Source organism: Trichechus manatus, unplaced genomic scaffold (genome assembly GCF_000243295.1).
Source record: "Trichechus manatus latirostris isolate Lorelei unplaced genomic scaffold, TriManLat1.0 scaffold00008, whole genome shotgun sequence".
Taxonomy (NCBI): Eukaryota; Metazoa; Chordata; class Mammalia; order Sirenia; family Trichechidae; genus Trichechus; species Trichechus manatus.
Window position 1 is genome coordinate 34098670 of NW_004443944.1, and position 72089 is coordinate 34170758.

At 43.0% G+C, this 72089-nt stretch overlaps 2 pseudogenes; one reads left to right on the forward strand and one right to left on the reverse strand.

The window, feature by feature from the left end:
- The first annotated feature begins 8974 nt into the window (after window positions 1-8974).
- On the forward strand, window positions 8975-26582 carry LOC101343745 (zinc finger protein 343-like; annotated as a pseudogene).
- A 28072-nt stretch (window positions 26583-54654) lies between these two features.
- Window positions 54655-68765, reverse strand: LOC101344007 (signal-regulatory protein beta-1-like; annotated as a pseudogene).
- Window positions 68766-72089: the final 3324 nt, after the last annotated feature.

Here is a 72089-nt window from a genome sequence, read left to right on the forward strand (position 1 = left end):
AGAAAAATACACTACAAGTCTGTAACAGTAAAGCAGGCCATGTTGGGGGAGCATTGGAATGTAACAAATGTGGATTAGGGACAATGGGGAATGTATAATGACAGTGCAGTTAATTGTTGTAAGTTCTGAACGAATTTCCATTCTCTATCATGTGCTTTTTTAACTGGAAGGACAAGAGTGTTGCAACGACTAGTGCAGGGAACGATAACCCTTTAGAAAGAGAATCCTGAGTTATAGGAGTTAGTGCTTCCTTTGCTTCTTGTTTAAGTGGGTATTGGGTAATTTTGGGCAGGGGTTTAAATGTGTCCACTTGTATTTTAATAGGTTCAGCAGACAAAACTCAGCCAATGTCTGTGGATATTGTTGCCCATAAAATTTCAGGAATTAGAGAAATAACTTCAGGGGGGAGGGAGCTTGAAGAAGGCTAAGATTTGAAAGGACACGGTAAGGGCTTGCATATGGCAAAGAACCTCTTCTTTTTGAATATTTTCTATCTCTTTTAAGTTCTGATTTTCTGGCAAAATTAGTATTTCCCCCTTTTTATCAAATTGTAAATGGCAATACCATTTACATAAAATATGTTTTCCTATTAAATTAACAGGGGTGGTAGGGCTAAGTAACAAAGGGTGCAAATCTTCAATAGGGCCAAGAGATATTGGCAGAGATTGGGAGTGGACTAATGTTTGCTCTTTATTAGTAACTCCTACTATTTTTGAGGACTTGTCACTTGGGGGCAGGGGCTTTTGTAAACACGTGGGGTTAATTGCTGATAGGGTAGATCCTGTGTCAATTAAAAATTGGTAACGTTCTCCATTAACGTACATAGTTGTTTCTCCTTGAGGGTGTAGAGCCACCATGGGAAAAACCCGTTTATTTTCCCTGGAGCTGCTTCATTCTGAATCAGCGGGTGGAAGGGTGGTTGGGGTAGAAAACATTCATTTGCCAATGGCCAGATTTTTTACAGTAGTGGCAGAGACCAGTTTTAGGCCCACTGGAAGGTTTGAAATTTCTGGGTAGGCCCTTATAGCTGGTGTAATTGAAAGGTCATTAATTTATTAGCCTTAGCAGTCTACTTTGTTTCTAAAGTCTGGGCAAGCTCGTGAGCAAAGCTAGTCAATTTGGCAATGGAAGCAGCTTTCTGATCTAACTGATGTTTTTTAACTGAAGTTGAACTTTCAGTCTTGAGGCCAGATATAAATGTTTCATTAAAGGCTCCTGTAGTTCCTTTGTCTGAAGGATCTATACCAGAATGTTCCAGAAACTTCTGAAATAATTGAGTGTGATAATCATATACACTTTCTTCCTTATTTTGTATGCAAGAATTGATTTTTGTTCTATCAGTTATTGGAGGAAAGGCCTTAGTAATTGCTTTATGTAATTTTTGGCCCCTATCTCAAACCTCTGCAAGGAGGGTTTTAGCTCTTTTGCCTGTATCCAAGGCTAAACTAGCTTGGGAATCTTCCCATTTAGCATACTGTAACCATAATTTGGCTTCCCCAGGGACAACTAACACATGGACTAATTGATATAAATCAGGCAGCCTGGCTGATAAGCTTCAATAAGGACTTTAAGGTCTTTAACCAATTTGTAAGGATTTTCATTTAATATTGGAAAATCTTTAACAATTCTATATAGTTCTGTATGAGTCCAGGGAGTAAAGGAAATGATAGGACTCTTGGGATTTTCTCTGGTACCCAGTCCAGATTATTCTGTGCAGTGAATCTTAAAAGACATTTCAGGAGTGGGCTTTGGACTTTCTGGCCTTGAATCTGTAGTGGATTCTTCAGGGAAAAAAGTAAGTGCAGACCAAGTCTTTCCAGAGTATGTTGCAGAGAGGTTATTTTGTTGTTTTGATGTATTTTAGAGGCCTCGAAAAACAAACTAGAATAAATATTCCATTGTAACTCCTTAATCTGGGATCCCTTTTGTTCTAATTTACTGCACAGAAAAATTAATTTAGAAAGATCACAGTTTCCCCAAAGTAGCCACTGATTTGAGCTGCCTTTGGTTAGGTCATGCCAAGGAGAAGGAAACAAACATGTGGAAGAATCATAATGCTGGTTCATGTAATGAATGGGAGTCTCTAAAGGAGGCTCGGTATTGCTCTTAGATTTGGCATTCCAGTGTTCCCAAAGGCCCCATAAAGTTAGCTTTGGAAGCCCTTCAAATAGAAGGTCAGAGCTTTCAGTTTCTCAGAACCAGACAATATCTCTAAGGTTCTGAGATCCTTAGGCAACAACTGTATGGAACCTAAAAACCAAAGGAACTTAGGTTCCATTTAGTTAAAAAACAAACAAAAACAAAAACAAAAAAAAAAAGAAAGGAAAGAGAGACAGATCCTACAAAAAAAACGCAGGTAGTTTTTGCACAAAGAGAATAGAGGCTCAGATCCGAGAGGTATTTACCTTTCTGCAGCTTCCAATTCCACCATGGAAGTGGAGGGACCAAAAATGACCCAGCTGGGTACCATTGGCCCATAACCCTGCATCTTGGAAGTTGCAGAGGCAGATTCACCTTTTGGTCCCTTCATGGTCACCAAGAAATGTTGTAGTGAAGCGCTAGTCTGATACTCTGTTGGAAGTGAAAGCAAAGAGTTATATTGAAAGATGGAGAGAGTGAATCGGGAGACAGAATAACGTCCAGGATACTGTAGCGTTCCAGATTGCAGGTCAGTGAGGTTTCTGTCAGGTGGAGTTAATGAAGGACTCCATGCTCACAGGCACAAGGAATACATGACAGAAAGTTACAAGGGAGTTGTTTATCTACAGTTCTTAACATTATCATTTCTATTTTCTAACGTTCTGGAACATGTTGACCGAGGTATTCTTGGATTAAGCCGTGCAAAGGCTCTCAACGAACATCTTTTAGCAAACAGTTCCTTGCACAAGCTAAAATCTTGACCATTGCTCCTTTTGGGTTACAAGCAGTTAAACTCTCACAAGAACCTGAATTGTCTTTTCAGAGCAGCAGAAACAGATTTCAGGCCAAGCTGGAGTTTGATTAAAAATAGAGTTTAATTTTGACTGGAACAGCTATTTTAGTCATGCCAGGTGCCTCGGTTTTGGAGTTTGCTTACTAAGTTTGAATGAAAATAAGACAGTTATTTATCTGGGAAATAGCAATAAATAGATAAAAGTTTTTCTTTTAGGCTTATGTATTTTATAAATATTTAAATCTCTTTGAATCCTGTTTTCTCCCAATATTTTCTTTTGACACTTTTCATGCATACAGAAAATTGAAAGATGTTACACTGAATGTCCATATACCCACCTATATGATTGGATAGATATGTGATGAAGTAAATAGGGCAATATGTTAATAATTGGATCACAGTTGAACAAGAAGATTTTCTCAGATAAAAGTTTTGTAAAATATCAGTTTACTAGAAGAAACCCTCACACATCTGTCACCTTTTTTCAGCAACATATATGGTGACTATACACGTGGACCTTGCCAAATGGAATACACAGAAATCAAATTGACTACAACTGTGGAAAGAGATGATGGAAAAGCTCAGTATCATCAGTCAGAACAAGACCAGGGCAGACTTCAGAACAGACCGTCAATTGCAAGTTCAAGTTGAAACTGAAGAAAATTAGAACAAGTCCACGAGAGCCAAAGTACGACTTTGAGAATATCCCACCTGAATTTAGAGACCACCTATAGAATAGATTTGATGCATTGAACACTAATGACCGAAGACCAGACGAGTTGTGGAATGATATCAGGGACATCATACATGAAGAAAGCCAAGAGGTCATTAAAAAGACAGGAAAGAAGGAAAAGACGCAAATGTATGTCAGAAGAGACTCTGAAACTTGCCCTTGAATGTCGAGTAGCTAAAGCGAAAGGAAGAAATGATGAAGTAAAAGAGCTGAACAGATTTCAAAGGGCTGCTCAAGAAGACAGACTAAAGTATTATAATGACATATGCAAAGACTTGGAATTAGAAAACCAAAAGGGAAGAACACACTTGACATTTCTGAAGCTGAAAGAACTGAAGAAATAATTCAAGTTGTGAGTTGCAATATTGAATGATTGTATGGGGAAAATACTGAATGATGCAGGAAGCATCAAAAGAAGATGGGAGGAATACACGGAGTCACTCTACCACAAAGATTTGGTAGACGTTCAAACATTTCAGGAGGTAGCATATGATCAGGAACCAATGGTACTGAGGGAAGAGGTCCAACCTGCATTGAAGAAAAACAAGGCTCCAGGAATTGACTGAATACCAGTTGAGATTTTTCAACAAATAGATGCAGTGCTGGAAGTAGTCACTCGTCTATGCTGGAAAATTTGGAAGACAGCTACCTGGCCAATCGACTGGAAGAGATCCATATTTATATCTATTCCGAAGGTGTTCCAATTGAATGCTGAAATTATCAAAACAATATTGTTAATATTACATGCAAGTTAAATTTTGCTGAAGATCATTCAGAAGTGGCTGCAGCGATACCTCAACAGGGAACTGCCAGAAATTCAAGCCCGATTCAGAAGAGGACGTGGAACCAGGGATATCATCGCTGATGTCAGATGTATCCTGGCTGGAATCAGAGAATTCCGGAAAGATATTTACCTGTGTTTTATTGACTAGGCAAAGGCATTTGACTGTGTGGATCATAACAAATTATGGATAACATTGTGAAGAATGGCATTCCAGAACACTTAATTGTGCTTGTGAGGAACTGTACGTAGATCAAGAGGCAGTCGTTAGAACAGAACAAGGGAATACCGTGTGGTTTAAAGTCATGGAAGTTGTGTATCAGGGTTATATCTTTCACCATACTCATTCTGTCTGTATGCTAAGCAAACAATCTGAGAAACTGGACTATATGAAGAACCTAGCATCAGGATTGGAGGAAGACTCATCAACAAGCTGCGTTATACAAATGACACAACCTTGCTTGCTGAAAGTGAAGAGGACTTGAAGCACTTGTTGATGTAGACCAAAGACCACAGCCTTCAGTAACCCATACTGAAAACAAAAATCAAGAAAACAAAAATCCTCACAACTGGACTAATAAACAGCATCTGATAAACAGAGAAAAGATCGAAGTTGTTAAGGATTTCATTTTATTTGGATCCACCATCAACTCCCATGGAAGCAGCAGTCAGGAAATCAAAAGACACATTGCATTGGGCAAATCTGCTGCAAAAGACCTCTTTAAAGTGTTAAAAAGCGAAGATGTCACCTTGAAGACTAAGGTGCATCTGAACCAAGCCATAGTATTTTCAATTGCCTCATATGCATTTGAAGGCTGGACAATGAATAAGGAAGACCAAAGAAGAGTGGATACCTTTGAGTTATGGTGTTGGTGAAGAATATTGAATATACCATGGACTGCCAAAAGAACGACCAAATCTTTCTTGGAAGAGGTGCAGCCAGGATGCTCCTTAGAAGCAAGGATGGCGAGCCTTCATCTCACATACTTCAGACATGTTATCAGGAGGGCGCAATTCCTGGAGAAGGACATCATGCTTGGTAAAGTAGAGGGTCAGCGAAAAAGAGGAAGACCCTCAGTGAGGTGGATTGAAATGGTGGCTGCAACAGCGGGCTCAAGGATAACAATGATTGTGAGGATGGCGCAGGACTGGGCAGTGTTTCATTCCTTTGTGCGTAGGGTCGCAGGGTCGCTATGAGTCAGAACCGACTCAGAGGCATCTAAGAACAACAACAGAAGAAGAGTGAAAGTTCCTTTTCCCGTAGTGGTGTTTTTCTGATGTTAAACTGTTGTGTCATTTTTGGAATGAAATATGATTGGTCATAATGTATTATTATTTTTAAAGATACAGCTGCATTCAGTTTGCTAGTGTTTTATTTAGGATTTTTACATCTATGTTTTTAATGGAATTGACCACTTGTTATCTTTTTCTGTAGTATTCCTGTTTGTGTTTGGTGTCCTTGATGAGTGAGTGAGGAAGCATTTATTTTTTTTTCATGCTTTGGGGCACTTAATATTTAATACAGGAATTATCTGTTCCCAAAAATATTGTTAAAACTGGCCAATAAAATAGTCTGAGAGTGGATTTTTGCCTTTTTATTTTCTTCTTTGGTTAATAAGTTTATTTTTTTTTCCTTTCCCTTTTTCTGGAGTCTATTTTAGACAATTTGTATTCTAGGAATTACCCGTTTCTTCCAGATATTTTAAATTTCTCATTACAAAGTTGAACTACTACAATTTTAAAATTTCCATCTGTAGACATGTTGCCCTTTTAGTCCTGAGACTTAATCTTTTCTCTGTGATGAAATGAGTTACTTTATGTAGCCTTTTGCCTTGGTTCTTTGGAAAAATGGCTTGGAAGATTTTTTTCCCTAAGCGCTGAGGAGTTACTGTTGCACTAGTTCTTTGGAGAAGCACCTTGGAAGGTGGGAGGAGGATTCACTGGTTGTTTTCTACCCAGAGGGTTTGTTACTTTTGCCCAAGTGATTTCCTGCCTTGATTCAACTTTCTGGGTAATCTATAAACAACTTGGTGTTTGATGCTTTTGCCTGGTAATTAACAAGACCTGAGTTGATTGAAATCTCTGGGGTAATTGAGGATTGGGTTGAACTCTGATCTTAAACTGTTGATCTTAATGTTTTTTCTCTCCGCTTCTCTTTCTCCTCCTCTGTCTCCATCTCCATTTCTTCCCTTCCCTTCTCTCTGTCTCTCTACTTGATCGGACCACCCCCTTTGCCGGGAATGTTTCATCTTGCCTAGACAGATGGGTAGATTTCATCTTATGCTCTAAATATTAGCTTTCTTTTCACTTTTCTGCTGTTGTTGTTAGGTACCGTCGAGTCAGTTCCAAATCATAGCAACCCTGTGCACAACAGAACGAAACACTACCCAGTCCTGCATCATCCTCACAATCGTTGTTATGCTTGAACCCATTGTTGTGGCCACCATTTCAGTCCATCTCATTGAGGATCTTCCTCTTTTTCACTGGCCCGCTCCTTTACCAAGCATGATGTCTTTCTCCAGGGACTGATCCCTCCTGATAACATGTCCAAAGTACGTGAGATGAAGTCTCGCTATCCTTGCTTCTAAGGAGCATCCTGGCTGTACCTCATCCAAGAAAGATTTGGTCGTTCTTTTGGCAGTCCATGGTATATTCAGTATTCTTTGCCAACATCATAATTCAAGGGTGTCCCCTCTTCTTAGGTCTTCCTTATTCATTGTTCAGCTTTCAAATGCGTATGAGGCAATTGAAAGTACTGTGGCTTGGCAGGTGCACCTTAGTCTTCAAGGTGACATCTTCGCTTTTTAACACTTTAAAGAGGTCTTTTGCAGCAGATTTGCCCAATGCAATGTGTCTTTTGATTTCTTGACTGCTGCTTCAATGGGTGTTGATGGTGGATCTAAATACAATGAAATCCTTAACAACTTCAATCTTTTCTCTGTTCATCAGATGCTGTTTCTTTGTCCAGTTATGAGGATTTTTGTTTTCTTTATGTTGAGGTGTAATCCATACTGAATGCTGTAGTCTTTGATCTTCATCAGATCTTTGGTCTTTATTAGATTGTTCTTAATAGCATCCTATTCTTTATGTGCTGAGTTAGGTTTTTCTTCATCAGTATTCCTGCCTGTTCCTTGATGGTATGGAAAGTGTAGGAACTATGTTCTTTATTTTTGTGTCCTGGGCATGGTCACAGATGCTAGCACATTGAAGTCCCAGGTAATAGTGTGAACTGTGGCTGGGTGAGAATGGATTCATCGGCTTAGGACATTGTTATAGATTGTTTCATTGTTCATCAAATATCTTGGCATCCCCCTTGCATGACCTCTCTCTATAAGGATACTTCTCTACCCTGTTGAACTCAAGAATGACCATGTAACTTGCTTTGTCAATGAGCTATGGGCAGAAGTTTCACTGGGTAAAAATTTTAAGAGCCTGTGTGTGGTGGCAGTGGTTCCTTTATGTGGCCTTTTGCTTTGGTTCTTTGGAAAAATAACTCAGAAGATTTTCCCCCTAAACTCCGAAGAGTTGTTACCTTTGCTCTAGTTCTTTGGAGAAGCATCTTGGTGGGGGGGACTCCCACTTATTTTCTACCCCAGGGGGTTTGTTACTTTTGCCCAGAGGATTCCCTGGGTTTATTGACATTTCCTGGATAAGCTGTAAGCAGCTTGATGGTTTAATACTTTTATCTGGCCTAGGCTGGCAATTAACAAGACCTGAGTTGATTGACATCTCATGGGTAATTGAGGATTGACTGAACTCTGATCTGCTGATGGTGGTCCTGCCTTGTAACTGATGAGGATCTGGATATATAAGTGGCTGAAAAGCAGAGGTTTTTCAGGCTTCCTGGTGGAGAGAGAGATGCTGGCAGAGAAGCAGAGCTGCGTGGGAGCTGAGTGGTCCTGAAGCTGCTACACTGGCTGTGAGGTGGGCCAGTTAGTGACAGAGAGGCCTGATGGCAGAAAAAGAACAGGAGAGATGGTAGAGTCATGCAGTGCTTAGAAATCACACTGTCACTTTCACTCACATGCATTGCCCAAGGCAAGTCACATGGTTGAGCCTGATGTCAGGGGCAGGGAAGTATAATCCTTTTACTGAGAAGCAGATAGTAGGGGGAAATGATAAAAGCTGCTCCAAAGGCCTATTTTATCCTAATCACTAGGATTAGCAAAATGGTGGAGATGCATTTCTTCTTACAAGAAGGTCACATTCTAGTAAAAACAGTCATTTATGTAGAAAAATTGCAATATGGTTTGAATAAGGTAACAGTCTAGGTTGGATAGAAGAGGGAGTGAGCAGCTCTGCATGCAGTGTTAGGGGATGAGTCACGAGAGCATCTTTGGGGCACTTAAATGGGCACTAGGCAGCAGTAAAGATTCCCTGGGTAGCGCAAACAGTTAAACTCTTGGCTACTAGCTGGAAGGTTGGCAATTTGAACCCACCCAGAAGTGCCTCAGAAGATAGGCCTGGCAGTCTGCTTCTGAAAGGTCACAGCCTTTAAAACCCTATGGAGCAGTTCTACTCTGCACACGTGAGGTCGCCATGAGTTGTAATAGACTCAACGGCAGCTAACAATGGCAACAAGGCAGCAGTAGGACTGAAGTCATGTGGGCTAAGATCCTGGCCAGGGTGTCTGAGGAGCTTCTAAAGGTGGCAGAGCTCCTAACACTACCTGTCTCCTCTGGACCACATGAGTGGAGGACTTTGACTGATAGGGTCATGTGGCATACACGCACAGAAATGGAAAGTGGGGTGTTATCTTTGTAGAAGTCACTGTGAGATCTGGAGAGACTTGGTTCAGACACCCATACTCCTCAGAGTAATGGGACATAGGGAATTGAACAGAGCTGGAGCCTTGGGCTAGGGGAGTCAGAAGCTGACTGCTGCATGCCCTGATTGGGCTGGAGGGAGACGTTAGAGGCTCTTTCTCCACAGGCGTCAGGCTCTATTCTCTCTTCTCTCTGACTCAGGTAGCAAAAGCTGATTTGGGACATGGAGCTTGTATCTAAGATGTGGGTGTAAGGGGGTCGCAGTAAATTTTGACAGGTAAGGGAGAGTGTCAGGCAATAGACTTGGGCTTATAGGCCAGAAATGAATAGAGGTAGAAAATCCTGAGAACCCGAGTAGACTGAGACTCTGTGATTGTTGAATGTGAGAGGACAGGATCCTTGCTGAAGAGGCATGGTTTTAGAGCACACAGTGAAGGACCCAGCAGCATCAAGTTGCTTCTCCATCCCACAGGTGCTGGATGCATGGAGACAAGAGGGGCTCTCATAGTTGAGGTTTGAAGAAGTTACCCCAGGCAGCAGAGATCCATCTTGAGATGAAATAACTTTCAACTGCCCCTGTGGCAGAATTTCAAGGCAGTCACTGGACTGACTCTGGGGCCATTACGTTGCCTATTCCTTCTGCCTGGGGAGAGCAGGACTGGAAGAAGATTTTGGCTTCAAAGAACAGGGAAGATAATGGAGATCATGAAGAAATTGACTCAAGGACATAAGGCAAAAGGTGAGAGTTGTTGAGGGTCTGGAGAGGTGAAGAGGGGAACCAAGGCTCCAGGTTCAGGTGAGAATGCTTCAGTGGCCACCCCTGAGTAAAGTGGCTACTGCCTTCCATCCCGTGGCTCAGAAGAGCTCCTCTGGGAACATTATGGGAAGTCTGCTTTCTCACAGCTTCTCTTTCTTCCCTTAGGTTTGTATTCTAAAGATACTGACTGGCCCCAAGAGAAGAAGAAGCCCAAAATACTAGTGAGTTGTAATTACCTTATTTTTCTGAAATGCTGGCTTATTCCCCAGAGAATAGGCATATGTTCTGTGTCTTGAAAAGGGAGAAAGGTGATCAACATTTAGGCATTTCATGCCTTCGTGTCAGGTACCATGTTAGGTATTTTAGAATGGTTTCTGCATTTTATTTTATTTTTGTTGGAAAATGTACCCTAGATTTAAGACATAAGGAATATTTTTGAAAAACTGAGGTTATTAAAATTTTTTAATGTACTATTAAATTTCACTACACATGCATGTACATACTAGCTAATGATACCATCTTGTGTACCGGACATCTTTTTACTTTATAATTATTGAACTTTTTAAACATACAGAAATAGAGAGCACAGTAAAAATAGATTCCCAAGTACCATCATGTAGCTTCAACAATCATCTCTAAAAGGTTAATCTTTATAGGAATATGATACTGTGTTGGTAAATCTCAAATATAAAATATCAAAACATCGACTTTCCCACTTCTCTGTTCAGTTTTGACACAAGCTGCCCACACAGCCCTTCTTTCTCTGACCCTAGCCACCTGGAGCTAGGTCACATCTCAAAAGTGAAAAGGATACTGTTCTTCAGACTGCCGGCCAAATAGGCAGATTGTAGCTGAAAGCTTGATAGTCCACATGACACGCTCACTTCTGACCTGGCTACAAATTTATCTCTTTGGGATGCTAGCCACAAACTTGGGAGTCCTCCCTGGGCTTCCTCACTCCTGACCTGTTGGTTCCCACTACTCCTTTGGGTCTGAAGCAGAGATGTCTGTTTGAGGACTAAGGTGCGCCTGATCCAAGCCATGATATTTTCAGTCACTTCATATGAATGTGAGAGCTGGACAATGTGTAAGGAATACCGAAGAAGAATTGACACCTTTGAATTATGGTGTTGGTGAAGAATATTGAATATACTATGGACTACCAGAAGAACGAATGAGTCTGTCTTGGAAGTACAGCCAGAATGCTCCTTAGAAGCGAGGGTGGTGAGACTTCATCTCACGTACTTTGGACATGTTATCAGGAGGGACCAGTCCCTGGAGAAGGACATCATACTTGAGAAGGTAGTGGGTCAGCGAAAAAGAGGAAGACCCCTGATGAGATGGATTGACACAGTGACTGCGACAATGAGCTCAAACATAGCAATGATCGTGAGAATGGTGCGGGACCGGGCAGTGTTTCCTTCTGTTGTATGTAGGGTTGTTATGGGTCGGAACTGACTCAACAGCGCCTAACAACAGCAACAATTTGCTGGAATGACTCTCCGAACTCACAAAAAGTGCGGTATTTTTGATTACGGCTTTATTATAGCAAAAAAGGATATAAAATAAATTGATAGCGCAAGGTCTGGGAGGGTTCCCAGTGCCGAGCTTCCATGTCCCAAAAAGCGATGTGCTGCCATCCCATGTGCATTGATATCTTTCACCAACCAGGAAGCCCATGGAGCTTCTGTGTTAACTTCATTACATAGTCATGACTGGATCAACTCCTCTTCCTCCCCTTAGGTCAGCTGGACTTTGAAAAAAGTGATGTGATTCATTACTGATCTTGACATGCATCTTTATTTATGTAGTGATCTGTGAACTAAAGAGCTAGCAGAAAAGTTTGTACTTTATGCAGTTACTCACAGTTAATATACCACGGCAACTGAAATTTGGACCATTTTGTTGGAGGTCTGTGGTTATTTAAACCATGGTAACTGAAATCCATGCATATTGGAACTGTGCAAAGTGAGGAGTTCCTGTATTTAAAGTAGTTGAAGTATAAAGCATATGAATTTTAAATTTTATCTCAATAAAGTGTAGGAGTCTTGGTGGTGCAGTGACTAAGCACTCAGCTGCTAACCGGAAGTTTGATGGTTTGAGCCACCAGCTGTTCTGTGGGAGAAAGATGTGGCGGTCTGCTTCTGTAAAGATTAAAGCTTTGGAAGTTCCGTGGGACAGTTCTCCTCTTGTATAGGATCACTATGAGTCGGGATCATCTAAGTGGAAATGGGTTAAAGTGTTTGTTTTTTTTTTTTCAAGGTTATCTGTAAATGATCTTTTTCTAGAATATTACTGCCATTCTCTTGCCAACTGTTTCACATAGATGAAGTATGCTACCCTACATGATGTGTGAAGTGTTGGGGACTTCATTAGAAAAGCTTATTAAAATACATAAACAAAGATAGTGAATTTACAGATCCCATTTGGTTACCTGAACTCTTTCAGAAATGCTCATTCCAGATCCCATCTGTTTGCTCCTACTTTTCTCTATGGTTGAAGTTTCCTTCCATCTTCTCCTGTAAAAAGTCCTCACCATCCCTTAATGCCTAGCACAAGCCCCACCTCCATGATGCCTTTTGTTCTTTTCTAGCCCATCCTATACTCTCCCATCTTTGAATTCCTCCATTGTGAATTCTCAAAGTCACTTTCTTGAATACTGCTTAATGCTTTCAAATTGATTCACAAATCATTTCTCTAATAAAGTTATAGGTGTGTAAGGGCCAGTGTAAAAATGGCATGGGGGCCATGTCTGACCTCTCTCTTCACGAGGAGTAAGGTAAATCAAGATCAACAGCCCAAGACTGATTTCTATGAGACGGAGGTCAGACATGCCTCCTCTCTCTGCCATCTTTACCAATTCTGACACCAACTGTCCTTCCCATGGCACTCTCTACTTCTCTGCTGGGTTTGATAATTCATTGCAGTGGCCACACAGAACTCACAGACAATACTCATGATTATAGGGTTTATTAGGGAAGTAACAGGTTATAATTCAGGCTCAGGAACACTCAAGATACAGTTCTTCCAGCAGGACAGCATGTTCCCAGTCGTGCTCACAGGCATGCCTTTCCCTAGTTCTTGACCTTTGCCTAAAGGCACTCAGCTTTCTGGCTCTGTGGGCCAGGAAGCTCAACACGCTGTCTCCTGCTGCCGGGTCTCTGCTGCCGGATCTCACTGTCTTCTTTGTTATAGCTCTCTCTCTCTCTCAGTCTCCTGGTTCCAGGAGCTTCTCAGCAGGGATCCAGAATCCAAAGGACATGCTCTCCGCTTCTAGCTGTTCTTCCTTGGTAGTAGTGGGATCCTCTCTTTCCCGCCTGTTGGGTGGCTCATTTCAAGCCCAGTGGGATGGCAAAACTGACTAGTCCCTTTGGTGGACTACAATTACCCTATCACACAATCCCTCCCAATCAATTGGGTGGGAGTTAGAAGACCATGGCTAGAAAGACCACACAAAGGTGATCCATCACACTGCAGCCAGGGAATGTTTTGTGCATCACTTGTCGCCATAGATTTTATCACAAAGCTAGGTATACTGTCACGTCAGAAGAATTTAATATGGAGAACTGTATTCTCTGAGAAGAATTAGATGAACTTCTTCAAGTCCAGACTCTTTAGTGCCATCAGTTAAACTTCTCATTGAGAAAATTGATGGTGGTTTGTTGTACATTGATTTATTGCTTATTCTAGGAACCCATTACATTTGAGGACGTCACTGTGGTCTTCACAGAGGCAGAATGGAAGAGACTGAGCTGTGAGCAGAAGAACCTATACAAAGAAGTGATGGTGGAGATTTACAGGAATCTCCTGTCGTTGGGTGAGGATGTGCTCTTTTCTTTTCCTTCATTAATTCAGTAAATATTTATTGGCCACCTACTATGTGCCAAAGGAGCACTGGTGGCACAGTAGTTAAGCACTTGGTTGCTAATGAAAAGGTCGGCGGTTTGAACCCACCAGCTGCTCTGTGGGAGAAAGATGTGGCAGTCTGCTTCTGTAAAGATTTACAGCCTTGGAAACCCTACAAGGAAGTTCTGCTCTATCCTGTAGAGTTGCTGTGAGTTGGAATCAAATTGACGGCAATGAATTTTTTTGGTTTTCTATGTGCCAAAGGTTCCTGGGTGGTGTAAACAGTTTGCGCTCAACTATTGACTAAAGCTTGCTGACTCAATCCTGTTCAGTGGCATCACAGAAGAAAGGCCTGATGATCTGCTTCCACAAACATTACAGCCAATAAAACTATATGGATCAAATAAAATTAAATAAAAAAACAAAAGAAAAAATAAACCCTATGGAGCAGTTCTGCTCTGTAATACATGGGGTGGCCATGAGTTCATGAGTTGGAATCGACTCCATGGCAACAGGTTCGGTTTTTTTGGTTTTGTTTTGTTTTGATTTTACGATGTGCCAAGTAACGTTCTAGACACTCAGAACACTTTAGTAAATGTAATAGAGTTAGAAATCCCTGTCCTCACTGGGCTTACCTTTGAGTATATGGAGATAGACAACAAATAGTAAACTTTGTATACAGAGATATTACAGTATGGTATGTTAAAAGATGACAAGTGTTATAAAGTGGACAACTAGTAATAAAGTACCCAGAGGAAGGGGTACTGGGTGTGACAGGGTCACTGGCTGAATTTTGAAATTGGATATTTGAAATGAGCAAGAAGGTGACATTTGACCAAAGACATAGGTGGGTGAGGGAGTTAGAACTCTAGGTACCCAGGATAAGAGCATTTCGGATGGAAGGAGTTGTCGCTGGTGCTAAGGCCTGAAGGAAGGGCTGTACCTGCCAAGTGTGAGGAACTGTAAGGAGGCCAGTGAAGTTGGGGACACAGTTTGCAGAGGGGAGAGTTGTGAGAGATGCCTTCTGCCACAGCAGTAAAATGCCGAATTTTTTATGGCTTTTGAATTTCATAAACCATGCTTTTTCTTTTCTCATTTATTACAAATATTTACAATGATTCTTAAATCTGGGTTGATAAATATTATCAATTGCAACATTATTCTAGGTTGGGGTAGGACAACTTTTTCTGTAAAGGGCCAGATGGTAACTATTTAGACTTTGCTGCCATATGGTCTCTGTCACAACTCTCAGGTCTACTGTTATAGTGCAAAAGCAGTCATCAATAACATGTAACAAATGGGTGTGGCTTTATCTTCCAAGAAAACTTTATTTATAGACGCTGAAGTTTCAATTTCATATAATTTTCACATATTATGAAATACTATTCTTTTGACTTTTTTTCTTAAACATTTTAAAATGTAAAAAATATTCTTGGGTTGCATGTTATGCAAAAATAGACAGAGGGCTGGATTTGGCCTCTAGGCCATTGTTTTCCCATTTCTTGTTCTAGAGCAGCACTGCCCAGTTGAAATACAATATGAGCCACACAGGTAATTTAAAGTTTCCTAGTGGCCACGGTAAAAAAAAAAAAAAAAAAACTAAACAGGTGAAATTAATTTTAATAATGTATTTTATTTAACCCAATATGTCATAGCATTACCATTTCAACATGTAATCAATATAAACAATATTAATCAGGTATTTTATCATTATTTTTTTGCACAAAGTCTTCAAAATTTGGTGTGTATTTTACACTTCGAATGCATCTTAGTTCAGGCTAGCCACATTTCAAGTGCTCGGTAAACATATATGGCGAGTAGCTGCTGTATTGGTTACTGCATTTCTAGGTATTGCTATATTTCTAGAGAAACCATGTAGAGAAGAGTCACATTTTTGGAGACACAAACCAGTTCGAGGTAGGAGTTTCCTTCAAACAGCATGGCTGTTTCCCTGATGCAGATTTATTTTGTTCCATTTTCATCTTCTTTGACATGTTTTTATCTGATTTTTTCTGGTTTGATCTAGCCCCATCATGAACTGGTTCCATCAAACTCGATACAAGTAGTCCCTGACTTAAGACGTGTTGGAGGTATGATATACCGCACTTAACAACCATCTGTGTTTTTTTTTTGGTCCATCTTATTGTTTATAATATGTACTACATACAGTGTTGCAGCATGTAATTTGATGTTACCATTCTTGTGCCAACCCCAAAAGACAAGTAAAGTTGGATTTATAGAGATACTGATAACAAAAGGCAATAATAATGAAAACTAAAAAAAAAAACAAAATACGGTATTCCGCTTAGGTCAGAACCGACTTATAAAAAGTCATCAGAATGGAATGCGTCGTAAGTCGGGGACTACCTGTATAGATTTATCCATTTCAGTCTACTTTTGTGTGTTTTGATTTGGCCATAGCTAGTCAGTCTAATTAGATTTGTTTTTTATTTTTTTCTGGTCATGGTATTCTTTTTCTCTATGTTAACACATTTAACTGGTTCAGAGGAAAATACTAAAATCACCTGGTTCCCATTAATCTTGTCACTGAAAACCCGGATCCCTGGATCCAGCTGAATTTTCTTGAAATGTTTTCTTTTCTCTTTCTCGACAGCATAGTATTCCAATTTCTGTAGTTTCTCATGTCTCTCTTTTGGGTTTTTCTCTTATTTCTGTCTCTCTTTTCAGACTGTCATGACTGATAGGACTTAGTGTCATATACTCTTTTTCTAATACCAAATCTGTGTTAAAATTTCTTTGATTTTTCTCAAAAAATATTTTCATAGATTAGAATCAGGTTGTCATTTATCCCTGAGTTAATTTATAAATTTAACACTATTCCAATTAAAAAAAGAAAAAACAGTAACAAGCTGTTTTATGAAGTTCACATGGAAAAGAATATTCAGAAAAAACTGAAGAGAAAAACCTAAAACAGAGTATTAGTCTTCTGAGACATTAAAACATGCTATGAAACCTTTAGAATTAAAACATTGTAGTACTGGTATTAATAGACAAATACACCAGTGAAATCAAAAAGGAAGTGAAGAAATCAACACAAGTACATATGTAGTTTTAGTATATGGTAAAAGTGGACATTTTAATAAATTATGTTGGGCAACTAGATACTCATTTAGAAAAATATAATATTGGACCACACCTCGTACCATTGGTGAAGAAAAATTCCAAATGGTCAGAGATCTAAATGTAAAAAAGTTAAACCACAGGTGCACTAGAATGTAGGTAAATTCCTCTATAACTTGGGGGTGGTTTCTAAATTTGGCTAAAATTCCAGATGCATAAAAGAAAAGATTGATAAATTTGACGCTAGAAGCAAAGACAAATGAAATACATCAGGAGATATTTGCCACGTGTATCAGATATGAAGAGTTATTTTCCCTAATGTTGATAGAATTTTAAAATTAGGAGGGGGGAGAAAAAACAAAAAACAAAGGAAAAAACACAAAATACTGAATAGGAAAAAAATTAGGCAAAATACATGAATATACAATTCATGAAGTAAGATATAACATTGGCCCTTATGTGTATGAAAAGATGTTTAACTTCACTTCTAATAAGATAAATGCAAATTAAAATTACACTTAGATATATAGCATTCTCACCTATTGGCAAGATTTCAAAAGGTTGCCAAAAATTGTTGGTAAGGTTGAGGGAAATAGGTACTATTATACATTGCAGATGGCAATGGAAAATGGTGCAGCCATTATGGAGGGAAGCTTCGCAATATCTAACAAAACAAAATATGCATATACTTGGACTTGGCAAACCTACTACTTATAGGAATTTACCCTGAAGATTCACCTTCAACAATACTAAAATACATATATATAAGGTTATTAATTGCCACATTATTTGTACGTAAAATGTTGGAAGTAACCTAATGCCCAAATATATAAATTGGTTGGTTGAGGAAATTATGGTGCATCCTCTCAATGAATTTCTGCAAAGCTATAAAAGAGAATAAGGAAGACCTTGCTGAACTGATGTGGCATGAATTCCAAGATATATTGTGATAAAAGGCAACTGCAAAGAATGTTTAATTAAAAAAAAAAAAAAAAAGAGAGAAATAAGAAAATTACACATCTAGCTAATAGAGGAATTTAACAGAATTGCAGGGTACAGGTCAGCAAACAAAAATCAGTTGGTTACTGTACACCAACAGTGAGAAATCTGAAAGGGAAATTAGGGGAACAATTCCATTTACAATAGCTTTTAAGTGAATATAAGACCCAGGAATAAATTTAACCAGGGATGTGAAGACTCGTACAATAAAAATTATAAAACATTGTTGAAAGATTAAAGAAGGCTTAAATAAATGGAAAGATGTTCCATGTTTATGGATTGGAAGACTTAATATTGTTAAGATGTCAGTACTACCCAAAGTGATGTATAGATTCAATGCAATTGTGATCGAAATTCCAAAGCCTTGTTTACAGAAATAGAAAAACCAATATTCAACTTCATATGGAAATGTGAGAGGCCTCGAATAGCTAAAGCAATGTTGAAAGAGAAGAGCAGAGTAGGAGGATTCACACTTCATAATTTTAAAACATAGTCTGTAGCTACAGTAATCAAAATAGCCTGGTACTGGTAAGTATAACAATAGACATATAGACCAATGGAATAGAATTGAGAGTCCAGAAGTAAATCCATACATCTGTGGTCAACTGATTTTTGAGAAGAGTGGTAAGTCCATTTGATAGGGAGTCTCTTCAATAAATGATGTTGGGGAAATTGCATTTCCTCATGCAGAAAAATGAAATAGGATCCATGCCTCACAACGTATTCAAAAACAAATTCAAAATGGACTAAGGTTCTGAATGTGCAAATTAAAACCATAAAATTCTTAGAAGAAAATGCAGGGGCAACACTGTTGGGCCTAGCTTTTAACAATGGATAAACTAATGTACTATATTTTTATATGAATAATGAGTGTTCTACATTTTTTTTCAACCTCGCCCTCCCCCCAAGAGGTATTTTTGTAAGCGTGCTATGGCAGTTGATATAGACGTTTCATCAAAGACGACATTCCAATGGCCACCAAACAAATGAAAAGATGCCCAATGTCCTTAGCCATCAGAAAGATGCAAATTAAAACTACAGTGATAAACCATTTCACTCCCATTAGATGGCTAAGTTAAAACAACAACAGAAGAAAAGCAAAAACCAAAATAACAAATGTTGTGAGGATGTGGAGAAATTGGAAGAAACTCTTATCCATTGTTGGTGGGAATGCAAAATGGTACAGCCATTGTGGAAAATAGTGTGGTGGTTCAAAAAACTAACAAATACCATATGACTCAGCAATTCCACTTCTAGGTATATACCCAAAAGACTTGAAAGCAGAGACTAGAGACTTATACACTAATGTTCATTGCCGCGATATTGGTACATAAAATTTTGGAAGTAACCTAAATGCGCATCAGTGGATGAATGGATAAACAAAATGTACATATATACAGTGGAATACTAAGCCAGTAGGAGAAATGAAATCTTGATACATGTTACAATATAGATGGCACTTGAGGACATTATGCTGAGTGAAAAGTCAATCACAAAAGGAAGAATACTGTGTGACCTCACTTACATAAAAAGACAAGAAAAGGCAAATGTAAAGAGGCCGAAGTTCCTTAGTGGTTACTAGTAAATGATGATGATGGAAAAATCACATTCATTAAGGGTAATTGTAATTGCTGTCAATAAGTTATATACCTGTAAAAAGTTGAATTGGCAAAAGTTGTGTGATATATTTACAATGGGAAAAAAAAAAGTAGCTGCTGAGGCTGCGTAGATACACAACCAAAAACCTCATGGGATTTGGTTCCTTGGATTGGAGGTTTAGGGTTATGGTTTCATGGAACATCTCAGTGAATTGGCCTAATGACGTGTTTAGTGCTTCTGTTCTACCTCCTAGTTCATTGCATAGTGCCTAGGGTATTAAAAGCTTGCACATGTTCATCCAAAGCATGACAGTTGGTCTGTTCACCAGGAGCAACAGAGGAAAAAGGAAAGTCAGGAACAGGAAGAGGATTTGGAATGTGTGGCTCATTGCCTCCATGAACAACTGCCTCTTTTGCCAGGAGACCAGAAGAACTAGATGATGCCCAGCTACCATTATTGAACATTTTGATCAAAGATTCTTTAGAAGAGTCCTAATCAAAAGGGGGAAAATGCACAACAAAATTTCAAATTCTCATGAATTCAAGACTTTCTGGAGCCACGGAGGCTGGACGAACTCCTAAAACTATTGCCCTGAGGTAATCTGAAGACTTTAACCAAAAATATCCTTGAAGTCTTCTTAAAACCAAATAATAGTTTAGCTTAACTAGTAAAAAAATGTCTGCCTTGAGCACTACTCTCTTTTAAGAACTCTCTCTATGGGATCAAATTGACAATGGTAACTCGAAGGATTAGATAGGAACCTTTAGGGGCAGTGAGTTTATGTTAATGGGGAAAGAACAACTCAGAAACAGAGGGTGAAAGTGGTTGCACAAGTCGGAGAAGGAATGTCACTGAATTGTACATGTAGAAACGGTTGAATTGGTGTATGTTCTGCTATGTATATTCTCAACAAAAACAAAATAAATAAATTTTTTTTTTTTTAAAAAAATTTCACATCTATCTGTTTCTTTTTGCAGAAGGTAACACAGGATGGGTGTACCAGAAAGTAATGAGATTGATTACCTGTGGGGTTATGTGTGGGATCTTGCCGGGAGGATATGGGAATGAGAGACGTTTCTCTGAGGTTACCATTTTGAATAGTTTTTCACTTGGAACCATACTAGTATTTGACATACTCAAAGTAATAAAATTAAATCAACATAGACAGGAAACCCTAAAATAGAATAAAAAAAGAAGCAAATCTAACGATATTTCAAATGAATAACCTGACCACAGTGAACAGGGGAAAATAACCCAGTTAACCTTTGAATAGAGAGCTGTGACCATATATTCAGTCTAAAGCAAGGGTTAGCAGACGACACCCCGAAAGCCAAATCTGGGGTATTTTTGTAAATAAAGTGTTTTAGAGCACAGCTACATGTTTATGTATTGTTTATGGCTACTTTCATTTTGTTATGGCAGAGTTGAATAGTTGGAACAGACCATGTAGCCTGCAAAGCTTAAAACTTTTGCTATTTGATCTTTTACAGAAAAACTTAGCCAACTCCTTGTCTATTGACAATAAACTGTACATAAATCTTGAACTGTCTTTTGTATATTTGTTGTTTGTAGGGATATGGGTCAACTATTCTGAAACCACTCTCTTTGAATTTGAAGATGAAGTAAATGAATATATTTATGTTGGGATCCATGTTTCTCAGTATTGGAGAGGGGAGATACAAACATCGAATGGGGAAGGCTACTAGAAAGACCCTGGATTTGGATTGGAATTGCGTGTCAGAATAGACTCGGGGGTTTTAAAGTATTTGGAGATACATACATAAACCCACAGAGAGACACATACATATTACATGGACAGCACACACACCAGGTGAAATTTGAATAAGTTCTGTTTAAATATGACAGTATTGTGCCATTAAGGAGCCCTGACCGCACAATGGTTAAGTGCTCGACTACTAACCGAAAAGCCGGCAGGTTGCACCTACCCAGCAGGTCTTCGGGAGAAAAGACCTGGAGATCTGCTCTCATAAAGCCTAGGAAACCTATAGGGTAGTTCTGCTCTGTCACATGGGGTCACTATGACTTGAAATCGACTTGATGGCACCTAACAACAACATTGTGCCATTAAGTGTTCTGATTATGGTAATTGTGGTTAATGTAAATAGTTATTCTTTAGAAATATTAAGGATAAAAGGGCATGATGTAAAACAAAGTTCCCCAAAGTGACCTCTGTAAATCTAACTTACCTTTAGTGAAATGACACTTTTACTTGTAAGGGATTAGAATTATAGTGAGTTCACTCGAGTTCCTTTAACAAGGATCTTAACTGTAGGGAGCTTGTAGTTCCACGTATAACACAGAATAGACACAAAAGAGATCCCTTCTACTGAAATACTTCTCAGATGTAGAATGTAACAGACTGTAGTCTGAATGACTTGGTGTGCTTGTAGGTAAGCCAAAGAAAAGGCAGCAACAAATCACAGACAGTCATAAAAACCAAGACTGAAAGTTCAGGTCACAAAACTCTAGAGTTACCACATGATCTCACAGGAGATGACTGGCCAGAAATAGAAATGAACCATAGTTAGGTTACTCAGAGAACTTATGTAAATAAAGTAAACTTGGGGAGCACTCTGTGAGAACACCCAGAGCCTGATTGCTGCCGAGAGACTCACCCGTGGCAAGGCTGCCAAACCCCCAGATCTGAGCACGTTTGAGTGGCTCTGTCCAAGTACAGTGTTATTTGTTTTGCAGTCCAGCAATCCCAGTCCCAGTAACTAAAGTGCAAACAGATTGTCAGAAACTAAAAGATCACAAAGGGTTAACATAAAAAAGCTGAAGAAGTAGTTGTTTATAAGTGAGCAGCCTGTGGTTTATTTTATTTCATACACAATTTCTATAACCACTATTGTATATTGTGGTGAAATGAGCTGCTTTATGTGGCCTTTTGCCTTGGTTCTTTGGAAAAACAGCTTCAGAGATTTTTCCCCTAAGCCCTGAGGAGTTACCTTTGCCCTACTTTTACCACAGAGGGTTCTATTTCTTTACAGTTGTAAAGAACTTGGTTTTAATACTTTTTGTTTGGTCACAAGCTGCAGCCTGCCCTGTGATTAGTATGCACCTTGCAGGGATTGGTCAATAAACTGTGCAGATGAAGTGTCTGTGGTCTACCAAGAGGGGATTGGTCAGTTTTTGGCCCTGGTGGGAGGGCTGTGCCTTGAAATTGATGAAGAGTTTGTGTATATAAGCAGCCAACCCCACAGAAGTTTTTTCAGACCAAAAGAGGCAGGAAGAGAAGCAGCAGGAAGAAGCAGAAGGAAAAAAGAAAAGACAAAAGAAGCACAGAGAGAGGAGACAAGGAAACCTCCTAAAAGAGCTGTAACACGGACCAAGGGCTGTAACATTGAAGACAGTAAGAGACCTGGAAGGTGCCCAGTGGCAAAGCCAGCAGCGACAGGTCTGCAAGAGGCCCAGCAGCAGAGCTGGTTTCGACAGATGGCAGGGCCAAGAGGAACCTGTCCTGAGGGGACCAAGTGGAGCCTCTCCTAGGGGCTGAGAGGGGGCCTGCACAGTGGAGAGGAGCTAAGAGAGCTGTCCTGCACTGAAGAAGGGAAACTTTGCCCATATGCTTCCTGATCCTGATCTGAGTTTTGTAGCCTTTTGATCCTGATCTGGAGTTATACTCTTTTCCTTAACTGGAAGTTTGGTCTGTGGATTCTGTGTAGCTATTGCAGCGGATTATTGAACCCGGAAGAGAAGCAGAGAGTGCTTTGGGAAGGACAGCTGGTGTCAGAATTGGTAAACAGGTTGGAGGGTGGAGGTATGTCTGACCTCCACCTCGTGGGAATCAGCTTTGGGCTAATCCTGATCATCATCTCCCCTGAAGTTGGACAGGTTCAGATGCTACTACTTTTCACACATAATACTGTCTCCTACATTTGAAAGCCTGCCAGGCTGAGTGACTTTTTATGTCTGTCAGTCCCTTTTTATAATAGGAATAGTCATGAAGGAGGTTTCCATATAGGTGAAACTGTTATTTCCGAGTAATAGCAAAGTGTTATGGGCAGTATATATCAATGTGCGTATCTATGGTGTGGGGGGTTTTTAATAGAAGAAAAAGGCTATAATAGAAGCTGTTTATAAGGCAGAAACAGTCTGATGCTTACTTGAGAATTTCTGAGTCTGGCTGACATATTGAAGAGGTTCTTGGTGTGGATTATCTGGATTGCAATACCGGAACCAACTGCTGTCGAGTCAGTTCCGACTCATAGGGACCCTGTGACAGAGTAGAACTGCCCTATAGGGTTTCCGAAGCTGTAGATCTTTATGGAAGCATACTGCCACGTCTTTCCAACCTTTTGGTTGGCAACTGAGTGCTGTAACCACTTTACCACCATGGCTGCTTCTGGATTGCAATAGAAAATGTAATTTGTTAAAATGGAAAATAAATGAATTATTGGTGGGAAGCAAATTATGTTGTATATATCATCAATTATAAGTGTGGCAGTAAGATTTTTGTTAGTTGTCTTCATGTTGACTCCGACTCATGGTGACCCCATGTGTGCAGAGTAGACCTGTTCCATAATGTTTTCAAGGCTGTGACCTTTCAGAAGCAGATTGCCCGGCCTGTCTTCGAACCACCAGCCTTTCCGCTAGTAGTCAGGTGCTTAACTGTGCTACCAAGGAACTCCAGCAATAAGATACTGTTTGTCATGAGAGAAGGCAGAACAGTCCAGGCAGCCCACTTATGGCTACTCTAACGGAAACCTTTCTCTCTTCAGCAGAACCAAAGCTAGAACTCTACCCCTGCTCCTCCTGCCTTCTGGCTGTCTCCTGTCAGCAGTTCCTCAGCCAACATGTGCTTCAGATCTTCCCAGGCTTATGTGCAGAAAATCACTTCCATCCAGAGGATTCCAGCCCAGGGCGTCAGAAGCAGTCAGAGCAGCAGGGTTCTCTTCCAAGGTGCTGGAATGAAAACACAAAAGGTCAAGAGAGAGAAGTAGTCTCCAAACCCTTGTGTGGGAGGACAGGGGAGAGAGAGACTTCAAGGACATTCTCCAGCCTAGCCCAAGGATGGTCAGCAAGCCCCAGAGAAGGCAACACAGTGGTAGGAACAGAGCCCAACTCAGCCCAAAGGGTAAACTCTGTGGAAACAGACAACGGGTTGAAGGAGTTAGAAACCTCAAGATTTGGAGCAGTCAGCTACAGAGAGGATCAACCACACTGTGGCCTGAAATCAAAGTTCATCACAAACCAGAGGGCCCTCTTACGGGAGAAGCCCTATGTTTATAGTGAGTGTGGGCGAGGCTTTAGCCACAAGTCAGATCTTGTCATATACCACAGGATACACTCAGATGAGAAGCCTTATGTTTGTAGTGAGTGTGGCCGAGGCTTTAACCGCAAGTCAAATCTTATCGCACACCAGAGGACACATTCAGGTGAGAAACCTTACAAGTGCTTGGAGTGTGGGCGAGGCTTTAGCCAGAAGTCAGGCCTCCTTCTCCATCAGAGGACACACTCTGGGGAGAAGCCACATGTGTGTAAGGAGTGTGGGCGAGGCTTTAGCCACAAGTCAAATCTCATCAGACACCAGAGGACACACTCAGGCAAGAAACCTTACATGTGCCTGGAGTGTGGACGAGACTTTAGCCAGAAGTCAGGCCTCCTTTTCCACCAAATGACACACTCAGGGGAGAAGTCTTACGTTTGCAGTTTGTGTGGCCGAGGCTTTAAGTGGAAAACACTTCTCCTTATGCACCAGAGGAGACATTCAGGTGAGAAACCTTACGTTTGTAGTGAGTGTGGCCGAGAATTTAGCTACAAGTCCGATTTCATCAGACACCAGAGGACACACTCAGGTGAGAAACCCTACATGTGCCTGGAGTGTGGGCGAGGCTTTAGCCTCAAGTCAAATCTCATCACACACCAGAGGACACACTCAGATGAGAAGCCTTATGTTTGCAGTGAGTGTGGCCGAGGCTTTAACCAGAAATCACACCTCCTTGTACACCAGAGGACACACTCAGGGGAGAAGCCCTATGTTTGCAGTGAGTGTGGGCGAGGCTTTAACCGCAAGTCAAATCTCATCACACACCAGAGGACACACTCAGGTGAGAAACCTTATGTGTGCTTGGAATGTGGGCGAGACTTTAACCAGGAATCAAGCCTCCTTATGCACCAAAGGACACACTCAGGGGAGAAGCCTTATGTTTGCAGTGAGTGCGGGCGAGGCTTTATACAGAAATCAGGCCTCCTTCACCACCAGAGGACACACTCAGGGGAGAAGCCTTATGTTTGCAGTGAGTGCGGGCGAGGCTTTAAACAGAAGTCAGGCCTCTTTTACCACCAGAGGACACACTCAGGGGAGAAGCCACATGTGTGTAAGGAGTGCGGGCGAAGCTTTAGCCAGAAGTCGGTGCTCATCAGACATCAGAGGAGACACTCAGGTGAGAAACCTTATGTGTGCCTGGAGTGTGGGCGAGGCTTTAGCCAGAAGTCAGACCTCCTTCTCCACCAGGGGACACACTCAGGGGAGAAGCCATATGTGTGCAGTGAGTGTGGCCGAGGGTATAACTGCAAATCAATCCTCCTTATACACCAGAGGACACACTCAGGGGAGAAGCCATATGTTTGCAAGGAGTGTGGGCGAGGCTTTACCCAGAAGTCACATCTCATCACACACCAGAGGACACACACAGGTGAGAAACCTTACGTGTGCCTGGAGTGTGGACGAGGCTTTAGCCAGAAGTCAGGCCTCCTTCTCCACCAGGGGACACACTCAGGGGAGAAGCCACATGTGTGCAAGAAGTGTGGGCGAAGCTTCAACAGGAAATCAATCCTCCTTATGCACGAGAAGACACACTCAGGGGAGAAGCCTTATGTTTGCAGTGAGTGTGGCCGAGGCTTTAACCGGAAATCACACCTCTTTATGCACCAGAGGACACACTCAGGGGAGAAGCCATATGTGTGCGGGGAGTGTGGCCGAGGCTTTAACCACAAGTCAAATCTTATTCCACATCAGAGGACACACTCAGGTGAGAAACCTTATGTGTGTCTGGAGTGTGGGAGAGGTTTTATCCAGAAGTCACATCTCTTCACACACCAGAGAACACACTCAGGTGAGAAACCTTACAAGTGCTTGGAGTGTGGGCGAGGCTTTAACCAGGAATCAAGCCGCCTTATGCACCAGAAGACACACTCGGGAGAAGCCACATGTGTCCAAGGAGTGTGGGCAAGGCTTTAGTCATAAGTCACGTCTCTTCAGACACCAGAGGACATGCTCAGGTGAGAAAACTTACGTGTGCCTGGTGTGTGGCTTTAACTGGAAATCAGTCCTTATGCACCAAAGGGCACACTGGGGAGAAGCCTTATCTTTGCAGAGAGTGTAGGCGAGGCTTTAGCCAGAAGTCAGGCCTCCTTTTCCACCAGAGGACCCACTCGGGAGAAGCTGCATGTGTGCAGGGAGTGTGGGTGAGGCTTTATCCAGAAGTCACATCTCATCACCAGAGGATACACTCAAGTGTAAAATCTCACGTGTGCCTGGAGTGTGGGCAAGGCTTTAGCCAGAAGCCGGGCCTCCTCCACCAGGGGACGTACTCATTGGAGAAGCCCCATTTGTACAAAGAGTGTTGGTAAAGTTTTAGCTATAAGCAAAGCCTCATTAGACATCAGCGGGCTCGCTCGGGAGAAGCCCTGTGCTTGCAGTGAGTGTAGCCAAGGCTTTAGCCAGAAGTCAGACCTCAGACATCAGAAGACAGCCTCAGATGCGAAGTCTTATGTTTGCAGTTAGTGTGACCAGTGCTTTAACTGTAAATCACTACTACTCACACACCAGAGGACACAGAATAGAAGCTCTGTGTGTCCAGGGAGAATGGGCAAGATTTCGGGAAAAAGGCACACTTCATTATACATCAGAAAATAGATTTTTTGGGGGGGAGGAGGGAAGCATTATGTGGGCAGAGAGAATGTGAGGTACTTTAGCGATAAGTTATGCCGCCTCCTGCTCCAGAAGACACACTCAGGGAGAGGAGCTGTGTGGGCAGGGTCTGTGGGCGGAACTTTATTCCAGTGTCCCTCCTCAACTGACTTAAGAGGACAAAATTTTGTTACCACAAATCACTACTTCACCCACCTCTGATGGGGTTTCAGGAGAAGTCTCCTGATCCCTGTGCTCTGTATGAGGGTGAAGGTGTCAGTAGTAACTAACTAGACAAATGTTTCCACATTCTGTAACCAAATGAAATAGAAAATTAGAAGGCTTTACTTAAGTAATCTAAGAATGATTGACTTGTTTTATTTTCATACACCAGCTCTTTCCCATGCTTTGTTGTCCTTTTATTGTAATGAAGTTTTTCTTTAATAAACCATAACTCAGGCTGTTACTCATTTGTCCTGAAAGGTACATGGAATTCAAATTCACAGTCCAGGTTTCTTTTGATTTTATTATTGTACGTTAAGTGAAAGTTTACAATTCAAGTTAGTCTCTCATACAAAAATTTATACGCACATTGTTATGTGACCCTAATTACTCTTCCTGTACTGTGACAGCACACTCCTCCTTTCTACCCCTGATTTCCCGTGTCCATTCAACCAGCTCCTGACCCTCTCTGCCTTCTCATCTCACCTCTGGACAGAAGCTGCCCATTTAGTTTCATGTATCTCCTTGAGCTTAGAAGCACACTCTTCACGAGTATCATTTTATGTCCCATAGTCCAGTCTAATCTTTGTCTGAAGAGTTGGCCTCGGGAATGGTTTTAGTTCTGGGTTGACAGAGAGTCCAGGGGCCATGCCTTCTGGGGTTCCTCTAGTCTCAGACCATTAAGTCTGGTTTTCTTACTAGAAGTTGAGTTCTGTACCCCGATTTTCTCCTGCTCCATCAGGGACTCTCTGTTGTGTTCCCTGTCAGGGCAGTCATTGGTGGTAGCTGGGTACCATCTAGTTCTTCTGGTCTCAGGATGATGCAATCTCTGGTTTATGTGGCCCTTTCTGTGTCTTGGGCTAATACTTGTGTCTTTGGTGTTCTTCATTCACCGTTACTCCGGGTGGGCTGGGACCAGTTGATGCATCTTAGATGGCCGCTCACCAGCTTTTAAGACCCCAGATGCCACTTACCAAAGTAGGATGTAGAACATTTTCTTAATAAACTTTGTTAGGCCAGTTGACCTCGATGTCCCCTGAAAGCAGGGCCCCAAGATCCCCGCCACTGCCACTCTATCTCTCGAAGTGTTTGGTTGTGTTCAGGAAACTTCTTAGCTTTGGTTTAGTCCAATTGTGCTGGCTTCCCCTGTAGTGTGTGCTGTCCTTCCCTTCACCTAAGATAATTCTTGTCTACTATCTAGTTAGTGAATAACCCTCACCCTCCCTCCCCACCCTCGTAACCATCAAAGAATGTTTTCTTCTGTGTTTAAACCTTTTCTTGAGTTCTTATAATAGTGGTCTTATACAATATTTGTCCTTCTGTGACTAAATACACTCAGCATAATGCCCTCCAGATTTATCCATGTTATGTTTCATAGATTAATTGTTGTTTTTTATGGTTGTGTAATATTCCACACAATCCAAGTTTCTTGAATGAATTCAACCCTTAAGAAAAAGTAAGTCCTAGATACATTTATCGGAGAATCTGATCCTTTGCATGGGGAGAGGAGTGATCTAGGTTTTGGAGACAGATGCCAGGTGATGGAAGGGAATGTCCCACATCTCCAGGGGCTGGATTACTGCTTCTCTTAGCTCATCACTTTTCTCTGTGACTACCTTCCTCTGTTGGCTTCTGTGAAAGCCCTGTTCCTGGTTTTCCTTTGTTCTTTCTAGTCTCTGTTCAGGTCTGCTGAAACTTTCTCCACCCATCAAAGTATTGCTGTTCCTTAATGCTCAGTTCCCAGTCTTAGCTCCAGGGTCCTTTAATTGCCCACTCTCTGTTGCCTTGAAATTGGCTTTCTAGGGCCTTCCAGATTCCAGGGTCAGATCCTTTAACGGTGCCCAAACCGTTCTCCAGTCTTGTTGCTTTGGGCCTCTTGACTACTCCCTATGTCACATCAACAATGATAGGTCTGAAGGCCCCTAAGCACATTTCTAATACCAGGTGTAAGGTCCTTTAGCCATGTCCCCTCAGCCCTCTAATCCTAGGTCCCAGTCCTGCTAGTGACACTCCCACATCATTCTGATAACTGGTCTGAGACAACCTAGCCATACCACCTCCATTGGTTTTCATTCTAAGGACCTGACCCTTTAGCCACACACCTCTCTAATGCTCCTCCTTTGGAGCCCAGATTGCCCAGTTTTTGACAACTCTACATCTCCTGGCTCTAACTGCTGTGTCCTGGGGCAGTAGCTATTCACTAGAGAGGGTTTGCCTAGGTTCCAGCAAAGTTGATTCCCAGTTGAAATTTGCCAGGTCCACAGAATGGATATCAGACTTTGGGAGTCATAAAAAGCATAGAGTGTTCTTTTCCATGCCCATCAAAGCAGGGCATGGAAAAAGGTCAGAGGAATCACAGGCCTCACAACCTGTACCCACTTTCCCTCACTTTGAAGTCAGCTTTCCAGAGAATCCTAAGTCTGCTCAGGTGTGGGAAAAGGGAGTGCCTGGGAATGTGGACCCCCTTCCTTTGCCACATTTTCGCTAAAGTCCCTTTGTCAGAACTCCCCCCATAACACCAACACTCTTGTTTCCAGTCAGAACTGGAAGCCACAGGAAAAGTGTATATGAATATGTAATCTCTAGGTGGGTTCAGGAGGGAGGATTCCAGATAACCCAAGGCCCCTTCCCTACCATTTCAGAAAGAAATGCAGTCAAGAAAACCAGCACCTTCCTTGGGAAAATGGTGGAAATAAAGAGAAAACAGTGCAGACTTTCCTTACTGAAATCCCCCATAACTTGTAGCAAACTCAGCCATGCCCAGGGAATGGACTGTTAGTCCTAGCCTAGCAGAGGGAAGGGGCAAAGGGGTCATCTTTCCAGACCTGGTAAGGGGCTTCCCCAGACTACCGCTGGATTACTCCTTTGTCTCGCAGAAGGTCTGTTGGAATCAAATCCCCACCGCTCCATCCCAGAGGGAGGCAGAAGTGAAGTGTGCTGAGGTCTCCTGCAGAGGAAAGAGGGAGGGAGTGGAAGGGTTATCGAAAGGGAAGTGCAAATGCCCTGCTCCCCCAGACTTTGGCTTTGTTGCCCAGGGAGGATGAACATAAGTTTTTGTGTTTGGAGCCAATGGCTTATTTCTGACATTAGGTCAGTGGTCTCAAACTCAAATGCCTGCAGAGTCCAGACAAGTCTTATTAATGAGGGGACCAAACCCAGATTGGGGGTGAGGGGTAGTGTGGAGAGTCAGGAAGATAACATGCAAGTCACTTCATGACATCCTTACTGGCCTTACCGTTTGACCCCACTCCAAAAAGTCTGAGCCCCACCCTTTTTTGGCATTTTCATTTAATTGTCCAAAAGCTTCGCCCTTTCTTTGAGCTGTGACCTTGAATTTGGAACCCTTCATGATTCCTTACCTTCAGTTTTGGAATTATCTTTTTAATGTTGATTTTTGCTGAGTTTTCTGAAAGGTGGTAGTGGATTATGAAAAATGAATGTCAATTTTAGTATGGAAATCTTTGACCCGGTAATTGTGATAGTATGGAAACCAGCTGGTCATCAGCTTCCACCTTTTCCCTACTCTCCACTTCCTTTGGGAACTAGAAGGCTATTTTTTGACTGGGAGAAAGAGAGCTTACTTTTATGAATTTTAGTGGTACTTAGAATAGTTTTTGTCTTAGCTGCGTCTCTTTTGTGATCTGACAAAAGAGCTTATAGAAATGCTACTACTTGGGTAGCAAAGTGGACATCTTGTGTGATGCATCTTTGTGAAAGCCAATACAGAGAGGATGCAGGTGGGGGACACTCAAGATGCCTGGCAATCTGACAGCACCTAATTGTGAAGTTAGGTACAGTGATTCACAACAGACTCAAGCATACCAACAACCATGAAGATAGCGTGCAGGACAGAGCACCATTTCATTCTGTTATATATAAGGTCACCATGAGTCAGAACCGACTCAATAGCAACTAACAACAACCATTTCTACTCAACATGTATTTCTTATATACCCAACATGAGCACATTTAAGTTTTTTTAAACTTTTTTTCTAAAAGAAAACAGATTCTCAGCAAACATGAGTGTCTATCATAGCGTGATCTTTTTCCATTAGTAAGTTATCATGTTATGCTTTTTATTTCTTCTTTCCAATATGCATAATATGTAGGATAAAATCTATGTTGTCATGTAATCATTGTGTAAAAATTTTTTATCCATCCATGTTCCGTATTCTTTAATAATAATTGAGGGAATTGTATTGGCAAATACCAAACACTCACCTGCCCTTTAATTAAAGAGAAGTTTTAGAAAGGTTGAAAATGACATTCTGGAATCCAGTATAAATGAAACAAGATACCTACTGTTCATCCACCAGTGTTCTAAAAAAAAAAAAAAACAAAACACGTTCCTTCTCTGAGTCTTGGGGGCAACAGCAGAGGATTGGAAAAACTCATGAAGATGCAGACCACAAGAACCAGTCCCAGCTTACCTTGCTCAGCTGTCCAAGGCAGAGCTGACTCAGCAGAACGCTCACTGCTGCTGGTCATCAGTTTCCACCTTTTCCCTACTCTCCACTTCCTTCAGGAGCTAGATGGCTATTTTTTGATTGGGAGAAAGAGAGGTTACTTTTATGAATTCTAATGCTACTTAGAAGAGTTTTTGCCTTAGCTGCTTCTCCTTTGTGTCTGTTCTAATAACCTAGGGTAAAAGTAGCAGGGCCCACACCTTCTAACTCTAGTGAACAGTGCTACTAAAAGAGGCTTACTTGTCTCTTGAGAGAGGAGCCCAGCCTGTAACAATCTTAGAGAGTAAATTAATGTTGCGAGATTGGAGGTTTGCCTGCCTAAACTTAGAAACATGAGATTTTCTGCTGAATATATTGGTACAGGAATTGTATGGGAGTTGAAGACATGCCTTGAGGAATATGAGAGGAGACTTATGAGAATGAAAGGTGAGGTTTGAACAACATGGAGAGACTAGGATAAATTTGGGAAGTCAGAAGTGTTGCAATTGTCCAGGCAAAATTTGTACCTGAACTCTAGTAATAGCAGTGTGGACTGAAACAGAAGATAAAGAGTTTGTAGGGTTTGCCTTAAAAGCGGTTGGTGGTTGACTGGATGTAGAAGATAGGGGGAGAATTTAAGAGGACTCTCACGAACACAGCTCTCCAACAGTAGAATGTGGCAGAAACAATGCTACATCACTTCTGAACCTAGGCCTCATGAGACCCTGCAGCTTCTGTTCTTGCTGGCCTGAGACCATAGTGTGAAAAAGCCTGGGCTGGCCACCTGGAGAGGTAGGTTCAGCTGATAACCAGCACCTCCAGACACGTGAGTGAGGCCACATGGATTATGCAGTGCTAATCTCTGCCAAATAAGCACAAGAATGATCCCAAGTGAGAACAACAGAAGACTTCCCTGGTCAACCCACAAAACAATGCATTGTATTTTAAGCCAATAAATTTAGGGGGTGGGGTGGGTTGCTACTCAGCAAAAGATAACTGAGACAATTTTGTAGTAGTGGTTAACGTTTGTTGATTGCTTACCCCATGCCAGTCCTAGCACTTGGCTTCTTAATTGCATTCTCTCATTTCATCCTCTCAATAACCTTTTCAAGGTTGTACTATTACTTTACAGATGAGGAGTCTGAGGTACAGAAATGTTAACGAATACACCTAAGGTTACCCAGTGAGTAAGTAGAGGAGTGAGTGCTAAAGCCCATGCTTTAACCACTGTGGTATTATTTTTTTCTATAAGCCTCATTCCTTTGTCCCAGACTATAATGCAATCCATCATTTTAACTTTCTACCTCCTAAATAGCCACCATTTGACTAATTCTCGTTCATTCATTAGGATTTGCTGCTGCCTGCTATGGGCCAGAAACTGTACTAGGGACTGGGAGTGTAGCAGTGAATCACAGCGGAATCCTCTTACCTGCAAGTTAAGCCACACACACACGCACACACACACACCACCAGAAAAAATGTCAAAAGCTTTCAGTGCCAAGATAGGGATCCCTGAGTTATTATCAACAGTGGTTTTACCGAATACTTACTACTGTCAGGCAATATTTTAAACACTTAGCATCCATTCTCATATCCTCACACCACGTCAAACAGGCATGTACTGTTGTCCTGTTTCTGTCAGCCTATAGAGGAAGAGACTGAGGCTCAGAGAGATGAATAATCTTGGCCAAGGTTGCACAGCCAATAAGTGGCAGAGCCAGAACTGGCTCCTCACCCGTGCTCCTGCCGCCAAGTTGCCCTGCCTCCTAATACATCATGCATGCATTCAAAAATATTTATTCAGCACCTATTAAGGCCAGGCACTGTTCCCTTCTGGAAACCCATTGCCGTCCAGTCGATTCCGACTCATAGTGACCCTATAGGACAGAGTAGAACTGCCCCATAGGGTTTCTAAGGCTGTAATCTTTACAGAAGCAGACTGCCGCATCTTTCTCCCACAAAAGGCTGGTGGGCTGGAACTGCTGACCTTTTGGTTAGCAGCCGAGCACTTAACCATTGTGCCATCGTTGCCTCCTGGAACTTATGTTCTAGTGAGAAAGACAGACAAGAAACCAAATGAATAAATTAACAATGTAACATTAGAGAGAGAAGTGATATGGGAAAAAAAGTAAAGCAGGGTAGGGGGACTGAGAGTGATGGGTACACTTTTGGCTAGACGGACAGGGAAAGCTTCTCTGAGGAGTTGTATGTGAGCAGAGACCTGAAGGTAGTAAAGGCTCCAGTCGTATGAATATCTGGGAAGGCAGCAGGGAGGTTAGAGATGGGGGTAAAGCCCTGGGGTGGGAGCTGTCCTTGCTGGGTTTGAGGAACGGCAGGGAGACCAGCGTAGCTGTAGCATGATGAATGAGGGGAAAAGTTGATAGAGATGAAGTCGCAGAAGGAGGCAGCAGCCCAACCACGCAGGGCTGGGTTTTATTCCATGTGTGCTGGGAAGTCATTGCAAGGTGGGGAGCAGGGCAGTGACAACAGCTGACATAATCCCAGAACATTATAAAAGGTTCCCTCTGGCTACTATGAGAGCAAAAGTGGAAGCAGAGACCAGCTGGGGGCTTGTTCAGTGACCCAAGAGACAGACAGTGGTGGCCAGGACCAGGGTGGTAGCAGTGGAGCAGGTTAGAACAGTTTCCAGACCATTAGAAAGTAGGGTCCAGAGGAATTGCTGATGGATTGATTTTGAGATGGGAAAGAAACAGAGGAATCAAGAATGCTGCCAATTTGGCATTTTGTTTTTTAACCTGACTTAACTGCTGAATGCTGGTGTTGACCTCTTCCAAGATTGGGAACACTGGCGGAGAAGTTGTTGGGGGAGGAAGAGTGAATAGAATCAAGAATTCTGTTTTCAGCACATTAAATTTAATATAACTATTAGACATCCATGGAGCGCTGGTGGTGCAGTGGTTAAGAGTTCAGCCGCTAACCAAAAGGTTGGCAGTTCAAATCCACCAGCTGCTCCTTGGAAACCCTATGGGGCAGTTCTCCTCTGTCCTGTAGGGTCGCTATGAGTTAGAACTGACTCAATGGCAATGGGTTTGGTTTGGTTGGTTTATTAGACATCCATGGAGCCCTAGTGGCACAGTGGTTAAGAGTTTAGCTGCTAACCAAAAGGTTGGCGGTTCAAAGCCATCCAGCGGCTCCATGGAAGAAAGACCTGGCAGTGTGCTCCTGTAAAGATTACAGCCTAGAAAACCCTATGGGGTAGTTCTACTCTGTCACATGGGGTCACTATGAATTGAAATTGACTCAGCAACACAGAACAACAATGTTGAACATCCATGTCAAATAGGCTGCTGGTTATAAAAGATTAAAAGTTAAATAGAGAAACCAGGTTTAGAGAAATAAAAATTGGAAGTTCTCAGCATATAGGTAGTATTTTAAAGTTATGAGATTGGATAAGATTAATTTATTCATTTAACATATTTATTGAGTTCTTATTTTGTGCTAAGCATTGTTCTAGGCACTGCAGCTGTGTGCAATACACAAAATCCTTACCCTTGTGGAGTTTACATTCTATTGGGGGAGGGGAGTAATAAAATGACAAAAATATGTAGTGTTTCCCATTGCGTGGAGTCAATTGTGACTCCTAGTGACCCTATAGGACAGAGAAGAACTGCCCCATGGTTTCCAAGACTGTAATCTTTACGGAAGCAGATGGCCACATCTTTCTCCTGTGGAGTGCCACCGGGGCTCTTTATGTAGTGTTCAGATGACAAATGCTAAGCAGAAAAATAAAGCAGGGGTAGGGGCTAGGGTGTGTGGGAAGTTTGCATTTTAACAGGATGTCCTCGCTCAGATGTTATTTGAGCTTAAGCCTTGAAGGAGGTGAGGTCGTGAGCCGTGCACAGGGATGGATTACTCAATAAGCAAGGTAAGCATGTGCTTAGGGCATCAACAAAAGAGGGCACCAGTTGTCCAAAGCAAAGACCCATAGAGGCCAAGCAGACAGGACACAAGGAAAAGCAAGCGCTGTGGTGGAAGGGAACTGGCAAGGCACTGAATGAAATTGATAGCATTTTATAGATTTTGTATATGATAACAATTATATTTTCCTTTTCATTTGGAACCAATCAGTTCACATTCAGTTCTCTATTGCTGATCACATAAGAACATGCTAGCAGCACTATAATCACAAGACTTGTGACATATCTCATCCTGTGCAAAGAGAACTAAAACATCTTCAGATCGAGCATACCCTTGTATTTATATCATGCTCTTTGCGATTACTCTCACTCTCGTTGGGTATCAGCAATACTCCAATAAACTGTTAAGATGCAGCATGAAAGGACAGAAGGTGAGTTTGTAAGTTTTTAAGTATTATTTCAAGACAAAAATCATTTGTGAAGATCTGCGAAGGGCCTACCAACAAACATCCTGCGACAAATGAATAAAATTATTTCTGACGGCTTTGTAAGTACTATTTCTTTGGACTATCTCAGACCTGAAAAACAAAATTACATGTTCCAAATAAATTTTTTTTACTTACTAATTTTCAAATATAAATTTTTGTGTTAACATCCAAATTCAAATGTAAATTTTGTAAGTTTTACTTTTTAAATAAATTTTATTTAGTTTCAATTATTCAAATTTATTTGCTACAGTAGAACCAAATTTAAAAAGTGACATAATTAAAAAAATTTTTTTATTGTGTTTTTGGTGAACGTTTACACAGGAAACTAAGTTCTCATTTAACAATTTCTATACATATTGTTCAGTGACATTGGTTACATTTTTCATATCAGCATTCTTCTTATTTCTATTCTGGTTGTTCTGTTAATCTAGCTTCCCTTTCTCCCCTTGCTTTCGCATCTTTGGTCTAGGGTAAATATTTACTATTTGGTTTCATTTAGATAATTATTTTGAGGAGCATAGTACTCATGGATGATATTTATTTTAAGGGCCAATCTGTCATTTGACTGTGAGGTGACTTCTGGGAATGGTTTGAGTTCTAAGATTAAAGAGTATCTCAGGCCAGTAGTCTCGAGGGTTCATCTAGTCTTTACTGGTCCAGTAAGTCTGGCCTTTGTTTTTGAAAGCAATTTGAGTTTTGTTCTACATTTTTCTCCCATCCTGTCTGGGGCCATCTATTGAGTCTCTGGTCAGAATGGTCAGTAGCGGCAGCCAGCCCCCATCTAGTTCTTCTGGTCTCAAAGTAGGTGGTGGTGTTTGTATAGACTGGTGGTTCTGTAGACTAGTTTCTTCTTTGAGTCTTTGGTTTCCTTCTTTCTTTTTTGCTCACAAGCTTTTAGGATCAGATGCTACTCACCGAACTAGGATGTAGAACATTGAAGTGACATAATTTTATATCCAGGTAAAATTAAATGGCAACAACTAAGTGGGGCGCAAAAATAAAGGCTTGCAGAAGATAAAAAGAAAAAGATTTGTGAGTTACTAAAGACAATGCCAAGATTAACTTCCTTTTGAAAACCTAATGAATCAGAAGAGACTTCTTCCATTGAATGCTCATGTTTGATGGGTGCAAATCGTGGTATTGGTACCACTAGTGGTGAGATTACTAATAGCAATACGAGTATAACAGAATTTGGTCCAAATTCTGCATGCATTCCTTGCTGTAGTAAAAAATTAATAATAGATCACTTTCCATGGTTTCAATTTGCATGGCCATTTTTATGAGCCCACACCTACCAAGCAAGGTGAAGTCTGCTCATTTTTAGTACGTTAGATAGTAATAGTGCTATGACAAACATTAATCAGATTAAGAGGAATTGAAATGCTGGGTGAGAGGGGGAATTGATACTTTACATAGGGTGGTTTACAGAAGGTGTCTTTATTTAATAAAGTGACATTTAAGCAGAGACTTGAAAGAAGGGAGGGAGTGAGCCAGGCTGATATGTCTGAGAAGAAGCAGAGGAAAGATATGATCTGACTCACGTTCCCTAAGAATCATTCTGGCTTCTTTAGGAGCAAAGACTGAAAGAAGGAAGACAGAGGGTAGCAGTGATCCAGGAAGGTATGTTGGTGGCTGGGACTAGGGAGTAGTGGTGGAGGTGAGGTGTCCAGATGATGGATGTAACTCACTGGTGTGCTGGAATCGGCTTATACTGGTTCATGACAGTTGATTGTTAGAAGTTCAGAGATTTTTCGGTCCGGTTGCTAAACTGTTAGTAGCTTGAAGTTGGCCATGGTGGGAACGTTTATACCACAGAAATTGGCAAATACTACACATCAGGATTTTTCTTTTTCTTTTGGACAGTCAATTGTTAAACATTTATAGGTCTGCATATAAGTCTGCTGCCAATTGCATATAAGCATTTTGAATGTAGAATTGAGTATGGAGTATAAAAAGCTCTTGGACGGTCACAGCATGTGCACTGTGAGCAACAGGGTAGGGGAGGATGCCGGATGATACAAGAACTAGTGTTCCCATTAAGGGTGGGGGGCGGGGGGACTTCTTCTAGGTTTGAGTAGGGCACTTGGGCAGAGAGAGGGAAAAGAGAATAATTTTTCTTTTTTAAACAGAGTTAGGGTTCCATTTATCTTCAGGAGGCAAGGCTGGGGAGTCAGGGGTCAGCAGGAATCCAAAAGGCCAGAAGAATTCTTGACTTCACAGACTTGAGTATGTGGTTTATGGCTGAGTCGCTAGGGAAGTGGAGTGAGTCAGTCCTCAGAACCAGTTCCCAAGACCTGGCCTTAGAGCAACCAAGGACTGTGAGAAGGGACAGCAGAAGGGTATGGGCAGGCAGGTGTCCAGAGCAAGAAGGCACATGGATCAGAGTCTGAGGAAGCTTCCATCTGGCACCTTCCCTCAGGCTAGGCCTTCAGGGAAGGAAGGAAGTAGCTGTGGGGAAACAGGTCCACATTTAATTATCTGCTCATTATTAAGAAATGTTTCCTGAGTGCCTACTGTGTCCCTGAGCCTGCTCTCCCCCTGAGGTGATTGTTGTGAGGGGGATAGAAAGCCCCCGGGTTAGGACTGCTTCCATCTTCATCTTTCTCCCTGAATCCTGACTCCTCATCCCTAGTCCTGTCTACTAAGTCACGTTGAGTGTTGGTAGGACATTCCTCACAGCAGCCGATCCAGGGGTTCTCAACATTACTCTATCATGTGGATCCCTTTGGCCCCATGGAGCCTAGTTTTCAAATAATCTGGAGATGGTCTCCAAGGGAACCACCCATTCAGTTGCCCCTCACTTAGCCTCCATCTGCCATTTCCTTCATGGAACTTTTAGAACCATGAGGATGCCCTTTGAAAATCTTTGGCCTAGCCCACTTCTGACAGGACCCTCACATGCTTCCTGGGAGCTGGGGAACCTCTTAGAGTGTTCCTGGCAACTCCTGAGGGGATTGGGAAAGGAGTGTCACCTCTCTTAACTCCAGGTGGGTCCTGATACTGTGTGAAACGTGGGACCTCCTGGGCTGGCCCTCCCTGCTGACCTTGCCCCATGGGGACTGACGTTGGCCTCACCTCCCTCCCGGAAGCCCGAGCTTCTTCCACAACTTACTGTCAGGCCCTCTGCTTCCTGTAGACATAGATGGCAGAGACACCAACCACAAGCAGTGCCTTGAGGCCTAGGAGGAGGCATGGAGTTGATGGCTGTTGGCCTGGAAGTCAACAGGCAGGAGGTACCATTAGAGGAGGCACACAGGAGTCCATCCCAGGGCTTCTACTTACTCCCTCTGAGGCTCCCTGTGCCCATTGATGCTCTGAAGCCTTTGAACCTATGCCCTGCCTGTCTTCATCCTCACTTACTTTCTCAGTGGCCAAGATAATCCTCCCTGACAGAAGGGGTGAGGAGAATATGTACTCAGAGGCATATAAAAGTGACATCCGCTTTACTTACATGATCCTCATGACCCTGTGGGGCAGATATTATTATCCCCAGTCTGATGAGGAAACTGAGGCTCAGAGAGTTTAGGCAGGATCACAAGATTAATGGTATTCAATTCTAGGGATGTCCATCACTGTGACCACTTAGGATGGCCCCTGAGTCATTCTTTTTGGAGCCAAGACAAGTCCAGCCTCTCAGGGTCATGGGAATGAATGTCAACACTGCAGGCAAGGGAGTGAGCACAGGTTTCACTGGGAGAGTTTCAAGGCTTTGCACCAAGGAGCTGAGGGAGGTCTCAGGGCAGCCTGACCTAATGAAACCTGCTGGCTGGAAACACCCTGGTAAGTCAAGAAAATAAAATGTTATGCCTGGGAGGGGCCTCATACACGATCTAATCCACCTGGCCCCAGAGCAGATGCCGCCTGAACTCCTGTTGGATCTTGGTAAGCACACTTTTGGATTCTTTGCATTTTTACTGTGAATGGTTTTTGCTTTTAAAATTAAATAGTAAAATATATTTTTTTAAATAAATAAGGTAATGCTGGTGCCTCTTTAAGGAAAGAGTGGAGACGTCCATTTGTTGCTGCTGGGGTATTGGAGGCCACAAGTCCCAGGTGAGTCACTCTCTGGATCTTTCTCAGCTGAAGACAGCTGCATTGCCCAAAATCACACCTCCTTCTAGGGGGCAACCAAATCTAACGACTAGCTGAATTGGAGTGTACAGACTCAGCCCCGTGCCCTAATTCAAAATGACTGTAAAAACCATCCTAGCTCTACAGCCCTCTGTGGCTGAGGTATTTTGTTGTTTAACTGCAATTGTGGTTCAGTTACAGTTCAATATCCTCCACCCCCAGTTCTTCTTCCTTCACTCGCTCATGCGTATTGATCCTGATGGCACTCCCCAGTGAGCTTCCTGCATTCTTGTACCCATTTTGGAGTCTGTTTCCCAGAGAAACTGACCTATCAGAATTGGTCTGGGAGTGGTCTGGAAAGCAGACTCTAAAATGCAAATATAAAATTGGATCACTCATGTTGTGATTGAATTATGTCCCCCTCAAAATATATGTTGAAGTCCTAGGCCACAGTACTTGTGCATGTGATGTTATATGGAAAGAGAGTCTTTGCAGATGTAATTAAGTTAAGATGAGGTCATACTGGATTAGGGTGGGCCCTAAATCCAATGACTGGTGTCCTCATACAGAGAGTGAGATTCAGAGATTCAGACCCACAGAAGGTCATGTGATGACGGAGGCAGAAATTGCAGTGATTCAACTACAATCCAAGGAATGCCAAGGATTGCTGGTGACCACCGGAAGCTAAGAAAAGGCAAGGAAGGATTCTGCCCTAGAGCCTTCAGAGGGAACATGGCCTTGCCAACAGCTTGATTTCAGACTTCTAGCCTCCAGAATTGTGAGAGAATAAATTTCTGTTGTTTTAAGCCACCTAGTTGGTGACAATTTGTTACTGCAGCCCTAGGAATCTAATACAACCCGTTAGCTGGCTTGCAATGAAGACTCCATTATTGACAGTAAGAGGACCCTGGGTTGGTGCTGTTATTAAAACTTTCACCAGTAGTGAGTGGGATGGTATATACCAGAAGAAGGAAATACCCCAACATCAGGCATTTGAAGACTAGCTGGGAAATGGTAATTATAAGGACTATGGAATTGGGCGGCTGTAGCCAGGGGTTCAATCCTTTGGAGAAAGATAATCAAAAGTTGAGAGTGATTAATCACCACTTAAAGACAAAGCATGAAAGCTAGAGGACTTCTTAACATAGTAGATTCGTATCTTCTGGAACCAGAGAGCAGAAAACCCTGAGGATTAGGCCCAGGACAGAATTATAAGAGCAGCAGAGCTACAGAGGAGGTTGAATTCATTCTCAATTTCAATGGGCCTGATATGCTAAGGAGAGGACCCTGATTGGGAAGTAGTGGGGCCCTGAGAGGAGTCCTTGAGTGTCACAAATAGTTAAGCATTAGGCTACTAATTGAAAGATTGGTGCATTGAGTCTACCCTGAGGGACATCAGAAGAAAGGCCTGGCCATCTGCTTCCAAAAGTCACAGCCATGAAAACCCTATGGAGCACATTTCTACTTTTCATTACATAGGGTCACCAGGAGTCAGAATTGTCTTGACAGCAACTAATTTGGTTTTGGTTGTTTTTGGTCTCTGAAATGCAGGTAGGAACATACGGGCCAGTGCACTGAAAAATCTTCAACTCACTTCTGAATTACTAAGGACAGTAGTGGCAGTATAACTGCTTATCTCCAAAAATATGCTTCCTAAACCATAAGAAAAAAATAAGAAAGGATAAATAAATTCTACATGAAAACAAGGCTCTCAGTATTACTTGAGAGAATGCCAAAACTGCAAAGTAACTTTGAGTAAAAGGAGAAAAACGAGTAAATCCTAGTGCACAGTCTCTTATGCTTCCATGTGTAGGTTTTGAAGATGATGACCAGCCAGAGAGGAAACCTTGTTCTAATTGGCACAAATTTACTGTATAGGCTGGATTCAGGGATTCAGATTTACTCTGGTTAGTTTAGGACAATCACCTGGTCTAATGCCAAGACGTCTTCAACAACATCCCGTATTACTCCTTGAGTCCAGTTTCCTGTCTATAGAACTCCAAACCAACAGGGTGGTTGAAGCAAGAAAGGAGACCGTAGATAAACTGAAATATGCATTTTTCTCTGTTCTAATAAGTTCCTTTAGCTATTCTGGTAGTGCCCATGATACAATTTCTGTTCTCATTTTTCAAAAACAAATCTTTATTTTGCCTTCATTATTGAGGTTATTTTCTTGGATACAGAATTCTACATTTATAAGTTTTGTGTGTGTGTGTGTGTCCTTTAGCACTTTAGTGTAGCTTTTCCATTAACTTCTGCCCTCCTTTTTCCAATGAGAAGTCATGCGTCATTTGTATTTTTCTCTTCTATGTCATGTCTCTCTGTGTGTGTCGCTGCATAAAGATATTCTCCTAATCTCTCATTTTCAGCAGTTTCATTATAATGTCTCTAAGTTGTGCTGGAGTTCACTGCGCTTCTTAAATTTATAGAGTAATTTCATTTACTAAATTTGAGACGTCAGGAAGCATCAAAAGCAGATGGAAGGAATACACAGAGTCACTGTACCAAAAACAGTTTGTTGATGTTCGGCCATTTCAGGAGGTAGCATGATCAAGAACCGATGGTATCAAAAGAAGAAGTCCAAGCTGCACTGAAGGCATTGGTGAAAAACAAGGCTCTGGGCCTTGACCGAATATCAACTGAGTGAGATGCTTCAGCAAACGAATGCAGCACTGGAGGCGCTCACTCGTCTATGCCAGTAAATTTGGAAGACAGCTACCTGGCCAACCAACTGGACGAGATCTGTATTTGTGCCCATTGCAAAGAAAGGTGATCCGACAGAATGCAGAAATTATTGAACAATATCATTAATATCACAAGTAAAATTTTGCTGAAGATCAGTCAAAAGCACTTGCAGCAGTACATCGATAGGGGACTGCCAGAAATTCAAGCCAGATCCAGAAGACGTGGAACAAGGGATATCATGGCTGATGTCAGATGGATCTTGACTGAAAGCAGAAAATACCAGAAAGATGTTTTCCTGTGTTTCATTGACTATGCAAAGGCATTTGATTGTGTGGATCATAACAAATTATGGATAAAATTGTGAAGAATGGGAATTCCAGAACACTTAATGGTGCTCATGCAGAACCTGTACATACACCAGGAGGCAGTTGTTCGAATAGAGCAAGAGGGTACTGCATGGTTTAAAGTCAAGAAATGTGTGCGTCAGGGTTGCATCCTTTCACCATATTTATTCAATCTGTATGCTAAGAAAATAATCCAAGAAGCTGGACTATATGAAGAATGATGTGGCATCAGGAATGATGGAAGACTTATAAACCACCTGCAATATACAGATGACACAACCTTGGTTGCTGAAACTAAAGAGGACTTGAAGCACTTACTGATGAAGATCAAAGTCTACAGCTTTCAGTATGGATGACATCTCAACGTAAAGAAAACAAAAATCCTCACAACTGGACCAAGAAGCAATGTCATGATAAATGGAGAAAAGATAGACGTTGTCAAGGATTTCGTTTTACTTGGTTCCACAATCAACACCCATGGAAGCAGCAGTCAGAAAATCACACTATGTATTGCATTGAAAATCTGCTGCAAAAGACCTCTTTAAAGGGTTGAAAAGCAAAAAATGTCACTTTGAAGACTAAGGTGCACCTGACCCAAGCCATGCTGTTTTTGGTTGCTTCATATGCATGCAAAAGCTGGACAATGAATAAGGAAGACCAAAGAAGAATTGATGCCTTTGAATTATAGTTTTGGTGAAGAATATTGAAAATACCATGGATTGCCAGAAGAGCGAACAAGTCTGTCTTGGAAGAAATACAGTTAAAGTGCTCCTTGGAAGTGAGGATGGCGAGACTTTGTCTCAGGTACTTTGGACTTGTTATCAGGAGGGACCAGTCCCTGGGGATGGGCATCAAGCATGGTAAAGTAGAGGGCCAGCGAAAAAGAGGAAGACCCTTGACGAGATAAATTGACACAGTGGCTGCAACAATGGACTCAAACCTAGCAATGATTGTGAGGATGGCGTAGGACTGGGCAGTGTTACGTTTTGTTGTGCATAGGGTTGCTATGAGTCGGAACTGATTCAACAGCACCTGATAACAACAAAAATTTGAGAAATTTTCAGCCATTATTTCTTCAGATAACTTTTTGCCCCCGTTTGTCGCTCCTCTTATTTTCCCACAGGTACCTGGGTTCCTTATTTTTAATCTTTTTCCTCTCTGCTTTTCAGGTTAGGTAATTTCTATTAATCTATGTTATCAGTACCAGTTGCTGTTGAATTGATTCTGACTCATGATGACCCCATCTATGTCAGAGCAGAACTGTGCTCAATAGCTGTTTTTTAGAAGTAGTTTGCCAGGCCTTTCTTCCTAGACACATCTGGGTGGACTCAAACTGCCAACCTTTTTGTTAACAGCTGAGCATTTCAATTGTTTGCACCACTCAGGGGGTACCTTAGCCTTGCTAATTCTTTTTTAAAATTGTGCTTTAGATGAAAGTTTACAGCTCAAGTTAATTTCTCATACAAAAATTTATACACATATTGTTATGTGACACTAGTTGTAATCCCTGCAATGTGTCAGCACACTCCCCCTTTCCACCCCGGGTTTCTTATGTCCATCCAACCATCTCCTGTCCCTTTCTGTCTTCTCATCCTGCACATTTGATCTCATGTATCTGCTTGAACCAAGAAGCACACTCTTCACGAGTATTATTTTATGTTTTGTGGTCCAGTCTAATATTTGTCTGAAGAGTGGGCTTTGGGACTGGTTTCAGTTCTGGGTTAACAGAGCATCCAGGGGCCATGGCTTTGAGGGTTCCTTCAGTCTCAGTCAGACCATTAAGTCTGGTCTTTTTACGTGAATTTGAGTTCTGTACCACACTTTTCTCCTGCTCCATCAGGGACTGTCTGTTGTGTTCCCTGTCAGGGCAGTCATTGGTGGTAGCCAGGCACCATCTAGTTCTTCTGGTCTCAGGCTGATGGAGTCTCTGGTTTATGTGGTCCTTTTTTCTCTTGGGCTAGTATTTTCCTTGTGTCTTTGGTGTTCTTCATTCTCCTTTGCTCCAGGTGGGTTGGGACCAATTGATGCATCTTAGATGGCCGCTCACAAGCTTTTAAGACCCCAGACACCACTCACCAAAGTGGGGCACAGAACATTTTCTTAATAAACTTTGTTATGCCAATTGACATAGATGTCCCCGGAAACCATGGTCCCCAGACCCCAGCCCCTGCTACTCTGTCCCTCGAAGTGTTTGTGTTCAGGAAATTCCTTAGCTTTTGGTTTGGTCCAGTTGTGCTGACTTCCCCTGTGTTGTTGTGTGTTGTGTGTTGTCCTTCCCTTCACCTAAGATGATTCTTATCTACCATCTAGTTAGTGAATTCCCCTCTCCCTCCCTCCCCATCCTTGTAACCATCAAAGAATGTTTTCTTCTGTGTTTAACCCTTTCCTTGAGTTCTTATATTAGTGGTCTCATACAAAGTTGTCCTTTTGCCACTGACTAATTTCACTCAGCATAATGCCTTCCAGATTTATTCATGTTATGTTTTTGCATTCATTACTGTTCTTTATCATTGCATAGTATTCCATTGTGTGTATGTACCATAATTTGTTTATCCATTTGTCTGTTGATGGGCACCTAAGTTGTTTCCACCTTTTTGCTATTGTGAACAGTGCTGCAGTGAACATGGGTGTGCATATATCTATTCATGTGATGGCTCTTATTTCTCTAGGATGTATTCCAAGGAGCGGGATTGCTGGATCGTCTGGTACTTCTATTTCTAGCTTTTTAAGGAAGCACTAAATTGATTTCCAAAGTGGTTGTACCATTTTACATTCCCACTGGCACTGTATAAATGTTCCAGTCTGTCTACAACCTCTCCAAATTTTATTGTTTTGTATTTTTTGGATTGGTGCTCGCTTTGTTGGGGTGAGATGGTATCTCGTTGTAGTTTTGATTTGCATTTCTCTAATGGCTAATGATGGTGAGCATTTCCTCATGTCTCTGTTAGCCATCTGAATGTCTTCTTTGGTGAAGTGACTGTTCAAATCCTTTGCCCATTTTTTAATTGGATTATTTGTCTTTTTGTGGTTGAGGTATTGCAGTATCTTGTAGATTTTAGAGATTAGACCCTGATCAGATATGTTGTAGGCTGTCTTTTTACTCTTTTGGTGAAGTCTTTTGATGAGCATAAGTGTTTGATTTTTAGGAGCTCCCAGTTACCTCGTTTCTCTTCTGATGTTTGTGCATTGTTAGTTACATTTTGTATTCTGTTTTTGCCATGTATTAGGGCTCCTAGCATTGTCCCTATTTTTTCTTCCATGATCTTTATTGTTTTAGATTTTATATTTAAGTCTTTGATCCATTTTGAGTTAGTTTTTGTGCATGGTGTGAGGTATGGGTCTTGTTTCAGTTTTTTGCAGATGGATATCCAGTTATGTTGGCACCATTTGTTAAAGAGACTTTCTTTTCCGTATTTAACGGACTTTGGGCCTTTGTCAAATATCAGCTGCTCATAGGTGGATGAATTTACATCTGGATTCTCAATTCTGTTCCATTGGTCTCTGTATTTGTTGCTGTACTAGTACCAGGCTGTTTTGACTACCGTGGAGGTGTAATAGGTTCTAAAATCAGGTAGTCTGAGGCCTCACATTTTGTTCTTCAGTAATGCTTTACTTATCCAGGGCCTCTTCCCTTTCCATATGAAGTTGGTGATTTGTTTCTCCATCTCATTAAAAAATGTTGGAATTTGGATCAGGATTGCATTGTATCTGTAGCTCGTTTTGGGTAGAATTAACGTTTTCACAGTGTGAGTTTACCTATCCATGAGCATGGTATGTTTTTCCACTTACGTAGGTCTCTTTTGGTTTCTTGCGGTAATGTTTTGTAGTTTTCTTTGTACAGGTCTTTTACATCTCTGGTTAGATTTATTTCTAAGTATTTTATCTTCTTGGGGCTATCATAAATGGTATTGCTTTGGTAATTTCCTCTTCCAAGTTCTCTTTGCTGGTGTAGAGGATTCCAACTGATTTTTGTATGTTTATATTGTATCCTGATACTTTGCTGAAATCTTCTATTAGTTCCAGTAGTTTCCTTGTGGATTCTTTGGGGTTTTCTGTGTATAAGATTATATCATCTGCAAAAAGAGATACTTTTACTTCTTCCTTACAAATTTAGATGCCTTTTATTTCTGTTTCTTGCCTTATTGCTCTGGCTAGGACCTCTAGCACAGTGCTGAATGAGAGTGGTGATAAAGGACATCCTTGTCTGGTTCTCATTCTCAAAGCGAATGCTTTCAAACTCTCTCCATTTAGGATGATGTTGGCCTTTGGCTTTATATAAATGACCTTTATTATATCGAGGAATTTCCCTTCTATTCCTATTTTGCTGAGAGTTTTTATTAGGAATGAGTGTTGGATGTTGCCAAATGCCTTTTCTGCATCAATTAATAAGATCATGTCGTTCTTATCTTTTGTTTTATTTATGTGATGGATTATCTTGATTGTTTTTCTAATGTTGTTTTTTTTAAATTCATACCTGGTATGAATCTCATTTGGTCCCATGGTGAATTACTTTTTTGATATGTTGTTGATTTCTATTGGCTAGAATTTTGTTGAGAACTTTTGCACCTGTGTTCATGAGGGCTATTGGTATGTAATTTTCTTTGTGGTGTCTTTACTTGGTTGTGGTATCAGGGTTATGCTGGCTTCATAGAATGAGTTTGGGAGTATTCCGTCCTTTTCTATGCTTTGAAATACGGTTAGTAGTACTGGTGTTCACTCGTCTCTGAAAGTTTAGTAGAATTCTCCAGTGAAGCCGTCAGGGCCAGGGCTTTTTTTGTTTGGAGTTTTTAATTACCTCTTCAATCTCTTTTTTTGTTATAGGTTTATTTAGTTTTTCTACTTCTGTTTGTGTTAGTTTAGGTAGGCAGTGTGTTTCTAGAGATTTGTCCATTTCCTCTAGGTTTTCAAATTTGCTGGAGTACAATTTTTCATAGTATTCTGTTATGATTCTTTTAATTTCTGTTGAGTCTGTTGTGATATGGCCCATCTCATTTCTAATTTGGGTTATTTGCTTCCTCTCCTGTTTTTGTTTTGTCAGTTTGGCCAATGGTTTATCGATTTTGTTGAGCTCTTCAAAGAACCAGCTTTTGGTCTTATTAACTCTTTCAATTGTTTTTCTATTCTCTATTTCATTCATTTCTGCTCTAATTCTTATTATTTCCTTTCTTCTGGTGCCTAAGGGCTTCTTTTGCTGCTCTCTTTCTATTTGTTTGAATTGTAGTGTAATGTTTTATTTTGGCCCTTTATTTTTTTGGATGTGTGCATTTATTGCTATACGTTAACTCTGAGCACTGCTTTTGCTGTGTCCCAGAGGTTCTGGTAGGATGTGTTTTCATTCTCATTTGATTCTATGAATTTCCTTATTGTGTCCTTGATTCCTTCTATAACCCAGTAATTTTTGAGCAAGGTGTTGTTCAGTTTCCATGTATTTGATTTTTTTCCTTGCTTTTTTCTGTTATTGATTTCTACTTTTATGGCTTTATAGTCTGAAAAGATGTTTTGTATTATTTCAGTGTTTTATATTCTGTTAAGACTTACTTTGTGGCCTAATATGTGGTCTATTCTGGAGAATGTTCCATGAGCATTGGAAAAGGAAGTGTACTTGGCTGCTGTTGGGTGGAATGTTCTGTATATGTCTATGAGATCAAGTTGGTTGATTGTGGCATTGAGAGCTTCCATGTCTTTATTGAGCTTCTTTCTGGATGTTCTGTCTTTCACCGAAAGTGGTGTGTTGAAGTCTCCTACTACTATTGTGGAGCTGTCTATTTCTCTTTTCCATGCTATTAGAGTTTGTTTATGTATTTTGGAACCCTGTCACTGGGTGCATAAATATTTATTAGGGTTATGTCCTCCTGTTGTATTGACCCTTTAATCATTATATAGTGTCCTTCCTTATCCTTTGTGGTGGATTTTGCTTTAAAGTCTATTTTGTCAGAGATTAATATTGTCACTCCTGCTCTTTTTTGATTATTGTTTTCTTGATATATTTTTTTCCATCCTTTGAGTTTTAGTTTGCTTGTGTCTTTGAGTCTAAGGTGTGTCTCTAGTAGGCAGTATATAGATTGATCATTTTTTTAATCCATTCTGCCACTCTCTGTCTCTTTATTGGTGCATTTAGTCCATTTACATTCAGTGTAATTATTGATAGATATGAGTTTTGTGCTATCATTTTGATGTATTTTGTGTGTGGTGTGTGTGTGTGTTGTTGACAGTTTCTTTGTTCCACTTAATTTTCTGTGCTGAGACATGTTTCTTTATATTTTCTCTTTTCATCATTTTCATTGTTATTGATTTTGTATTTGCCGAGTCTTTATGTTTTTCTTCTTTTCTATTTTGATGTGTAGGATTGTTAGTTTCCTTTGTGGTTACCTTAAAATTTACCTGTATGTTGCTAAATTTAAACCAATCCTTTATTTCTTGATATCACCTTAACCTCCTCTCCACGTGAAAGTTCCATGACTACACTATTTAGTCTCTCTTTTTTGTTTTATTGTTGTCATCTTTTACATATTGGCATCTCTGTTTCTGTATTTTCCATGTTTTAGCTTTGACTTATTTTTGTGACTTCCCTGTCTGGGTTGATATCTGGTTGCTCTGTCCTGTGTTCTAGTCTTAGGTTGTTATCTGATATTATTGATTCTCTAACTGGAGGACTTCCTTTAGTATTGTAATTTTGCTTTTGTTTTACAAATTCCCTTAACTTCTGTTTATCTAGAAATGCCCTAATTTTGCCATTATATTTGAGAGACAGTTTTACTGGATACATAATTCTCGGCTGGCAATTTTTTTCCTTCAAGGCTTTATATATGTCATCCCATTGCCTTCTTGCCTGCATGGTTTATGCTGAATATTTGGATCTTAGTCTTATTGACTCTCCTTTGTAGGTGACTTTTCGTTTATCCCTAGCTGCTCTTAAAATTCTCTGTTTATCTTTGGTTTTGGCAAGTTTGATTTTAATATGTCTTGGTCCCTTGGGGTTCAATGAGCTTCTTGGATAGATATCTTCTCATCTTTCACGATATCAGGGAAGTTTTCTACCAACAAATCTTCAACAATTCTCTCTGTATTTTCTGTTATCCTCCCCTGTTCTGGTACTCCAGTCACTCATAAGTTATTTCTCTTGATAGAATCCCACATAATTCTTAGTGTTTCTTCATTTTTTAAAATTCTTTTATCTGATTTTTCCTCAAATAAATTGGTGTCAAGTGCTTTATCTTCAATCTCACTAATTCTGACTTCCATTGCCTCAATTCTGCTCCTGTGTCTTTCTATTGAGTTGTCTAATTTTGAAAGTTTATTGTTAATGTTTTGAATTTCTACTTGCTGTCTCTCTGTGGATTCTTGCAGCCTGTTGAATTTGTCAGTTTGCTCCTGTATAACCTTCCTAAATTCGTCTGTTGCTTTGTCTGTGTCTTCCTTGGCTTGATCTGTGTTTTGCATAATCTCCTTCCTGATCTGTTGAAGAGCTCTGTATATTAATATTTGGAATTCTATCTCAGGTAATTCCAACACCTTTTCTTTCTCCAGGAGCTTTCCTGGTTCTTTGTTTTGGTCATTTGCTGAAGCCATCATTGTCTGCCTCTTTATGTGATTTGATATTGACTATTGTCTCTGAGCTATCAATAAGTTACTATATTTATTTACTTTATGTTTGCTTACCGTGTCCTAGCTTCTTGTTTGTTTTGTTTTGATATGCCTAAATATGCTGGTCATGTGAGCTACTTTGATTATTGGTGTCTTTGAAGCTCTCACGTACTGTCAACAGGTGGTTAGAGCTGCTACTAGGCATGTGAGCCCAGGAGTCTGTTTAGTTTTCTTGAGTGGATTCAGCTCATGCGTCTAGGTCGTCAGTGACCAAGTGTGTGGTACAGGTTCTCACCTACAGTCCTAGAGGGGCAGGGCTACATAGTGGTGATTGAAGCAGGCACAGGTATCTGGCTGCAGTAGGGGGTTATGTGCTGAGCAAGGTACAGGTTGATGGCTGCCCCTGAGTGTCTGGATGGAAGGCATATCCCTGTTCCCTAGAGTTCATAGGTGGGTGGGTTTTGCAGCCAGACTTTGGGCACCCAGTGCTGTTGGTTGTAAGGACTGGGGGGCACCACTTATTCTCTGATCCCTGTCACAGGTGGCTAGGTAGAGTTAGTGGAGTCACCAGTCCTCAGGCCCCTGATGTGGGTAGGTGAGGACCCTGCTTAATGGGCAGAGCGGTGTCAGATGTCAAGAATCTGCCACTCCCCCTTACCTGTTGCAGTTGAAAATAGACTTCAGGTATATACCCTGTTGTACTGTGATAATGAGGGCCTACGCTATTGAAATGGGCCCACACAGGTCTAGGCAGGGGTGAAAGGCATTCAGAGTCCATAGACCTCTTATGCCTGTGCCTAGGCAAAGGGGCAGTGCCTGCCCTGAGGTCCTGGCTTAGGGGAGCTGGAAGATTATTTTTTCCTGTTTGTTATTTGTTCCCTCTCCAAAGCTGGGAGACTGGCTCGGGCTCAGGTGATGGATCCCACTTCCAGCCCAAGGAGCGTAGCAATTGCTGAAGCCGGATCAGGATGGGAGCAGAGTGGGGAGGGGTCAGGTGAAGGAGAGAGAGGCACTTACCAGAGCGGAAAGGGTTGTTTTGATCCTGCATGGAAGGCTAGATGCTTACACTTAACTTTCACAGATCCAGCACTGCTTTCCCCTGCTCCAGAGGCTTGTGCAGACTCTCCGCTGCTTGGTTACTCCTGATGTGGAAAATGCATCCCGAGTGCTAGTGCTTGCCTCAGCCCTCATGTGCCAGGTGATCCAGCCTACAGAGTGCTGGCCAGGTCAGGTCTGGCAAATCCTCACTGCTTCTTAACTGTATCACCCGTCCTCTGCTCCTCAGTCCGACTCCTCAATTTTGTCTTTTATGTTCAGGGCTCCTAAATTGTCATATATAATCAATTCACTTGTTTCTTCGGGTCTTTGTTGTAAGAGGGAGCACGGGAAGTGTCTGCCAATTCCGCCATCTTGGCCTTGCCTCAGCCTTGCTAATTCTTACTTCTGTCATTTCCATTCTGCTCTTAAGGACAGCCGGTGAATTTTTTATTTCATATATTCTATGTTTTCATTCCATGATTACCTTTTGGTCTTTAAAAAGATTTTTTATTTCTTTGATGAGATTACCTATCTGTTTATTCATTTAAAAATATTTTCCTTTAGTCATTGATCATAGTTACAATAACTGAATCAAAATCTCAGCCTCCTAATACATACATGTATACATCTCAGGGGTGATCTCCGCTGATTACTGTTTATGTTGAAAGTTCCTAACATTTTCTCTTTCTTCATATGAGTAATTTCAGATTGTTTCCTGGACATTGTAAATGAAATATTGTAGAGATCTTGAATTATACTGCTCTAAAGAGAGTTGATTTTTTTTGAGACCATTCATTTGGCTAAATAGATTTTGGATAATTCATTTGGCTGAGTTAATGCACAGAATTTTTGCTACCCCTCTTGGTTTCCTCCTTTCTGGGATTCCCTGTCCTTCAGTGGCTGTGGTCACCAAAATGCTATCCTCTGATACTTCATCCAGTAAGATTGCAAGTTTCCATCCAAGTTGCAGCTGACTGGTGGTCATTGACTTGGGCTGATCCTTAGCAAAATGCCATAACAATGGGGAACACAGCCAGTGCTGCTCCCTTCATTCAGGGTTGATTCCTCTGCAGTTTTTGTCTGCTTTTGTTCACTCTCCAAAGTCTTCGGACAGTTGGTCCAGCACTTGTACATGCTATCTTCAGAAAAACTGGCCCAATGAGCTACTCCACCTTTTCTTAAATTCTTACTTTTTACACCTAAGACTTAGATCCAGCGAGAATTTGTTTTAGATTATGGCATAAGTATGAAGTCAAGTTTTATTTTCTTCCAGATGGACAATCAGTTATGCTGGCAACGTTTATTAATGTTTTCCTACTAGTTTGATATATCACCATTTCTCTCTATTTGTGGCACTTGTCTGTTTCCATTTCTGTAACAATTCTGTATATTTTCAAAGGCTCTGTAGCATATTCTAGTATTTGGTAAGCAGTCCCTCCATACTGTTATTTTTTATTCTTTTCTTAGTAGTGCTCATGAATATATCTTCTATTTAAATACAAACATTCTTCAGGGCACTGAAACACCACTTGGTGCTGCCATTTTGAAGGAAAACAAGAAATAGATTGATAACAGGTTGGAAAGGGGTGAGAAAAGGATACTCTGACACCCTCTTACTCTCCCAGGGGGGTGAATCAGTATAACCCTTTTAGGGGACAACATGGCAGTGTTACCATCGTCTTAAATAGGTGTGCCCTTTGACCACAAATGCTCCTTTGGGAATTCATCCCACAGGAATAGTTGCACATGAGGGAGATACAAGGATGCTAAATGCACCCTGCATCCAGTGGAATGTTTGTATGAACCCTAGGATAGGCAGAGGTTAGAATGAACAAGGAGGAGTGCTGTGGGCTGACATGGTCTGGAGAAATTAGTAAGTGTTAGATGAGGAAGGCAAGGGGTAGGATGCTATGAACAGGATGATCCCTCTCCTTCCCTTCTTCCCTCCTTCTCTTTGTCTTTCCTTCTTTCTTTAATATATTTATGTAAAAATATCTATAAAGATACATACGAAACTCTTACAGTAGTGGGTGAACTTGCTGTGGGATTTGGGAAGGGAGCTCACTTTAAAGTTCTAGTTTGTATTTACAGGCATCTAGATTATTCCATGGGAGCATTGGTAGAATTGGTTCAGTGGTAGAATTTGCTTCTTCCTTGAGGGAGACCTGTATTCAATTTCTGGTCACTGTACTGCACGTGCAGTCACCACCTACCTGTCAGTGGCAGGTTGCAGGTTGCTATGATGCTGAACAGGTTTCAGTGGAGCGTCCATGCTAAGACACACTAGGAAGAAATGCCTGGTAATCTACTTCCAAAAATCAGCCAACCCTATGGATCGCAACAGCCAACCAACCCCTTTGTGCATGAGGTTGCCATGAGTTGGGGCCAACTCAAAGGCAGCTAACAAAAACAACAGATTGTTCTATAATAAAGATGAATAACTACTTCTCACATTACAAAAATAATGATAAAATTAAGATACAATTTAAAAAGAGTTGGGTGGGGTGAAGTGGAGGCCTCACCAGGGGTTTACTCTGTGCTCTGGTACTTCGAGGTCAGGTTTTTGGTGACTGCTGCCTGCCCATCATGCGCCACCTGACAGGTGAGCACCACATCCTCCCTGTGAGTAGACAAGTTCACCAGGACCCAGCTTTTCAGGTTATATGTCCCATCCTTGTCCTCCATGGGGATTGAGGCTGAATCTGTTTAGGACATACTTCTGTTCTCCAACCAGATTAACTCTAGGCTCTTGAGGTAGAACTTCTTCACTTGTTGGGTGACTTTCACTTGGTTTCCCTGAATGGGATGTTGGGTAACCTTCAAGGTGGGTGGAACCGAAACAGCACAGAACAGAAGCCCTGACCCTGTGGAACAGACAGATCATGGGGCGGTGGAGGGGGGAAGTGGGAAATGGGGGTGGGTGGTGATCGATAACATTTAGCTCCCACCATCATGGCAAGGGAATCATGGAGGACAGTGCTAGGTATGCAGTAGGTGTTCAAACAATATATGTCCTCTTTGCATAATGAGGGAAATCACTAGCTACAGTGCCTGGCACACAGTAGGTGCTCAAAAGGACTGATAGCTACTATTAGGGTAATAATGAGTGAAATCAACAAGCACAATGCCTTACATGCAGTCGGAAAGTTATAACTGTACCAAAAATAAATAAAATCACCAAGCACATAGGGACTTAGTATGTAGTTCGTGCTCAGTAATTGCCATTGCTATTGGTAAAATAAATGAAACTGCTTAGCACTGTGCTTGGCACGTGGAAGGTGTTCAGCGGGAAGCTGCCATTAAAGTGTAATAAGTGAAAGTGGTGAGCAGTGTGACTGACACATTGTAGGTTTATGGTAATTGGGAGGGACTATTAGGAATTAGAATCCAGGAAGTTCAAGCCCTGGAGCAAACCTGGGAGAGCAGGCTGGGGGCTGAGTGGGGGTCTGGGCTGGGTGTGTGTCATTTACCTCGGATGGTCTCAGACGAGTTGGTTGTCCCATGAAGAGAGCCCTGCAAGGTACTATGGGCCACCTCGCAGATGACTTGACCATGGACGTCCTCTTGGGTCAGCTTCACCTGGGTCCTGCTGGAGACGTTGTAGGAGACAATGTTGCCTGGCAGGACCCCCTTGGTCTGGAGGGCTGAGAGCTCATTCCCATTTTTGAACCACTTCAGGGTGACATCTCTCGGGGAGAAGCCATGGGACTCACAGGTGAAGGTCATTATCTGTCCAGGTGTGATCCTCGCTGAGGGGCCGGATACCATGGGGGGAGAGGCCTTGATTACAAGAAGGAGTGTTTATAAGCAATCGCCATCCCTGCATTGTCACCGTGAACGTTAAGTGTGTGACACTCCTCAGACTCTTCGTGCTTACTGTTTTCTAATTCTGCTGATGATGCTGGGAGGGAGGGGTCACTGTCCTCATCTCATAGAGCAGGAAACAAAGGTTTGGAGACGTGAAGGGACCTGACTGACGGCAGACAGTGAGTGGCAGGGCCATCATGGAATTCTAGGCCTGAGTCTAAAGTCCACCTTCTTTTCTCTGCACCAGGTGATTTCCCCACCAATCTTAGCACTGGAGCAAGTTTTCTCACAAGTCTTATTCTTTGTATTAACTATTCCTAGCTGACCTCACCCAGAAGCCTTCCCATGTCAGAGAAAGCATTTACAGAAGTGAATGCAGGGGAAGAAGTCGCAGACTGGGCCTGGCATGGAAGCAGAATGGAGGCTGACCAGCCCACTGGTCGCCGAACGTCCCAGATTCCCATTGTAAAATGGGACCATAAGCATTCTCCTCCCAGTGCTGGTGAGGTTCAAATGAGAATGCCGGCATTTCTGCTCTGGACAAACCACAGAAGATGTTTAACAAATAAACAAACCCAAACCTATCTTTAACACAGACTCTGTTTACATCCAGAGTTCCCTCTCCTTCATGTCTTTAATATTTCATACTTTTCATTCTTTCCACCAACATTCCTGCAGCACCTAGTGTGTGCCAAGCCTGCAAATTGAAAGGAGGGAGCAGGAGAATGTTTCTCTGAACTGGGGTCTTCTTCTGGGGCAGCTTTGGGTGGAAAATTGCGAGGACTGAGTGCTGAGAAAGCCCAAAGACGATAATTGATTAACCGTTAATTACAGGACACACACATACACACACACAGACGGGGACGCTAAGCCCAGAAGCTCTTCCAGTGCCCTGAAAGCTTCCAGGAATCAAAGACTCTAAGAACCACGGCAGTCCTTACCTGCGGGCGGGTCCTAACAGAGCGCCTCTGGGGTCTCCAAATTGTTAACTATTACCCAGTTTTCTGCACCAGCAAATAGTACAAATATTTGCATTTGCAAATATATGACTTGCCTCCTAACCCATGGAACATTTTAGGGTATAGAAAGGAGGGGGTCACTTGAATAATCAAGTCATGAGAACACCAGCTGTCTGGATATCCCTAAAAGCACAACATGGGGTGGCCAGTGACCATTTATTGAGGGCTCCTGGGTCTGACGCTGAGCTGATCCCTCCTGCCCCTCAGCTCTTTCATCCTCCCACAGCCCTGTGCACTAGGCGACAGTAACCCCCATTTATTGCATGAGGCTCAGAGAGGCAGGTGCTGGCCAAGGACACACAGTGGGTACTGGCGGAGCTCACCCTACCCAAGGGCTGACTAATGTTAGCGTCTCTGTGCTTTATCTTTCTGAGCCTCAGTGCCAGTTTCTGCAAAAACTGCATGAAGACACCAACCTGGTAAGATTAGGGATGGTGTATGTGCAACGTGGAGACCGGCGTGTAGTAGGTGCTCAGTAAATAACAGCTAGTATTGAGATTGTAAGATCTGCTCATTACGAGTTCTTAAACTACGTATTTACTCTTTAGGCAGTAAGAAGGCAAAATAAAAGCACAGAAAAACACCAAAAAGATTCCCAAATCCTGCTCCCTGCAGCTACCACAACAGGAAAAAGAAAAAAGCAGTAGAAACCACCAAATTATAATTCTTCCTTTTTAAACTAATCCCCTCAGGACGCAAGTTTGGCGGATGGGTTCTCAAAACACAAACAAAATCACAGGCGGTTTCCCCCAGATTAGCTCTTTACAGAAGCTGGAAGCATTCTGAGGAGGGAGAGGGAGTAGATTTGGTCAGTGACACTTTGGTGCTGGAGTAGGGGTGGGTTCTGTGGCTGAACAGGGAGTATTTGTTGAAATTCCCCCACCTGTTCAGACACAGACATGTTTAAAGATGGGAAGGTTCCTAACAGTGAGCTGGATCTGAACCCAGCTTTGTCTGGGCTTCCCCTCTTGGTAGACAGAGAGGGTGGGAGCCCCTTCTCAGCCCCTGAGACATGTCCACGGTGTCCAAAGTGTCCACACCACACACCTAGGTCCTGTTTTCTCTGACCCCCAAAGGGCTGTCACTGACAGGTGCTATTCTGAAGCACCCACTCTCCAAAATCTGTTTTGAAGCCCCAGATCCATGGAGAACCTCCATTGTCAGGAAAAAAAATATAACTTTTCTTCTTTGACCCCGGAGAATGTGTAGCTCAGGGGCTATCAGCCCTGGCTGTGTATCAGAATCACCTGAAGTTATTTAAAAATTCAGATGCCCAGGCCCATGTCAGACCAATTAAATCAGAATTTCTAGAGAGGGACATGGGTCTTGGGATTTTTTCCAAAGTTCCCCAGGTGATATAATGAGCAGCCAAATTGACACCACTAAGGTAGTGAAACTTCACCCCCAAACCAGATTTATACTGGGGCCCTAGAGAGGAAATGTGACCTGTCTAAGGTCATATGACTTTGGCATAACATTTATAGGTGACATTTACAACATGCTGGGCACGCTTCTAAGCACTTTAACATTGGTATTAACTCTTCTCATCCTTGCAGCCTCTCTTAAAAAAAATAAAAATAAAAAACAAACCCATTGTCCTCGAGTCGATTACATAGAGACCCTATAGGACAGAGTAGAACTGCCCCATAGGGTTTCCAAGGAGCAGCTGGGGAATTCATACTGCTGACTTTTTGGTTAGCAGCCGAGTTTTTAACCACTGCATCACCAGGGCTCAGAGCCTCTCTAGGAGGTGGGAATTAGCATTGACAGATGAGGGCACCAAGGCCCAATGTGGTAACTTGTCTGAGGTCACAGCCAGGAAGTGGCAGAGCTGGGATTTGAACCCAAATGATCAGGCTCCAGCCCGCACTCTCATAACCCCTGCACTCCTGACTCTCAGTAATAACTGCAATCTAGGGACCTATATACATCCTCTCCAGTCCTCACAGAGCCCCCAAGTGGGCAGCCAGGATTATCCCTGTTTCACAGATGAGACTTGTTCAAAATCACAAGCTTTGAGATGTCAACAACCATCATTTATTGAAACTCTAGGGTGATGCAGGGCTTAAGCGTTTGGCAGCTAACAAAAGGTCAGTGGTTGGAATCCACCAGCCTCTCTTCCAGAGAAGGATGTGGCAGTCTGCTTCCGCAAAGATTTACAGCCTTGGAAACCCTGTAGGGCAGTTCAACTTTGTCCTATAGGGTCACCATGAGTTGGAATTGAGTTGATGGCAACAGATTTTTTTTTTTTAACTCTTGCACTAGGCTTATTATATTCCTCATAACATCCAGAAAGATGGGTGTGATTATCCACAGTTTACAGATGAGGAAAGTAAGTCTCAGTAAAGGGAACCAGATTGTCCAAGGTCATACAACCTTCAAATGACACCTGGATTTTCTGAGTGCTTACTGTGTGCTAGGTGCTTTACACAAAGGACTTCAAATCTTTTCAACTCTCATAAAAGGAGTCTGTGATTATTACCATTTTGCAGATGGGAAAACTGACGCTTTGAGGCATAAAGCAACTGTGTCCAAGTGCGAATTTCCTGTGGCCCCCTAAGCTTTCACATGCCATCAGTAGAGCAAATGCCCATCTTCAGGAGCCCTGACACTGACCACCACTGTCCTTTTCCCTTTGCGGTCCGTGGCTTCAGCAATTACAGCAAGAAGTTCCCTCTTCAGTCAGTGCCCAGGCTGGTTACTCTGCAGCAATAAACAGTAAGATGCCGGGCTCCTGACAACCTGCATCTGGAATGTAAACATTTGCTCACCAGGAACCCCAAGCACCCTTCAGGGACTGCCTTCCTCTCAGTCTCCTCGGTCTTCAGAGCTGTGCAGTGGGTGCTCGTTCTCTGTGGGGTACCCTGGGCCCCTCTCTGTTCCATCAGCACTGCTTTTACAGAGCTGGCTCCCAGGCTGCGTGGGGAAGGAGCAACATCACAGCAATGGGGGAAAAGATGCCTCATTCCTTTTAAGGATGCTGAGATGCCTCTTTAGGAATAGGTTCAACACATCCTGAGCTGTTTGCAGTATCTGTATGATCTGGGTTGCAAATCCAGCCCCTCCTGCCCCGGAGGGAGCTTTTTTTTTTTTTTTTTTTAATGTTTATTGCTGCAAAACAGAATAATATAAGATTTTAAAAGGAGAGGGCTGGAGCATTCTCCACACTTTAACAAGCACAGCGGGGTGTTGCTGAGAGCTGGGGCTGTGGAGTCAGGCTGCTTGGGGCAGCTCCCCTTCTAGCCACAGCCAGGTCCCCTCTCAGCCTCATGTCCCCACCTGTAAAATGGCAGTGAAGGGCCCCTCCCTCAGAGCCCTGGTTGTAAGGGTAAATGCCACCATGGGAACATGATGGAGCCCCCCGGCCCCCTCCCGGCTTTCTCATCCTGGCCGTCACCTGGGAAGACAGCGTGGCAGAGAGGGACGGGAACTCACTAGGAGTTAGCAGCGCTGAGTCAGGGTTGAGCCACTTGCTACAGTGACCACTTCCACAAGAGAGAGGGACGCACCATCTGGGAACCTCAGTGTCTCCGCCTGTAATGTCTGTAAATCAGGATAAAGCCGCCTTCCCGGCCTGTGTCCAGGGCTGTGGGGAAACGCAGTTGGCTGTGTTTGGGAGGGAATGTGGCCCGATCTATGTAAACTAAACTACCCATTATCCATGTAAACAAAATATCCACTTATCCACGTGAACTAAACTACCCACGATCTCTGACCCAGCACCATCACCCCCAGTGGACACCTTGCTTGAGGAGGACGATGCAGGTGCAGGTCATCCCTGGCGGCACCGTGTGAACAGCTCAAGACTGGGGACAGCCTAAGTATCCATTCACAGGAGACTAAAATAAATGATGACATGTCCATAGGATGGAGCATTCTGCAGCAGTTAAAAACAATGGGGAAGCTCTGCATATACTGAAGTGGCCAACAGAATGATCTGGCTGAACTTAGAGGTTTTCCAATCACCTATAGGCCTCGGGGTCTGAGTGCGAGGAGCATTCTGAACCTTTGGGAAATTGACAAAAAGGAGCAGTGCTGACTCCTGCTCAATCGTTTGGTTCAACGAGCATTTATTCAGCGCCTACTGTGCGCCAGGCTCTTCTGTGGACAGAGTGTCTAGCGCTGGAGCAGTAAGGAGCCTGGCCTGGAACCAGATTTGGGTTCTGGTCCAGATCCCACCGGTAATTCTCCCTGTGATTGTGGTCAGGGCCCTGTCGTCTCCCGGCCTCAGGTGCCCCATCTGTGAGTGGGGGCTGGGCTGGACAGTGTCTAAAGGTCCTTCAGGGCTGACGTCCAGGATCCAGGAGTTGCAAAGAGGATCCTGGGCCTCTGGCATAAAACCCAAAAGGAGCATCTTCTTTGCTGCCTCAACTGGTTAACTCCACATGAGGAGCCTCATCCCTGGGGTGAGGGGCATTCTGAGATGGCTCGGAGCCTCTGTGCTCAGTAGGGGTGTCGGTCCTGAATCATGGGGTTTTCCCGGCAGAGCCCTCGGCCAGGCTAGCCCTCTCGGCATCTCCCCCAACCAGGGCGCTCAGATCAAACAGTGAGTCTTTGCCTCTTAGGACTTTCTGCTCAGTGTGATGTTTCTGAAGACTAAACAAAGAATCTCACACCCCTCCCTGCCCTGGACCGACCCTCTCCTCCTTGGAGGGAAGAGAATGGAAGCTTTGTGGGAGGAGAGTTTTTGCCGGCTTTGTTCCTTGCTGTTTCCAAACACCGAGAGCAGAGTCTCTCACACAGTAAGTCCTCAGCAAGTGTTTGTCGAATAAGAGAAGACACGACCCCGATGCCGGGAAAGAATCTGGGGGCAGGATGTGAGGTTTGGCCTGTGACTGGGCAAGTCGCCCAAACTCTCAGTACCCTCATCTGCGGGGACCAGATTGGGAAAGGCAAGGGTTTGGAGCCAGGCTGACTAGGTTTCTAGACCTTTCTCCACCTTTTATCAGCTGTGGGGCCTTGAACAAATAGCATGCCCTCTAGGCCTCAGCTCCCTGATCTGTAAAAGGGGCTGAAAAGTGACCATGAGTATAAACACCCACCATCACACCTGATACTTAGCTGTTGCTCAAAGAATGGAGGGCGTTATTATTGAGTTGTTGTCACACACCGTGGGGAGGGGGCCCACACTACTCACCACTCAGTCACCTGTGTCCCGGGACCAGACTTAAACTCCACGTCATCAAGGCTCCCTTTTCTGAACTTCACACAGAAGTAGGTGCCAGCATCTGCTGGGATGATGCTACTGATGTGGATGGAAAAGTCCATGTGGCCTCTTCCTGTGTGGTCTGTAACATTTGTCACTCGGGGGAAGAGGCGTAAGTGGTCTAGGCCTCCTTTGAAACTGTAGACTAACTTCCAGTCTGGCCCAGCCCCCCTGAACCACTGGATGGGCCCCACGGGATGCAGAGAGGAGACTACGCAGGGCAGAGTGACCGCCTCTCCAGCTGCGACCGACCCCAACTACTCAACGTTGAATCACCTGCAGCTCCTCCTGACCTGTCACTCCTGCAGGAAACACAGGGCTGTTATTCATCCCACAGGTCCTGTCTGTTGTCTCAGGTGTTTATCAGCAACAGCTTCCACTGACTGAGTGCAAACCATGAGCTAGGCTTGTGCTCAGCACATCCCATGTATCATTTCATGGAATCCTCACCACAAGCCTACATGGTGAGACTGCATGACAGATGGGGAAACTGAGACACACAGTGGTTAATGACCTGGCAGATGTGGGTGTGGACCTGGCCTGAATGGAGCCCTGAGACCTCTCTGGAAGATCCCTGTCTGAGCTGGGCTCTGGGGTTAAAATCTGGATTTACCAGGAAGAAAGGGGGCCTGGTGTTCCCAGCAGAGGGAACAGCCAGGGCCAGGGCTCAGAGGTGTGTGGCAGCATGTGTGCCTGGGGCTCAGAAAGGAGCTTAGGTTCTGTTTCCAGCCTGGCCGGGGAAGCAGGATACAAGCAAAGAGCTGTACTCAGTGGTATGGGCTTTGTCCAGGCAATGGAGCCGTGAAAAAGATGTGGGATTTGAAGTAGAACTTGCACTGGAGTCCTGGCCCAGTGGCTTCCAGCCGTGTGACCCTGGGCATTCACTCAGGTGACTGACAGCCTCGGAGGGGGCACTCACGAGAGTGAGCTCTGCAAACTGCTCCTGAGCCTTAATCTCCTCTTCTGTGAAGTAGTTACTATGACCCCATCTCCAATCTCTGCGAGGATTAACTCCGTCTAGGGCAGAGACACTGTCAAAAAGAAGAGTTTAGACTTTGGAATCATCAGACCTGGTTTGAAACCTGGCTGGACCCCTTAATCATGTGTGAATTAACTTATCATGTGTGAATTAACTTGGTTCTATTTGTCTGTCTGCTTATCTACGAAATGGGTACAGCACCCCACCGCTCTGTTTTGTTCTGGAAAGACAAGGAGATCACGTATAGAAGTCACCTGACCCTATGAATGCCAGTGAATTTCCATGAGTCCTTAAACTAGCCCAAGCCAAATTTGGCCCACCCCACATCTGCAGAAGGGCCAGCTGTGACTGCTAATTGACCTCAACAGAGGATGCAGCAACAGGAGGAATGAATCAGAAAGAAAATCATCACCAGGGCCCTATTGTGAAGAGATAGGTCCAACAAGAACCACATCACCTCCTGTTTCCTGGCCGCCTTCTAGAATTTTCCCTCCCCAGTGCACCTGCATGGCTACCATCTTGCTGCCCATATCCCATATAAGCCCTGCTTTCCCGTAGCTCAGGGAGTAGGATCTGAGGAACTTCCTCCCAGTTCTTTGCTCTGGGCGTCGCAATAAAGTTAGTCTCTTTCTCAAACACCAGTGTCCAGATAATTGGCAAATCTGAGAGCGCCGGACAAAGACCCACCTTTCTGGGTTTGGTAACAGTCACTTAGCACCGAGCTGAGTACAGGGGACCCTATTCTTGTCGTTATACAGTGAATGAATGGGGAGGAGCTGCTGGATGCGGGACACACAGGAGCTGGACCCAGTCCAGGCATCCAGGGCTCCCGGGCTGGGCAGCGGGAAGGAGCCTGAGGCCCAAATCAAAGACCAATTGGAGCACATAAGACGGGGACCCTGGTAAGGAGACTGGGGGGACGAGGGGAGGACACAGGACGATGAAGGGGCAGGAGGACGATGAAGGGGCAGGAGGACATGAGATGTGTAGGGGCCGAGGGAGAATTGCTCAGGGCCTGATTCTGAACACAGTGGGGGCAAAGGGAGAGGTAATGGGAAGGGACAGACCACAATGACCAGGGAGAGAGAGAGAGAGAGAGAAAGAGAGCCTGCCAGAGAGAGAGGCAAAGGCAGACAGAATGAGAAGGTTAGGTGGAGTGGGGGAAAAGAGAGAATGAGGCAGACAGAGACGGGGAGCGGTGACAGCCTGGTGTGTGGGGAGACAGGAGATCTGGTCCCAGCCTGACTGTCCACTGCCCCGCGATGTGCCTTGGGCAATTCCTGCCCTCCCTAGGCCCCTTTGCCTTGCACGTCAGCCAGGGCTGCAGCAGATGCCCTGAGCAGCCCATTCCAGCTCTGAGCTGGGCAGGAGAGAGCCCTTGTGGATTTGCCCACCAGCCTGTGGGCCTGACACTTCCCGGCTGGCAGGAACAGGCGCCCAAGGGAAGGGAGACACACAGGTCCCAGTGTGACCCCCACTGGCCTAGCCCCGGGCCTGAGAACAGGTCTCATCCACCTGTCCCTCTTGCTGCCTCTTACCCCCTTCCCAGCCTCACCCTGCCCTGGCTCCTGGGCCAGGGATTGCCCTTGGGGCCCCGTTCTCGTGGCAGGTGTGCAGAGTCTCAGAGCAAGAGCCTGCTCTTCGCAGAACGGGGAGGAAGCTACGGCCCATAGAGTCAGGGGCGCAGCCACTGTCACCCAGCTGAGAGGGGTGGGGCTGGTGCCAGGTGTGTGAGAGACACAAGGATGTACAGGCGCACCAGCAGCAGAGACAAGAAGCATCCCAGCAACATCAAAGGCATCACTGCAGCTGCCAACTGTAGAGCCAGGCACATTCCCAGTGGGTTAGCGTTTCCACATCGGAGACAGGACAGTCTGGAAATGCTGCTTGGAAGCAGTGCAGGCTCTGGGGCCAGCAGGTAAGATGAGGATACAGATTCCCCTCTCAGCAAGCCCAGCACCCACCCTCTCTGCACCTCATCATCTGTAAGGTGAGGGACCGGCATCTACCCCCAGGGTAGCCCTGAGGACTGCATGACCCAGTCGTCCATACTGCCTGCCGCGTAGGTGGTGCTGGCCAACTTGCGGTTCCTGTCCCATTATTATCGTCACACGGATACATTATGTTTATTTGATTTTCTTTCAATCATCATACCCCCCACTAGCTTGTAAGATCAATGGAGACGGTTTCCAGACCCTCACCTGGAACAGTGTCTGACCCAACACTAAAAACAAAACAAAAACAAAGAACAAGAGCTGCCTAATTTATTACGAATCATGGCGGCCCCACGTGTGTCAGAGTAGACCTGTGCTCCGTAGGGTTTTCAATGGCTGACTTTTGGAAGTAGATTGATTGTCAGGCTTTTCTTCTGAGGTGCCTTCGGATGTACTCAAACCTCCAACCTTTCAATTAGCAGCCAGGCATACTGACTGTTTGACCACCCAGGCACACACTAAAGCAAAAAAATCTGTTGCCATTGATGTGACTCATGGTGACTCCATGTGTGCATAGAGAACTGTGCTCCAGAGGATTTTCAAGGCTGTGACTGTTTGGAAACAGATGGCCAGGCCTTTCTTCCGAGGCTCCTCTGTATGGGTTCTAACTGCCACCTTTCAGATAGTTGTAGAGTGCTTAACTGTTTGCTTAACTGTTTGCACCACCCAGGGACTCCAGGCACGCACACTAGGCCCGCAGTAAATATATGCTGAATATGCTGAATGAATGCAGGAATGAATGAATGAGGGATTGTACTTGCTCCATGACCCTGGGCAAATCCCCTCTCTGAGACACTCTCCTCATCTGTGAAATGGAGCTAAGGCTGGCATTTCCAGGAGACAGTGCAAGCCTGGAGCCTGGGCTGAGCAGCTCACAGATCGAGTGTTGTAACTGGCAGTTATTATTATCGTTATCGCTAACACCACGCCGGGCTGTGAGTCAGCAGTCAGTGCAGCGGGGCAGGGAGCTGCGGAGTCGGGAGCAGCATGTTGGAGCAGGGCTGTTCTTGTGGTGCCGCCGGAGGCCTGTGATCACCCCCGGGCAGGCGACAGTAAAATCTGGAGTTGTGGGGGCTGGCTCCCTTTTTTTTTTAGCTCCTCTCAAGATCTCTCCACCTTCTGCAGCCAGATTTAGGCTGCTTAGTTAATTAGCTAGTGTTTATAAAGCGTTTGAAGAATTTTAAAAGTGCAATGTAAGTGCCAAATATTATTTTAATCTGTGTATGTGTGTGTTTTTCCAGCAGAGTTCTATCTATCTTTCTTTCTTTTCTTTTTCTCTGCAGGTTCTGTTCCGGGAAACAGGCTTGTTAAAAATCACTCCTGGGGCTCTGGGCCTGGGGTCATCACGCTGGCATAGCTGACAATACCATTTCCTGCTGCTCCTGCCCTCCTGGCAGGGAAAGCGACTGTTGGGGGGCTGAGAGGTCTCCTGGAGATGAGTGTGGCTGGGCAGGCGTCTCACATGCTGCTGGTGGGAGTGGGGATTGGAACCTCCTAAATGGATCCTTGGTGGCACAAATGGTTTGTGCTTGACTACTAACCTAAAGGTTGGCAGTTCAAACCACCCAGCGGTGCTGCAGAAGAAAGGCCTGGTGATCTCCTTCCAAAAGGTCACAGCCGTGAAAGCCCTATGGAGCACAGTTCTACTCTGCAATACATGAGGTTGCCATGAGTCAGAATGGACTTGACAGCAATGGGTTGTTTGGAAAGTTGTTTGGCAGGATGTACCAAAGACGTGAAAACTGTAAAAAGCCTTTTGGGCTGGGCTGGTCCACTTCTGGGACTTTACCCGAGGTCATTACCCCAAATATGGAGTGTGCTTTCTGCATAACAATCTTCAAACAGTTGGAAAAAAGTCCAAATGGCCAATGATGGGGAATGGTTAAGTGAGTTATGGCCTATCCCCTACATGGAATTATAAGCAGCCATAAAAAGCCATCACCATGAAAACTGTGGTAGTACAGACATTTTCATGATATAATTTTAAATGATATTATCATTACACAAATAAAACATGTTTATTGCAAGGCATTTAGAAAAAACAAAAAGCATAAAAATAAAGTAATAATCTCATATAATACCATCAAAGATAACTACAAACAACATTCTGAGTGGGAAAAAAAAGGAAAAATCAAGAGTAACTTAACATCCAAAGAAAGGAGGCTGGTTGATCCTGTTACCGTGCGTCCACGTGATGGCCAAGTCTACAGCATGAAAACTGACAGTGTAGACTGGTGATGATCGACGTGGAAATACGGTACGAGAATCGTGGTGGTGCCCAAGTGATACGTTCACTGTGATGGCAAACTTCTATTGTTTTAAATGAATATATGACATTAAGGATTAGCCGTGATTAATTTTGAGTAGCAGATTTACAAGGGATTTTGCTCTTGTTTATATTTCCTGTTTAAATAAAGTATATATAACTTGTGCAGTAAGAAAAGTTGAAGAAAAAACTGTACCTTCAGTGTCATCGTGACTATGTAAAATAAAACAACTATTTTATACTATATGTATAAATTACATATATAATACAATATTATAATTATACATATATAATTTTATTTGTATAAAATACATATAAAACTATTTGTATAAAATGCACAGTTTTATTTTACAAATGTATATATAATATATGCTCACATATGTATATAAACACCTGTAAGTTATTATACAAATGATAATATATTGCCTGTACTATACACGCAACTTCTTTGGATCATGAATCTAAAACTCGTGGGAGTTTATCTTTATTTCCCTTCTGCTTCGGGTATTTTTCTGATTTTCTAAACCAGATGAACATTAAACAATTCTATAGAATCTTGGTTTGTTTCTGTAAAAAGCTGTACAGATACATGTGTTCCTTTTGTGTTTATTGTTTGAGTGAGCCGTCCCCAGGGATTCTGTGTTTTGCTCACTGCCATTTCCCTAGCTCCTGATAGGAGGTTTGGCACAGAGTAGGTGCTCCATAAATATTTGCTGACTGACAAACCACTGAATGTATAGAGAAAAGGGTCTAGAATGGAAAACCCCCAAATGTTTCAGCGTGTTGCCTTTGGGAAGTGGAATAGGGAGAGGGCCAGGTTTTCTTTTTACTTTATAGTAAACAATATATTAAAGTCTTTTTTTCTCACCATGAATATTTGTTGCTTTTGGGAAAAAATAAAAGTAACGAAATAAAACATGTGACTAAGCTTTCTAGCGGGAGGGGTCAGCACAGTGGATGGTGACGGCCCCCTGTATTTGCTATAGAGGAACCAGTGTCAACAGGACACTGGGCGCCCACAGCACAGGGCCAGTCAGGACTTCATTCCTGAATCCCACTGTGTGCCAGGCGCTGAGCTAAGGGCTGTGAAGCGGCTGTGGTCCCTGCCCTCAGGGAGCTTGTGTGCTGGCTGTGAAGACAGAGGTTAAGGAAACAATTCGAATGATTACATTTGGAATGAGCCCTCCAGCCCCCTTAGCCACGTGGCTCCCGCTGACGTCTTGACCCCCATCTCCTGCACCCTCCCTGTGACCCACTGTGCTCCTGGAACCCCACTCTCCTTCGTCTTCCTCAAATAGGCCAAGGAGGGCAGGGCCACCTGTAACTGCTGCTGAGAGATGCAGTAAGATGGGGGCTGAGAACTGGCCATCGGGCTTGGGAAAATGTATTTGACACAGTAATCCTGTGAGAGCTAGAACTCGAAGGGACTGCCTTGTTTGTTTGGGTCTTGAAAGTTTTCCAGCTTTTGATAGCGTGCAGTTATTACTGCTGGGCTTGTTGTCTTGACAACCTGAGGACCTTCTGTCCCACCTCCCTGTTTTGCAGAGGGAGAAACTGAGGCCTGGAGGCGAGTCTGGGCGAGGCTGAGGACTCAGGTAGGTGGACTTCCTACTTTAAGGCCCCACGCGTTCCTATAGGACGGGCCTGTTCTTCACAGCAAGGTTTCCATCAGTACATTGTGTGGATTGGGCAGACAGAGAAGCCCTCACATATCCTCAAAGCAGCCTGTGCGTGAGTGCCATTATTACCATCCCTTCTTACAGACATGGGAACTGAGACCCAGACAGGCAGGCAAGTGGCAGAGCTGGCTTCAGCCGCAAAAGGCTGGTTTCGGAGCCTGTGTCCACCATGTGCATTTGCTTCTCCCGAAGATGAAGGAGTCCCTCCAGCTTTGGCTGCTGGACTCTCAGGCTGCCAACAATGCACACACACATTTCCCCAGCAGAGATAAACCAAAACCCAAAACCAAACCAGTTGCCGTTGAGTCGATTCGGACTCATAGCAGCCCTATAGGACAGAGTAGAACTGCCCCATAGAGTTTCCAAGGAGCGGCTGGTGAATTCGAACTGCCAACCTTTTCGGTTAGTATCCTGAGCTAAGTGACATGCATTTATTCAATGACATTTGCCAAGGTTTCAGCATACTCTGCTGCTGATAGCATACAGTTCCCAGCTGACACTATTCATGGTTTCCTTTTATAGAGCTTTTAGCAGCTCACAAAAAGCACTTTCGACAGCTCTTAGCTCTCTCAAAACTCAGCAGTCCTCATGGGAGAGGATACAGCAGCAGCTTTTCCATTTTGCTGAGGGGGAAACTGAGACTCAGAGGGGAAGACGCTTGCTTGAGAGCACACAGCTCAGCAAGTGGGGCATGCTGGATTCGAACTCGGGAATGAGCCCAAAAGCCAGTGTCCTTCCCACTGCTTCCCCTGATGGAGAGGGAGTTTGGGGCATCATCATGAGGAAGGGCAAGACAACATCAGGGCTGGGCCAACAGATCTGAAAGGGACCCACAGGAGAACATCCACACCAAGCCTGCATGTCACAGAGGGGTAAACTGACAGAGGGGCAGAGTAGTGGGTTTCAGGTCTCCCAGCTGGTAAATAAAGGAGCAGGGACTCCACCTTCTCTTTTGACCCCCAAAGCATAAAATGATAACACAGTAATAAAGGTTGACGTGCTGGGATGCTAACTGAAAGGTTGGAGGTTTGAGTCCACCCAGAGGTGCCTTGGAAGAAAGTTCTGGAGATCTACTTTCAAAAGATCAGCCATTATAAACCCTATGGAGCAGAGTTCTACTCTGACACACACGGGGTTGCCATGAGGTGGAATAGACTCTGCAGCAACTGGTTTAGTAACAGTGACTAACAAGCCTTGACCCCTGCCCCTGCGGAGAGCACGACCGGTCTCACCTGACCTCCACGGTGACCCAGCAAGACAGTACTGACACCCTCCCACTTCAGAGGGGACAAGACTGGGGCTCAGGGAGGTACAGGCTCTTGGCCAAGGTCACAGGGCTGGTGAGTGGTCTGACTCCACCTGCGTCCTCGCCCCCCCCACCGCCACCGCCTTGTGCAATGACTTTTTGTGAGAGGGTGACCCTGAGTCGGGCCCTCCAGACCTAGTTCCAGAGAAGAGAGTACAGTGTCGATGATATCACATTTCATGGTTTGCACAGCACCTGCTTACTCATCATGCTTTCTAACCTGGGCAGGCAGTTTTGGAAAGTTGCAGTTTTCAGTACAAAATCTGGGGTTTCTTGGTTCCTCCCCCAGCTCCACCTTGCACTGATATTTTAGGGTTCCTTATGGCATGACTTGAAATGAGAAGAAACAGCTGCAAAATCCATTAATAATGAGAACGTGGAATGTATGAAGTATGAATCTAGGGAAATTGGAAATCGTCAAAAATGAAATGGAACACATAAACATCAATATCCTAGGCATTAGTCGACTGAAATGGACTGGTGTTGGCCATTTTGAATCAGACAATCATATGGTCTACTATGCCGGGAATGACAAATTGAAGAGGAATAGCATTGCATTCATCATCAAAGAAGAACATTTCAAGACATATCCTGAAGTACAATGCTGTCAGTGATAGGATAATATCCATACTTCTACAGGGAAGACCAGTGAATACGACTATTACTCAAATTTACCCACCAACGACTAAGGCGAAAGATGAAGAAATTGAAGATTTTTTATCAACTTCTGCAGTCTGAAATTGATTGAACATGCAATCAGGATGCATTGATAACTACTGGTGATTGGAATGTGATAGTTGGAATAAGTATCAGTAGATGGAAAATATGGCCTTGGTGGATAGAAATGACGCCGGAGATCGCATGATAGAATTTTGCAAGACCGATGACTTCTTCACTGCAAATACCATTTTTCAACAACATAAACGGTGACTATACATGTGGACCTCACCAGATGGAATACACAGAAACCAAAGTGACTACATCTGTGGAAAGAGGTGATGGAGAAGCTCAATATTGTCAGTCAGAACAAGGCCAGGGTCGAACTATGGAGCGGATCATCAATTGCTAAGATGCAAGTTCAGGTTGAAGCTGAAGAAAATTAGAACAAGTCCACGAGAGCCAAAGTATGACCTTGAGTATATCTCAAGAATAGATTTGACACATTGAACACTAACGACAAAGACCATACGAGTTATGGAATAACATCAGGGACATACATGAAGAAAGCAAGAGGTCATTAAAAAGACAGGAAAGAAAGAAAGGAGCAAAATGTATGTCAGAAGAGACTCTGAAACTTGCTCTTTAACATTGAGCAGCCAAAGCAAAAGGAAGAAATGATGAAGTAAAAGAGCTTAACAGAAGATTTCAAAGGGTGGATAGAGCAGACAAAGTAAGTACTATAATGACATGTGTAAGACTTGGAGTTAGAAAGCCAAAAAGGAAGAACACGATCAGCATTTCTCAAGCTGAAAGAACTGAAGAAAAAATTCAAGCCTTGAGTTGCAATAGTGAAGGATTCTATGGGCAACATACTGAACGATGCAGGAAGCATCAAAAGAAGATGGAAGGAATACACAGAGTCATTATACCAAAAAGAACTGGCAGATGTTCAACCATTTCAGGAGGCAGCATATGATCAAGAACAGATGGTACTGCAGGAAGAGGTCCAAGCTACACTGAAGGCATTGGCGAAAAACAAGGCTCCAGG